General features: G+C 43.2%; 3 protein-coding genes and 1 non-coding gene across 4 annotated transcripts in view; 1 reads left to right on the top strand and 3 right to left on the bottom strand.

Annotated features, from left to right (window-relative positions):
* Nucleotides 1-14147: 14147 nt before the first annotated feature.
* dusp23b (dual specificity phosphatase 23b) lies at nucleotides 14148-15883 on the bottom strand. Its single transcript, XM_029712823.1, has 3 exons — nucleotides 15705-15883; nucleotides 14999-15280; nucleotides 14148-14794 (listed from the first exon to the last, which is right to left on the bottom strand). Exons 2-3 carry the CDS (start codon nucleotides 15266-15268, stop codon nucleotides 14609-14611), a joined length of 456 nt encoding a protein of 151 aa, XP_029568683.1. The 5' UTR covers nucleotides 15269-15280; nucleotides 15705-15883; the 3' UTR covers nucleotides 14148-14608.
* A 2447-nt stretch (nucleotides 15884-18330) lies between these two features.
* On the top strand, nucleotides 18331-18413 carry trnal-cag (transfer RNA leucine (anticodon CAG)). Its single transcript has one exon. It is a non-coding gene; the product is annotated as a tRNA-Leu (tRNA).
* Nucleotides 18414-20040: 1627 nt separating this feature from the next.
* Nucleotides 20041-49564, bottom strand: LOC115161966 (guanine nucleotide-binding protein G(I)/G(S)/G(O) subunit gamma-2). Its single transcript, XM_029712822.1, has 3 exons — nucleotides 49328-49564; nucleotides 23621-23742; nucleotides 20041-21152 (listed from the first exon to the last, which is right to left on the bottom strand). The coding sequence occupies exons 2-3, from the start codon at nucleotides 23705-23707 to the stop codon at nucleotides 21024-21026; spliced, it is 216 nt and encodes a 71-aa protein (XP_029568682.1). The 5' UTR covers nucleotides 23708-23742; nucleotides 49328-49564; the 3' UTR covers nucleotides 20041-21023.
* A 17753-nt stretch (nucleotides 49565-67317) lies between these two features.
* LOC115161965 (FERM domain-containing protein 6) overlaps nucleotides 67318-69046 on the bottom strand; it is a 59350-nt gene continuing 57621 nt past the window's right edge. Inside the window, exon 14 of the mRNA XM_029712821.1 lies at nucleotides 67318-69046. This exon is cut by the window's right edge and continues 1804 nt beyond it. The gene's annotated coding sequence lies outside the window, so the exon portion shown is untranslated.

The raw sequence follows: 69046 nt of genomic DNA, 5'->3' as shown, positions 1-69046 counted from the left end.
AGAACTAGATCCGCAGTCAACATAATTTAGAACGCCTTCGCCTCGATTCTACTGCATCTAGTTATTTTATAAATATATATATTAAAACATCTTGCATATCTTAATTTATTCCCAAAATTGATGAATAATAAGTGTAATAATATAAGCACTTCTATGAAGGATTGTTACCTATAACAAGGGCTGGCAGTAGGAATTCCACATTTTTGTCAACAGATGTGGGATGCATACACTCACTCACCCCACCCCTCCCAAACAAGCACGTCTGCGCCTCTCTCCTCTTCCACCCATAGATCAACATAACCAGCACTGCCACTACCTGGGTAGGATACTCCACCGGAATTCCCACCGGCTAAGTACGAGGTCATCAAGTTTCTTATTAGCAGCTTTGAGAAAATCCTTGTATATTATGCTCACCTATCTGGGGGCTTTGGCTTTTGGACCTACCCTGCCAGGCAGGGTTTCACTCTTGAGGGGGCAGTGCTACTTTAGTGGGTCTCTGACTGCGTTCACCTTTCTGTCTTGGCTGCATGCAGGCTACTTGCACTAGGCCTATAAAATGAATAAGGACTTCTCCTAAGTGGGTGGGTCGCTCAGGTGGGTGTCTAGGATATAGGGTTGGCAATAGCATTCATTGTTTTGTGTTTTAAATAAGATTTAATTGGTTGTTCATGTGTATTAAGGTATTTGTTCTATTGTGAGTTACTACTGGAAGCGTCATGAGCAGTCACAAACACTGCCTTACATTAATGATGTGGTTGAATGGTCTGGATTGAAGGCCTGTAACACATACTGGTGGAGATCACATATATCCATCAGAAGCGGACTCCACTCAAGCATGATAACTTCCCGGACTAAAGGAGGGTGGAATGTGCTCATACATACTGTAGCAAGCTGGGGCTGACTTTTAGGGTTCAGGGTAACTACTGTATCTTCATGATTCAGATCAATGATTGAACTGTATGAGTAGGGTACACTGCACCAGACGCCCCCTGAACACACTAGCTGCATCTCATTGCCTCAACAGTGACTGAATATACTTTTTCCATGAGAAGATATTGTGCATACACTTTGATGATTACCGTAATTTCCGGACTATTAAGCGCACCTGAATATAAGCCGCACCCACTGAATTTAAAAAATAATAATATTTTGAACATAAATAAGCCGCACATGTCTATAATCCGCAGGTGCCTACCGGTACATTGAAACAAATTAACTTTACACAGGCTTTAACAAAACACGGCTTGTAACAAAAATAAATAGGCTTTAACGAAACACGGCTTGTAACAAAAATAAATAGGCTTTAACGAAACACGGCTTGTAACAAAAGATAAAAATTTAGCAGTAAGCTTTAGTTGTCTTTTTGCACTGAGTCAATTCCTCACACTGCTGTTTCCAATGTCTTATCATCGACTCATTAAGACCAAGCTCCCGTGCAGCAGCTCTATTTCCTTTTCCAACAGCCAGATCAATCGCCTTCAACTTGAAAGCTGCATCATATGCATTTCTCCGTGTCTTTGCCATGATGAGGGTGACAAAATGACTACCGTAATCAGAATGATGGGAAGTTTGAGAGTGCTCAATTTAATCTAAACAGTAAACAAAAAAGTTGTTTGACCTTAACCCGTTCGGCAATTTCATTGGTCTAATGAAAGCTTAATGCCGCCAAAAAACTGAGCACGTCACAGAATGTTTTTTTAATTTTTATTTTTTAATTCAAAGCGGGAAAAATCCATATATTAGCCGCGTCATTGTTTAAGCCGCGAGGTTCAAAGCTGGGAAAAAAGTTGCGGCTTATAGTTCGGAATTTACGGTAGGCTTGTACCATAAACCACACAGGTGTAGGGGTGTTCCCAGTTTTTCATAGGTATACATCCAGATTACCCACATTAGTTGACTATGAAATGAACTAGGACACCGCCCACTTTTACAGTAAAAACAATAGTTATTGGGCCCATAGACTTGGTGATGTTGATTTTATTGTTGATATTGTTATGCTACAATATTGTACACATGAAGTGAAATATGTGTTATTATAGAATCAAGTCATCTGGGTAGCAGCTACGATCAATCCAGTCATCTGGGTAGCAGCTACGATCAATCCAGTCATTTGGGTAGCAGCTACCATCAATCCAGTCATCTGAGTAGCAGCTACGATCAATCCAGTCATCTGGGTAGCAGCTACGATCAATCCAGTCATCTGGGTAGCAGCTACGATCAATCAAGTCATCTGGGTAGCAGCTACGAACAATCCAGTCATGTGGGTAGCAGCTACGATCAATCCAGTCATCTGGGTAGCAGCTACGATCAATCCAGTCATCTGGGTAGCAGCTACGATCAATCCAGTCATCTGGGTAGCAGCTACGATAATTTGATTAAGAGGCCAGTCTATTGCTGTCATGGTCACGCATAACAAGGGTGCGATGACCCGCCACTAACAGAGGTGAGGAGGCGTCCCAGGGTCTACTGCTAGAGAAAGTAATTAGGTTATTATGTATAGGCATTCAGAGTTGTACTACAGATGGGTTATACAGGAGACACAGGAATAGGCTTTGGATTTGCACTCTTGTCATTGCAGGATAGTGCACTGGAGGAGAGTGTGACCAATGAAAGGATTATTTTGAAGACAAAACACTGTCCCTTTAGTATTTCCTTGGTTGACTGGACATGACAGGGAAGGAAGAGTGGCAGAGGTTAGCTGATATCATCCAACATTGGAACAACAACAGGCTGAACCTGTTTGAGATCAGTCTGTTGAGTGGACCTCAATAATAGAATCAATAGAATTTATATTTAATCTTCACTGAACAGAAATATAAACACAACATGTAAAGTGTTGGTCCCATGTTTCATGACCTGAAATTGTCCATATGCACAAAAAGCTTATTTCTCTCAAATTTAGTTTACATCCCTACTTGTGAGCGTTTCTCCTTTGCCAAGATAATCCATCCACCTGACAGGTGTGGCATATCAAGAAGCTGATTAAACAGCATGATCATTACTCAGGTGCACCTTGTGCTGGGGACAATAAAAGGCTATTTTAAAATGTGCAGTTTTGTCACACAACACAATGCCATAGATGTCTGAAGTTTTGAGGGAGTGTGCAATTGGCGTACTGACTGCAGGAATGTCCACCAGAGCTGTTGCCAGATAATTTAATTTTAATTTCTCTACCATAAGTTACCTCCAACGTTGTTTTATAGAATTTGACAGTATGTTCAACCAGCCTGACAACCGCAGACCACATGTTACCACGCTAGCCCAGGACCTCCACATCCTGCTTCTTCAGCTGCGGGATCGTCTGAGACCAGCCACTGGACCGCTGATGAAACTGTGGGTTTTCACAACCAAAGAATTTCTGCACAAACTGTCTCAGGGAAGCTCATCTGCGTGCTCAGTGGGCAAATGCTCACCTTTAATGTCCACTGGCACACTGGAGAAGTTTGCTCTTCACGGATGAATCCCAGTTTCAACTGTACCGGGCAGATGGCAGAGTGCCCCATGGTGGCGGTGTTGTTATGGTATGGGCAGGCATAAGCTACGGACAACGAACACAATTGCATTTTATCGATGGCCATTTGAATGCACAGAGATACCGTGACGAGATCCTGAGGCCCATTGTCCTACCATTCATCCGCCACCATCACCTCATGTTTCAGCATTATAATGCACGACCTGATGTCGCAAGGATCTGTACACAATGCCTGGAAGTAGAAAATGTCCCAGTTCTTCCATGGCCTGCATACTCACCCGACATGTCACCCATTGAGGATGTTTGAGATGCTCTGGATCAACGTGTACGACAGCGTGTTCCAGTTCCCATCAATATCCAGCAACTTTGAACAACCATTGAAGAGGAGAGGGACAACATTCCACAGGCTACAATCAACAGCCTGATCAACTCTATGTGAAGGAGATATGTTGTGCTGCATGAGGCAAATGGTGGTCACAACAGATACTGACTGGTTTTCTGATCCACACTCCTACCTTTTTTGAAGGCATCTGTGATTAACAGATGCATATCTGTATTCCCAGTCATGTGAAATCCATAGATTAGGGCCTAATGAAATTATTTAAATTGGCTGTTTTCCTTATGTAAACTGTAACTTAGTAAAATATTTTAAATTGTTGCATGTTGTGTTTATATTTTTGTTCAGTGTAGATACAGGACAACTGGGAAGAGTGTCCTTCTAGCTAGGAACTAGATTCAGCTGTGGGATGATTTTTCTCGGAGTGGGTGGTCGGGGCCAGAATATAATTCTAATATTTTTTACACTGCAAATTGACCACAACTAAACCCAAAAAGAGATTGGATTTCATTTTAAAACAGTTCATACCTCGATTACAGTGAGACATGATCATATATGGCTATTATTTGTGTGTGTGGGAATACCTTCCCCCCCCAAAAATGTTTAATGCGCAAGATTTTGTTCTGTTCTGAGATTACGCTTTTACTAGTTTCTGTCACTCCCTATTCCTACCACCAGATGGCGCACTGAACACACTGATGGGTGACATGTATGTACTGCTGTGCTGCCAGGTCAATGCAGACCTCACCATCCAGCTGTTCTCCCAGCTCTTCCACTCCACCTGCGCCTGACTCTATGCACACTCACAAGACCATATATATTCACACAAAATACACACTCACACACTACACTGACACTCTCACACAAAACCCCCACCCATTCACACTACATACAGTGCATTCAGAAAGTATTCAGACCCCTTGACTTTTCCCACATTTTGTTACGTTACAGCCTTAATCTAAAATGGATTAAATACACTGCTCAAAAAAATAAAGGGAACACTTAAACAACACAATGTAACTCCAAGTCAATCACACTTCTGTGAAATCAAACTGTCCACTTAGGAAGCAACACTGATTGACAATAAATTTCACATGCTGTTGTGCAAATGGAATAGACAACAGGTGGAAATTATAGGCAATTAGCAAGACACCCCCAATAAAGGAGTGGTTCTGCAGGTGGTGACCACAGACCACTTCTCAGTTCCTATGCTTCCTGGCTGATGTTTTGGTCACTTTTGAATGCTGGCGGTGCTTTCACTCTAGTGGTAGTATGAGACGGAGTCTACAACCCACACAAGTGACTCAGGTAGTGCAGCTCATCCAGGATGGCACATCAATGTGAGCTGTGGCAAGAAGGTTTGCTGTGTCTGTCAGCGTAGTGTCCAGAGCATGGAGGCGCTACCAGGAGACAGGCCAGTACATCAGGAGACGTGGAGGAGGCCGTAGGAGGGCAACAACCCAGCAGCAGGACCGCTACCTCCGCCTTTGTTTAAGGAGGAGCAGGAGGAGCACTGCCAGAGCCCTGCAAAATGACCTCCAGCAGGCCACAAATGTGCATGTGTCTGCTCAAACGGTCAGAAAAAGACTCCATGAGGGTGGTATGAGGGCCCGACGTCCACAGGTGGGGGTTGTGCTTACAGCCCAACACCGTGCAGTATGTTTGGCATTTGCCAGAGAACACCAAGATTGGCAAATTCGCCACTGGCGCCCTGTGCTCTTCACAGATGAAAGCAGGTTCACACTGAGCACATGTGACAGACGTGACAGAGTCTGGAGACGCCGTGGAGAACGTTCTGCTGCCTGCAACATCCTCCAGCATGACCGGTTTGGCGGTGGGTCAGTCATGGTGTGGGGTGGCATTTCTTTGGGGGGCCGCACAGCCCTCCATGTGCTCGCCAGAGGTAGCCTGACTGCCATTAGGTACCGAGATGAGATCCTCAGACCCCTTGTGAGACCATATGCTGGTGCGGTTGGCCCTGGGTTCCTCCTAATGCAAGAGACAATGCTAGACCTCATGTGGCTGGAGTGTGTCAGCAGTTGCTGCAAGAGGAAGGCATTGATGCTATGGACTGGCCCGCCCTTCCCCAGACCTGAATCCAATTGAGCACATCTGGGACATCATGTCTCGCTCCATCCACCAACGCCACGTGCACCACAGACTGTCCAGGAGTTGGCGGATGCTTTAGTTCAGGTCTGGGAGGAGATCCCTCAGGAGACCATCCGCCACCTCATCAGGAGCATGCCCAGGCGTTGTAGGGAGGTCATACAGGCACGTGGAGGCCACACACACTACTGAGCCTCATTTTGACTTGTTTTAAGGACATTACATCAAAGTTGGATCAGCCTGTAGTGTGGTTTTCCACTTTAATTTTGAGTGTGACTCCAAATCCAGACCTCCATGGGTTGATAAATTGGATTTCCATTGATTATTTTTGTGTGATTTGTTGTCAGCACATTCAACTATGTAAAGAAAAAAGTATTTAATAAGATTATTTCATTCATTCAGATCTAGGATGTGTTATTTTAGTGTTCTCTTTATTTTTTTGAGCAATGTCGTTTTCCCCCCCCTCATCAATCTACACACAATATCCCAAAATGACAAAACAAAAACAGGTTTAGACATTTTTGCAAATGTATTACAAATGAAAAACTGAAAAATCACATTTACGTAAGTATTCAGACCCTTTACTCAGTACTTTGTTGAAGCACCTTTGGCAGCGATTAGAGCCTAGAGTCTTCTTGGGTATGACGCAACAAGCTTGCCACACCTGTATTTGCGGAGTTTCTCCCATTCTTCTCTGCAGATCCTCTCAAGCTCTGTCTGGTTGGATGGGGAGCGTCGCTGCACAGCTATTTTCCGGTCTCTCCAGAGATGTTTGATCGTGTTCAAGTCCGGGCTCTGGCTAGGCCACTCAAGGACATTCAGAGACTTGTCCCGAAGCCACTCCTGCGTTGTCTTGGCTGTGTGCTTAGGGTCGTTTTCCTACTGGAAGGTGAACCTTCGCCCCAGTCTGAGGTCCTGAGATCTCTGGAGCAGGTTTTCATCAAGGATCTCTCTGTACTTTGCTCCATTCATCTTTCCCTCGATCCTGACTAGTCTCACAGTCCCTGCTGCTGAAAAACATCCCGAAGGCATGATGCTACCACCACCATGCTCCACCATAGGGATGGTGCTAGGTTTCCTCCAGACGTGATGCTTGGCATTCAGGCCAAAGAGTTCAATTTTGGGTTCTCTTGTTTCTCATGGTCTGAGAGTCCTTTAGGTGACTTTTAGCAAACTCCAAGTGGGCCATCATGTGCCTTTTACTGAGGAGTTGCTTCCATCTGGTCACTGTACCATAAAGACCTGATTGGTGGAGTGCTGCAGAGTTGTTTGTCCTTCTGGAAGGTTCTCCCATCTCCACAGAGGAACTTTGTAGCTCTGTCTGAGTGACCATCGGGTTCTTGGTCACCTTCCTGACCAAAGCCCTTCTCCCCCGATTGCTCAGCTCTAGGAAGAGTCTTGGTGGTTCCAAACTTCTTAAATTTAAGAATGATGGTGGCCACTGTGTTCTTGGGGACATTCAATCCTACAGACATTTTTTGGTACCGTTCCCCAGATCTGTGCCTCGACACAATTCTGTCTCGGAGCTCTATGGACAATTCCTTCGACCTCATGGCTTGGTTTTTGCTCTGACATGCACTGTCAACTGTGTGGACCTTATATAGACAGGTGTGTGCCTTTTCAAATCATGTCCAATCAATTAAAATAAACCACAGGTAGATTCCAATCAAGTTGTTGAAACATCTGAAGGATAATCAATGGAAACGGGAGTCTCATAGCAAAGGGTCTGAATACTTATGTAAATAAGGTATTTCTGTGTTTGATATACATTTGCAAAATTTCGAAAAACCTGTTTTCACTTTGTCATTATGGGGTATTGTGTGTAAATCAATGAGGAAAACAATTTATTTAATCAATTTTAGTATAAGGCTGTAACGTAACAAAATGTGGAAAAAGAGAAGGGGTCTGAGTACTTTCCCAATGCACTGTATATGTATGTTTAATTTGATTAGATTTTACTGTTACTTGTCTTGGCTTATTTGCGTGCTTTTTTTATTTTATTTTATTCATCGATTTATTGCCTCCTGTTGTTTTTATCTTGCTTATTTTATTTTACTGTAAAAGTCATGACATAACATCAGATACATTATAAAGCAATTAGAAGGATTTATAATTGCTTATTCATGGAAGTTATTGTAAAAGTGTAACCAAAAAACACAGGTTTTCTCAAATACCCCTCATGGCTTCCTATATACCATGAACCCTCCGCTCCAGGGTGTGATTGACAGGGTGGTGTCTGCTGCAGAGACCAGTGCTGATGAGGTGGTGCATAGTGAAGGGCGGGACCTCCAGCTGGAGGAGGGGCCAGACCTCCACCTCCCCTTCCTGTTCTCTGATGGCTAATCCCATGACACGGTCAGAGGCATCCCACAGGGCTTCAGAGAGTTCCTAGAGCCTATCTGCAGCAAAGGTACTCTTGTAATCTAGTAAAAAGACAGTGGTGTAAAGTACTTAAGTCAAAATACTTTAATGTACTACTTAAGTCGTTTCTTGGGGTATCTGTACTTTACTATTTATATTTTAACTTTTACTTCACTACATTCCTAAAGAAAATAATGTACTTTTTACTCCATACATTTTTTCATGACACCCAAAGGTGCTCATTACATTTTGAATGCTTAACAGCAGGAAAATGGTCAAATTCACGCACTTATCAAGAGAACATCCCTGGTCATCCCTACTGCCTCTGATCTGGCAGACTCACTAACCACAAATACTTAGTTTGCAAATTATGTCTGATTGTTGCAGTGTAAATTATCCGTAAATGAACAAACTAAAAAAAAATGGTACAGTTTGGTTAATATAAGCAATGTGAAATAATTTAGAGTTTTACTTTTAAAACTTGAGTATATTTTTGCAATTGCATCTACTTTTGATACTTACATATATTTAAAAGCAAACACTTTTTGACTTTTACTCAAGTAGTATTTTACTGGGTGACTTTCACTTGAGTAATTTTCTATTAAGGTATCTTTACTTTTACTCAAGTATGACAATTGGGTACTTTTTCCACCACTGTAAAAAGAGAATATGATTACGTTTGCATTCACTTGTCATTAAGGTTTTCTGAACTTTAATGTGTTTCAGTAGGCTATAAAACAGTGAATTACTTTTAAAAACTGGTATAAAACATCTGCATTGTTGGAGGCTTTATTCAGGATGGAAAAAGTTAACATCCTAAGTAAAATGTATGATATAACACAAAACAATGCACAGCATGTATTGTGTGTTGTGTCTGTGTATAGTTATCTAAAATGTTCTCTCTTCCTGTAGACCTTTGAATTACAATCTCTCACCTCTGGATTATCTTCTTCAACAGAGCAAACCGTTTCTCTACCTCGAACCAAAACGGGTTCTCATATGGGGAAAGAAGCCTTTTAGAAGCCTTTTTTCTGAGTGTTTCCAAAAGCAAATTATATAGTTCTGTATCCGTTTTTAGCTTTTTATCTTATTGTGATCTTTTCTCTGTTTCTTTCAATTATTAGACACTGAGAACCTGACTATCTGGAGTATTTCTCCTGTCTTATCCGGTGTCCTGTGTGAATTTAAGTATGCTATCTCTAATTCTCTCTTTCTCTCTCTCTTTCTTTCTCTTTCTCGGAGGACCTGAGCCCTAGGACCATGCCTCGGGACTGCCTGGCCTGATGACTCCTTGCTGTCCCCAGTCCACCTGGCCGTGCTGCTGCTCCAGTTTCAACTGTTCTGCCTGCGGCTATGGAACCCTGACCTGTTCACCGGACGTGCTACCTGTCCCAGACCTGCTGTTTCCAACTCTCTAGAGACAGCAGGAGCGGTAGAGATACTCTGAATGATCGGCTATGAAAAGCCAACTGACATTTACTCCTGAGGTGCTGACCTGTTGCACCCTCGACAACCACTGTGATTATTATTATTTGTCCCTGCTGGTCATCTATGAACGTTTGAACATCTTGGCCATGTTCTGTTACAATCTCCACCCGGCACAGCCAGTAGATGACTGGCCACCCCTCATAGCCTGGTTCCTCTCTAGGTTTCTTCCTAGGTTCTGGCCTTTCTAGGGAGTTTACAAAACATCAGGAACACCTTCCTAATATTGAGTTGCACTTCCTTTTGCTCTCAGAACTAGCCTCATTTCGTCGGGACATGGACTCTACAAGATGTTGAAAGCGTTCCACAGGGATGTTGGCCCATGTTGACTCCAATGCTTCCCACAGTTGTGTCAAGTTGGCTGGATGTCCTTTGGGTGGTGGACCATTCTTGATACACAGGAAACTGTTGAGTGTGAAAAACCCAGCAGCATTGCATTTCTTGACACAAACCGTTGCCCCTGACACCTACTAAAATACCCTGTTCAAAGGCACTTAAATATTTTGCCTTGCCCATTTACCCTCTGAATGGCACACATACACAATCCATGTCTCAAATGTCTCAAGTCTTAAAAATCATTCTTCAACCTGTCTCCCCTTCATCTACAATGATTGAAGTGGATTTAACAGGTAAAATCAATAAGGGATCATAGCTTTCACCTGGTCAGTCTATGTCATGGAATGTTTTGTACACAGTGTATATATATATAGTACAATTCAAATAATCTATGTGGACTGGGTACAGTATGCAATAACATTTCGATACATTTGAATGAACATCATTGAAAACTTATGTTACCCATGTCTTTCCATGGCGCTGTGTTGGACATGATGGCAGGTTGATTTCTGGGGGCCAGTTGCTGTGCGTGGATGGACACAGTATGGCAGGATTCTCACAGGAAAGGTAGATAGCGTTCTAACTTTCATGTCCTTTTTCAGTCATATGGCTATGTGAAACTTAAAAATATATATATAATAATTGTTGTGACTCAACAGGTTGCCAAGCAGAGGGCAGCATACCATGGTCTGGCTGACCTGCTTGATGAACCACCTCCGGTAACAACTAGATACGAGTAGAACTGCAGTAACAAATATAGCTACAAGCAGGACAAGAATAAAAGACAATATTTCTATTGCATTAGCGTGTTTTCCCTGAACAGTCCCTCAACAAAGGTGTAATGATCTAAGATCAAAGACAATTTATATTTTCGATTCAGCTAATTGCATTTCATGGACTCCTATCATTCAGTAGTCGTTTTCCACAATGAAAAATGGTAGAGGAATAGTAGACCTATAGCTGGTGACATTCTCATGGATCTCTACGGGTTCCTAGATGATCTGGATCTAACCAACTGGTTTATGATTCCCTCAGCATTGGATGGTAGTGGCCCTGCTAAGTCCAACGGTAAGACCGTGATCCTGTATGAGGGTATGGAGCAGACTATGGGGTAATAACCTTCCCCATGGAGGGAACAGAACACAGCGAGAACAGGCCCTGCTGAAGAACAGACAGCTGTACTGCTCCAGCCCCAACATGGTTAGTGAGTCTAACAATAGTGTTGTTATTGAAAATCGACTAACAATTCATTTAATGGGATAATTGCAGTCTTATCATGGGTCGCATGTGAGGTAAATATAATACACATGGTCTGTATATCTGTATAGATAACCTATAATTGATCTTCTTAATAACATGTGTGGGTTATTGATTGGTTGTAGTGAAGAGTCCAGGAGGACAACATCAGAGGTGATGCAGCCCCCGAGAATCTCACATTCAAGGAGCACCAACGTCACTTAGCCCTCGGATCAAATGACTCCACCAAAGTCAAAGCCTTGTAAGGAGGATCCTGAGAAGACGGGCTCAACATTTTATCTAGGCTTATCAATCAAGGCTCAACATTTTAAAAGCATAAACATATTTTGATGATTTAATTGATTGGCACTACTTTTATTAATCTCACATTATTTCGGTATTTCGGGCTGTCTTCCTTTAGGAATCTGTGGAGAACATTGCTGCCCCACATCTCAAGCACTAAGCCCAGGACAGACCTGTGCTGGCAGTGGCCGAGGAACAACTATCAGGTCTTCAGATCTGCCAATCTGACAGAAGCTGTTAAATCAGCCAAGCTGAAGAAGCAAGAGCAGCATATCCTGCTTGTTCAGAGTGAGCGGACTGTCTACCAGAAGATGTTTGCTGACAGTAAGACCATCTGTCAAGACCTGCAGTTGACTCTGGGGCCCTACTGAACCAGCAAAGACATCAGGATGCATTACAGCTTTGATTTTACTCAACAAGTAAGAAACATTTCCTCTTTTATACTGATTAAGGACATAGATGGATAAATAGATATACAGTACACTATATATATATATATATATATATTTATATACGAGGCAAATACCTTTCACTAAGCTGTGAAAAGACAGATTGACAGGGGTGAGACAATTAATTGTAATTTATCTTAATGTCCTTTTGTTGTTTGCAGGTGCACTATCCTTCTGACCCTATGCAGCCAGGTCCCATCTACTTTTTAACTTCTCGCAAGTGTGTCTTGTTTGGTGTCTGCTGTGAAGGAATACCACAAGTCAACTACTTGATTGATGATGTCATCCAGCAAAGGCAGCAGCGATGTCATCAACTACACGCACCATTTCTTCACCAACTACAGAGTTGGCGAAACACGTGTGGACCTGAATTGTGATAACTGCAGTGGCCAAAACAAGAACAAGTTTGTGCTCTGGTATTGTGCCTGGCGGACCATGCACAAGCTCCACCACAGTCTGGAACTTCACTTCCTGATCTTCACTTCCTGATCACAGGCCACACCAAGTTTTCCTCCGACTGGTGCTTCAGCCTCATCAAACAGCGCTTCAGAAAGACCAGAGTGAACACTTTGTCTGAGATTGCTGGTGTTGTGAAGGACATCACTGTGACAGGGGTCAACATCCCACAGCTGGTTGGACTGGAGGATGGTACGGTGCTGGTGGAAAGCTATGGCTGGCAACAACACCTGACTGTACTTCAGGCCACTGCCACAGTTCAAGCAGTACCAGCACTTCAGGTAAATATAATTTTCATTGCATTGTATGAGGTTATTCTTCTTATCTAAACTTGGCAGGTGAATTGTTGTCAAAAATGTTTTTGTTATTTTCTGTTTTACAGCTTCGGTGCTCTGGAGCCTGGTGGTGTTGTCGCCAAGGAGCGTTCGGATTCAGTCGGGACCAGGTTCCAGCTGCTGCGCAACGCTGACATCCTTCTTCCCATAGATGGTCTGCCTGTACAAGCACCACCTGGACTGGACACAGCTAGACAAACTTATCTTTTTGAGAAGATTAGGGTGTTTTACAATGAAGAGGCCATGGACATCACATGCCCTGCACCAAAGTCAAGGGCAGGACTGAAACAGGCTCTCCGAATATAGATTCCCTTGTTCATGCGTGGTTCAGACGGACCAGTCATCAGCACTATCTGCAGTTCCTCACCACTTTACCCAACTGTATGCATACAACTACCTCGTCTATCACTATCGTTATTGTTCGTGTACATACTGTATATCATTTTATATTTGCACTATTTCTGATAATGCTACTATGCAAGTAACCATTTGGCTGTACCGTTTACACCTTCTGTAAAGACCCATCACTTAGCAAGACTTTGAGACTTAGCAAAATATTGATATATAAAATGAATATTGATATGTGTGGTCGTAACATGATTTTGTGACATACCACACAGACTCACTAAACACAAATGCTTTGTTTGTAAATTATATCTGAGTGTTGAGTGTGCCCCTGGCTATCCGTCAATAAAAAATAAAAATAGGGCCATCTGGTTCAAGGAATCTAAAATTATTTATACTTTTACTTTGATACTTAAGTACATTTTAGCAATTCCATTTACTTTGCATACTTAAGTATTTTTAAAACCAAATACTTTTAGACTTTTACTCAAGTAGTATTTTACTGGGTGACTTTTACTTCAGTCATTTTCTATTAAGGTATTTTTACATCTGGACACTTTGTTTACCTGGAATGTTTCCTTACTGTAGGCTACTACCACTTTAAGTCATAATCTCTACTACACTACTCACTGTTTAGCACATGACCTCACATGTGAATCCTTAAAGAGATGGGTGGGGCTGGCTTAAGAGGGTGTGAACGATGCTGAATGTGTGTAGACAAAGGAGAGCTAGTAGGTACCAAAACATTCAAAGGCCATTTTCTCAAAAGTGAGTTTAAGTCTAAACTTGCAAAGCAGAATTACTTTCCCCATTGTTCCTCAAAAATGCAGTGCATGATATACCATTTTGTAGCTCGGAGTCTGTACTTTCTACCAATGTAGAAAACCCAATTTCAAATGTTGCTACATAAGACCGAATCCAGGTGCTGAGTCACAAATGCTTATTGCATGAGTCTGTTGTTTAATTGAACTCAATCAAAACTTAGTTTTCTATTTGGCAAATTTACAACAGTAATCAAGTGTTTTCTATAGCCCATTTTACATCAGCAGTTGTCACAAAGTGCATTATAGATTCCCAGCCTAAAACACCAAAGAGCAAGCAAGGCAGAAGCACAGCAGTCATGGTAAACATTATAGATGTACAGTATACTTTCCATACAATTCAGGACACCCTCCTAGAGTTAAAAATAGTCACTCCTAAAAAATCCATGAGTAGTTCCAAACCTGAGTAGCAGCTTTAAAGAAGAAATACAGCTATAATATATAAAATGTGGCCCCTTTTTGAATTTGGCCACTTCAATTTCTCAAGTTATAGATGTGTACAGTACAGGCATACAAGTTGATTTCTCCTTTAAAATGATTTAAAGGTAAAATATTTAAACAAAAAGTTATTTAATGCGCTGGTAAAACTGCACCACTGCTTTCTCCTGGTCGTGTGTCTCAATAGAGCCATGACGTAGTCTTCTGATCTCATTAATGGCGTCGATGCCTGAGATTTTCCTGGTCTTCACCAGATAGCAGGCCAACATGGTCCCTGTCCTCCCATGGCCATGCATACAGTGAACAGCTACACCCTACAGCAGAGAAACATACATGTGGCTGACTACATAGATAGAGATACAGGCTGTTTTAATATACAGCAATGGTTGACTATAATTAAAATGTGTACATTTTGACTGTGACCACTGTGGTCAATGTTTGTTAAGTTTCATATGTCAGAACAGAAGTAAGGAAGTCCTCTGATGTATTAACTGAATAACGGGTAACTGAACCCTTACCTCGCCTTTAGCGTTCGATTCCTCCACAATAGACAGAAACCTCTGAATTTGTTCTGGAGTTGGTGGGGTGAAGTCTATTATATTAATGTGGTGTAGTTTCACTCCTGGGACGGTATCATAGTTGGGAGGTTCTCTCTCACACAAGCAGACCAGGTGTTGAATGCCATTGTCCAGAAGGTATTGGTAGTGGGCAGTCATTCGAGGGAGAGCCAGTCCTGCCAACTTTGTAGGTTCAACCCAGGAGAAATTGGGGGGTGGACTACAGGCCATGGCAAAGTCAATCTGAAATATTTAGGAAAGATGACTGAAATCTGGCCTAGTTGAATTGTACTCCACTGGGAGACCGCATGATACTTGAACAAGGTTTATTATAACAAAAGGTTGGTATAACTAACTAGCTAAAATTTTCCCCTTTCATCTGTGACTGACACTTCAACCCACTAAAAAACAGCTAGTTAGTAGTAGCTACTAGTTGAGTTAGATAAATAAATCCATAAACTCCCATGACAAACGGTGGGCGTCAACTCCGTGTACAAAAAAAACATGAAAAACTAACGTTTGCTATATTGCCAAAAGTCCAAATGAAATATAAAGTTTTCTTGCTAGTTACACCAGCTACCTTTACGTGAAGCTTATAAAATAGGTTGCGAGCTAGCATGCTACTGGCACCTGTCAATTCATTCATGCAATACAGTTATTTACTTACATTCAGTATTGTTTTCTGAAGAAGTCCGTGTATAAAAAATGTCAGATCTGGTGTGAAAAGGTTTTTAGCTAGCTAAACGACTGAAGTTAGGGTGTAGTGTGTGTGATGTCCTGTTAAACACTAAAGAACAACCTACACTGGAGCTTAATCCGTCTTTAGAACGATGACGTCAAAGATCTGTAAAGGGCGGCGAACAATAATTTATACATACACTAGATAACATGCTGGGGGCACTGTTTTGAAGCCACTGCACCTCCATCTTGGCACTCCTCACCATGGTTAAACATTTTTTGGGGGGAAGTTACTGTACAGAAATGCATTTATAATGTCTACATTTGTTTTTTTTGCCACGTTTATTATATTACAGACACCTTAATGCATACTTTTATTATCTGAACTAAACATACAAATAATAATAATCCTTAAAGTATACTTTTTTGAAAGTACTAATGTTACTGTCGCCACTACAACAACAAAAATACATAAATGCATGTAATTTTGTCCTTGAAACATTTAATTGAAATACTGTATAATTCCATACATTCCTACAGAGGACTCCTTCTTCTGAGGAGTACCAATATGACTTCAGTAGTCTAGGCTTTATATACATCATTGGTTGGGACTAGATAGAGCGAGTACAGCTATGGCCGGAAGTGACTTTTTTGTAGTTAGGAGAGCATTTTAGCTAACTCTAACCCCTTTCCTAACCTTAAACTAAGTCTCCTAACCCACCACGGTGATTATTCTAACCTGCTATGAAAAGTCCCTTATGGTCGTAGATGTACTCCTTATAGTCAGAACCTTTTTATAGCTCCTTGTTCTGTGATGACATGCGTTGCCAACGTCGCGGCGGAAGCCATTGGTTTTTAATTGGACCGTTGCGGCAGAGAGATTGCAGTAAAGGTCTGGAGCTGCCCTCCAACTGCCAATTTAGCGTCATCATACCCAGTGTCCAATTTCTATCTAAGCATAGTCACTTTAATAACTCTACCTACATGTACATATTACCTCAATGACCTCGACTAACCGGTGCCCCCGCACATTGGTACCCCTGTATATAGCCTCGCTATTGTTATTTTACTGCTGCTCTTTAATTATTTCTTACTTTTATTTATTTTCTTTTTTTGTGAGTATTTTACTTAAAACTGAATTGTTGGTTAGGGGCTTGTAAGTAAGCATTTCACTGTAAGGTCTACACCTGTTGTAGCTCAACTATAGTGTTCTATTACTGTAACTCAACCATAGTGTTCTATTACTGTAACTATAGTGTTATATTACTGTAACTATAGTGTTCTATTACTGTAACTATAGTGTTCTATTACTGTAACTCAACCATAGTGTTCTATTACTGTAACTCAACCATAGTGTTCTATTACTGTAACTATAGTGTTCTATTACTGTAACTCAACCACAGTGTTCTATTACTGTAACTATAGTGTTCTATTACTGTAACTATAGTGTTCTATTACTGTAACTATAGTGTTCTATTACTGTAACTCAACTATAGTGTTCTATTACTGTAACTATAGTGTTCTATTACTGTAACTATAGTGTTCTATTACTGTAACTCAACTATAGTGTTCTATTACTGTAACTATAGTGTTCTATTACTGTAACTCAACCATAGTGTTCTATTACTGTAACTATAGTGTTCTATTACTGTAACTATAGCGTTCTATTACTGTAACTATAGTGTTCTATTACTGTAACTCAACCACAGTGTTCTATTACTGTAACTATAGTGTTCTATTACTGTAACTCAACTATAGTGTTCTATTACTGTAACTATAGTGTTATATTACTGTAACTCAACTATAGTGTCCCAGTCCCAATGGGAATTCAGATGCCCTCCCCACATCAAAATGAAGGAAAATAATAAATAGGCCTATTGCTGTGTTAACGTTACTACAATGAAAATGTATGGCCTCGTTGAAGTGTAGGATTTTGGACAGATTACTGAGCCTATACCTAAATTAGCAGACCTGCACTCCACTGGGAGAGAGCATGATACTTGGACAAAAGACAAACAAACGGTTGGTATAACTAGCTAGCTATATTGCCAAAAGACCGTTTGCTCGATATCTTTCAAGTGAAGTGTATTAGGTAGGTTGCCAGCTAGTAACGTATACTAACCACTGTCAATTGAATTCATTCAAGCAATATTCACTTACATTACGTACATTTCTCGAGAAATGTATAAAAAAAAAAGTCAGATCTGGTGAGGAAACGTTTTAGCTAACTACCTAAACGACTACATTTGGGCGTAGGTGATGTTCTGTTAAACAGGGTGACGTTATAACAACAACGTTAAACACCAAAGTACACAAACTCCACTGGAGCTTCCTTCTTCTGCCTTCTTTTGCACGAAGACGTCAGAGACTTCTATCCCTCCTTGTGCCGCGTTCAAGTGCTAGTCGGAACTAGGAAACTCAGACATTTCCGAGTTTCTAAATCGTTGAATGCAGCACGTAACTTCAACCAGTTAGCAAGTACAAAAAAAAATAATTCTGAATAAATCCTGCCACTGTTATAAAACCAATAACCGTATACTATTTTTGACTTTACTCGAAGTTAAAGTCTTAAAATTTCTAAGGATAAAATATTATACATTCGCCGTCAAACGTATGTCAGGATGGCCGAGCGGTCTAAGGCGCTGCGTTCAGGTCGCAGTCTCCCCTGGAGGCGTGGGTTCGAATCCCACTTCTGACAAATACTTTTTTCCCCCCCGAACTGAATCAGACAAGTGCGTCGATGTTAGTAAGATCCCCTGCTACAAGTAAGTTATTTTATAGTAGCAACGAACGCAATACTAAATCAGTATAAATAAAATGTCGAAAATTATGTTGGAACTGTTTTCCACACGAGGGCACTAAAGTGCAACAAATAGAAGCTCATCAAACTGCAAGGGTGAAGTTTCTCCTAAATACAGATTTGGGATCAGCTTCCTAACTTTTTGTAATTCTATGCTCACGGATGATCCAAATATGATATAATTCTATTATATTACAGCCTGGCCTCAGAGCTATATGAAATATATGTTTACATATTTCTGAGCGCCTCCAAGACATGTTATGATACCTACTTATGTTCTAGTTTAGGGATGGGCAATTGGCGGCCCATGAAGGCCCTTGGATAGAGGAACCAGGAAATCTGGTCACAATGCAGACACAGTGGACAGATAACAGACACATTTTAATACCATGTGTTGACACTTTTCAGAATGTAGGCAAGGTCAGGACAAAGGACCCATGTTAGCACTATGTATAAATGGGGCTTTAGAGTTTGAGATTTATTAAAAACATTTTTTCCGGTTTTCTGCAATGCTGCAGTGCACCCCAAAAATAATCACTTCTTAGGTGCTACTTCATTCATTTATTTGGGCATACAGTATGTTCACTTGACAAGATTCTAAATATGAATAATTATGAATATGGTAGGATGCCATGTTCCTCATGAAATGTGTAGGCCTACCTCTTGTTTTGTGATGAAGGGACTAAATCCTATGTCCGTTTCTGCACAGTCTGCGATATCTACTAGATTTCTCCTTGCAGTTCGCATGGCTGATTTATACATTTTATATATAGTTTTATAATAACCCCCATAGTCGGGCCCATGTGAATGTGAATGTTCATTTATGTCTTATACTCCAACTTGGTAGTAGCTTTAGGTGCAAAGTGCTATAGAAATATAACTCAGCAGTCAGAACCAGGTATTGCTATAGCATGAGAAGGGAGACCAAATTAAAGGGACTTTTCTGACCAGCATCCGACGAGCCAATATCTAAAACGGACAACCTATGCCCTAACCTTAACAAAACAGTTAAAGCTAGGGCTAGATCCATGCTTTGGTTTAGTCTCCCTGGCTCTGTTTCAACATACTAACGTTTTAGCATTTGTGGCACAAATTCAAGTCATGGAACCGATATTAGCATTTTCATGTTCTAAACATCTGTAAGTGACTTTGTTGAGCTTCACAATCATTTTTAGATACGTTTAGATGATTTGGACATGATGTGGGAAAAATGCTAATATTGGCCCCATGATTTTAATGGGATTTATCCCACAAATGCTAAAACATTAGCATGTGGAAACAGTGCCAGGGAAACTAAACCAAATCATGGATTGCAGTCATACCTGGTCCATAGACTGTTTGGAGGGTTAGGAAACCAATGTGTCATTTTGTAATTTGGCTGAACTATCCCTTTAACCCTAAATCTAACCTTTAACCCTAACCATAACCTATTTTTAAACAATTTGGGAAATGAAGCAACGTCGGCTTGCAGCCTAGTCTTGTCCCTTTCCTTTTTCCTATGACAAAGATGTCCTTATGGAGTCCATTTTGAGTCATTGTTATCCTTTTAATACAGTTGGTACTGCCAGATGGAGGCTGCCTCGTTCATACAATCCCCACATTAAAAATAAAATTAAAAAATAGTTAATTTCCATGCAATTATTAATGATAAACACAAACATTCAGAACGCACAGCACAACACAGTTTACTTGCTAGTATTTTTATACAAATAGTAAAAAGAGAGCTTGTATTTGAAGGAAACACATACTGTACCACATTGCCAGATATATATGTTGTATACTTCTCTCAGAAGAAGTTTAAAGAAACATGTCTGTAAAGAATATCACTTAATTGAACGTCCAAACTTTCCATTACAACAGCTTTCACCAACTCTAACGATGTAAAAAAAAGAAAGAAAGTTAAAATAGCTGTTTCAGTAATCACATACAGTATAGAAAGTTGTCTAAGTGATTTAGCCAAACCAATTAATCTCAGAATCAAAATCTGCATAAAATAAACAACAGCAAAAATAAAAACATTCCGATAAACAGGCGTTAGTATCTGGTGGTAAGCAGCTCATCTACCCTACCCAACCCAACCCACCATTTAACGTAACACTTGGATTTCATGTTCCAAAAGAACCACAAAATATTTTTTGTTTAGTTTTTTTCCTTCATTCTTTTTTTTATTTTAAACACAACCTGAAGACTTGGTTGATTGGTTGTCCATCATGTTTCTGGGTGGATAACCATACTATCTTCGGTTGTCCTCTGACTACACGGATGGATCCATCAAACATGCTGCACAGCCCTCAACAACAGCCCTCAGATCAGGTCAGATCAGACCGCTGTAAATGGTTACGTCTTACTCTGTTGTTTTTAAATGCCTGCTTTAGCTTCCATTGTAGAGAAAGAGACAGTACTACTCCTCCATGCCCTTCTGTTAGAAGATGTCTACATATTGAACGTCCTCGTTCAATGTCCCAAGATGAGAAGACTTCCTGTCAGACCAAATTAACCACACCCCGTTTACAGGATGGCACAGAAGAACTTCTTCTCCCTAAAAGGGTTTTCGGATGCGGGCACCGGCGACAGGAGCGGGTCCTCTTTGGCATGGGCTTCGCAGTACGACATTAAGTCTGCTGCTGCTTTGGACACCTGTATTGAAACACACACACACACACACACACACACACACACACACACACACACACACACACACACACACACACACACACACACACACACACACACACACACACACACACACAATTTGACTTCGACACAATAGATTTGTTGGTACTTTTACATTACAGTGCGGAATAAAGTGATAATATCATAGTAACTATAACCATACTATGGCAACCGATGTCTCATTCTGTATATCCCTTAGTTCCTTTATCCTTTTTAGGCAGTGATGCTACCGATTTCTCATATATCGGTTATATCCTTTTAGGCAGTGATGCTACCGATTTCTCATATATCGGTTATATCCTTTTAGGCAGTGATGCTACCGATTTCTCATATATCGGTTATATCCTTTTAGGCAGTGATGCTACCGATTTCTCATATTTCGGTTATATCCTTTTAGGCAGTGATGTTACCGATTTCTCATATTTCATATATGCCAATAACTGAAAGATGCTGGATCAAATCCCTGAGCTGACATGGTAAAAAAAATCTGCCAAATCTGCCATTCTATTTACAGATGTGCTGTGTACAGGTACAGTGATCGGTAAGCTGCTCTGACAGCTGATGCTTAAAGTTACTGAGGGAGATATAAGTCTCCAGCTTCAGTGATTTTTGCAATTCGTTCCAGTCACTGGCAGCAGAGAACTGGGAGGAAAGGCGGTCAAAGCAGGAGTTGGCTTTGGGGATGACCAGTGCAATATACCTGCTGGAGCGCGTGCAACGGGTGGGTGTTACTATGGAGACCAGTGAGCTGAGATAAGGCGGAGCTTTACCTAGCAAAGACTTATAGATGACCTGGAGCCAGTGGGTTTGGCAACGGATATGTAGTGAGGGCCAGCCAACGAGAGCGTACAGGTCGCAGTGGTGGGTGGTATATGGGGCTTTGGTGACAAAACGGATGGCACTCTGATAGACTACATCCAATTTACTGAGTAGATTGTTGCAGGCTATTTTGTAAATGACATCGCCGAAGTCAAGGATCGGTAGGATAGTCGGTTTTACGAGGGTATGTTTGGCAGCATGAGTGAAGGAGGCTTTATTGCGAAATAGGAATCCGATTCTAGATTCAATTTTGGATTGCAGATGCTTAATGTGAGTCTGGAAGGAGAGTTTACAGTTTAGCCAGACACCTAGGTATTTGTAGTTGTCCACATATTCTAAGTCAGAACTGTCCAGAGTAGTAATGCTAGGCGGGCGGGCAGGTGTGGGCAGCAATTGGTTGAAGAGCATGCATTTAGTTTTACTTGCATTTAAGAGCAGTTGGAGGCCATGGAAGGAGAGTTGTATGGCATTGAAGCTCGTTTGGAGGTTTGTTAACACAGTGTCCAAGGAAGGGCCAACTGTATACAGAATGGTGTCGTCTGCATAGAGGTGGATCAGAGATTCACCAGCAGCAAGAGCGACATCATTGATATATACAGAGAAAAGAGTAGACCCGAGAATTGAACCTTGTGGCACCCCCATAGAGACTGCCAGAGGTCCGGACAACAGGCCCTCCGATTTGACACACTGAACTCTATCTGAGAAGTAGTTGGTGAACCAGGCGAGGCGGTCATTTGAGAAACCAAGGCTGTTGAGTCTGCCGATAAGAATGCGGTGATTGACAGAGTCGAAAGCCTTGGCCAGGTTTATGAAAACGGCTGCACAGTACTGTATTTTATCTATGGCGGTTATAATATTGTTTAGGACTTTGAGCATGGCTGAGGTGCACCCATGACCAGCTCGGAAACCAAATTGCATAGTGGAGAAGGTACATTGGGATTCTAAATGGTCGGTGATCTGTTTGTTAACTTGGCTTTCGAAGACTTTAGAAAAGCAGGGCAGGATGGATATACGTCTGTAGCAGTTTGGGTCTAGAGTGTCTCCCCCTTTAAAGAAGGGGATGACCGCGGCAACTTTCCAATCTTTATGGATCTCAGATGATACAGGCTAGTAATAGGGTTGCAACAATTTCGGTGGATAATTTTTAGATTGTCTAGCCCAGCTGATTTGTATGGATCCAGATTTTGCAGCTCTTTCAGAACATCAGCCATCCGGATTTGGGTGAAGGAGAAGTGGGGGAGGCTTGGGCAAGTTGCTGCGGGGGGTGCAGAGCTGTTTTTTTTCCACCAGGTGGAAAGAATGGTCAGCCGTAGAAAAATGCTTCTTGAAATTCTCGATTATCATAGATTTATCGGTGGTGACAGTATTTCCTAGCCTCAGTGCTAGGAAATATAAAATATATTTTGATTTGTTTAACACTTTTTTGGTTACTACAAGATTCCATATGTGTTATTTCATAGTTTTGACGTCTTCATTGTTATTCTACCATGTAGAAAATTGTAAAAATAAAGAAAACCCTTGAATGAGTAGCTGTTCTAAAACCTTTGACCGGTAGTGTATCTGTTAGGTTTTTTATCTTCTTGGCCGGTGATATAGACCTAATTCCCCCTCACCTTTATCCTGTCAATGTTTGCCTCCATCTTCAGCTGCTCTACCAGTTTCCTGGCCTGGGCGATGCTTGCTGTGTTGTTGGACGCCATGATAAAGATTCTCAGCTAGGCCTGGTATAGGCTGTCTGAAGGGAAGAGAAGAGGTTCGGTTAGGGTTGAAGCTTAAGATTAGTCTGTTTGTCTGTCTGTCTGGGGTGGAAACCTGGTCTCAGAGCATTTCATATCATTCTGTATGTACAGTGCATTCGGAAAGTATTCAGACTCCTTCCCCTTTTCCACATTCTTTTTAAAGTTTGAACTTTATTCTAAAATGGATTAAATATAATAAAATCCTCATCAATATACACACAATACCCCAAAATGACAAAGTGAAAACAGGTTTTTATAAATTGTTGCAAATGTGTTACATAGGTATTCAGACCCTTTGCTATCAGACTCGAAACTGAGCTCAGGTGCATCCTGTTTCCATTGATCATCCTTGAGATGTTTCTACAACTTAATTGGAGTCCAGCTGTGGCAAATTCAATTGATTGGACATGATTTGGAAAGGCACGCACCTGTCTATAAAAAGTCTCACAGTTGACAGTGCATGTCAGAGCAAAAACCAAGCCATGAGGTTGAAGGAATTGTCCATAGAGCCCCGAGCCAGGATTGTGTAGAACCTCAGATCTGGGGAAGGGTACCAAAACAATTATGCAGCTTTGAAGGTCCCCAAGGTCCTTCTTCTTAAATGGAAGAAGTTTGAACTACCAAGACTCTTCCTAGAGCTGGCCACCCGGCCAAACTGAGCAATCGGGGAGAAGGGCCTTGGTCAGGGAGGTGACCAAGAGCCCGAGGGTCACTCTGACAGAGCTCCAGAGTTCCTCTGTGGAGATGGGAGAACCTTCCAGAAGGACAACCATCATGCAGCACTCCAACAATCAGGACTTAATGGTAGAGTGGCCAGACGGAAGCCACTCCTCAGTAAAAGGCACATGACAGCCCTCTAGGAGTTTGCCAAAAGGACTCTCAGACCATGAGAAACCAGATTCTCTGGTCTGATGAAACCAAGATTGAACTCTTTGGCCTGAATGCCAAGTGTCACGCCTGGAGGAAACCTTGCACGATCCCTACAGTGAAGCATGGTGGTGCCAGCATCCTGCTATGGGGGATGTTTTTCAGCAGCAGGGACTGGGGGAATAGTCAGGATCGAGGGAAAGATGAACGGAGCAAAGTACAGAGAGATCCTTGATGAAAATCTGCTCCAGAGCGCTCAGGACCTCAGACTGAGGCGAAGGTTCACCTTCCAACAGGACAAAGACCCTAAGCACACAGCCAAGACAACGCAGGAGTGGCTTCGGGACAAGTCTCTGAATGTTCTTGAGTGAATCCGATCGAACATCTCTGGAGAAACCTGAAAATAGCTGTGCAGCGACGCTCCCCATCCAACCTGACAGAGCTTGAGAAGATCAGCAGTGAGGAATGGGAGAAACTCCCCAAATACAGGTGTTTCAAAGAAATAGAGTTAAGAAAATATTTACTAAATAAACTAAAGTAAATAATCTACTAAAAAGTAACACAATAAAATAACAAGTATGAGGTTATATACAGGGTGTACCAAGTCAATGTGCGGGGGTACAGGTTTGTCAAGGTAAATTGTACATGTAGGTAGTGGGAAAGTGACTATGCATAGATAATAAACAGCGTGTTGCAGCAGAGTAAAAAACAAATGGGGGGGGGGGGCGGTCAATGCAAATAGTCTGGTTGGCCATTTGATTAATTGTTCAGAAGTCTTATGGCTTAGGGGTAGAAGCTGTTAAGGAGCCTTTTGGACCTAGACTTGATGCTCCGGTACCGCTTGCTGTGCGGTAGCAGAGAGAACAATTTATGACTTGGGTGACTGGAGTCTTTGACAATTTTTTGGGCCTTCCTCTTACACCGCGTAGTATATAGGTTGTGGATGGCAGGAAGCTTGGCCCCAGTGATGTACTGGGCCGTACGCACTACCCTTTGTAGTGCCTTACGGTCGGATAACGAGATGTTACCATACCAGGCGATGATGCAACCAGTCAGGATGCTCTCGATGGTGCAGCTGTATAACTTTTAGAGAATCTGGGGACCCATGCCAAATTTTTTCAGTCTCCTGAGGGAGAAAAGGTATTGTCGTGCCGTCTTTACGACTGTCTTGGTGTGTTTGGACCATGAAAGTTTGTTGGTAATATGGGCACCAAGGAACTTAACTCTCGACCCGCTCCACTACAGCCCCGTCAATGTGAATGGGGTCATGTTCGGCCCTCCTTTTCCTGTAGTCCACAATCAGCTCCTTTGTCTTGCTCACATTGAGGGAGAGGTTGTGGTCCTGGCACGACACTGCATGGCCGCTGACCTCCTCTCTATAGGCTGTCTTATCGTTGTCGGTGATCAGGCCTACCACTGTTGTGTCGTCAGCAAACTTAATGATGGTGTTGGAGTTGTGCTTGGCCACGCAGTCGTTGGTGAACAAGGAGTACAGGAGGGGACTAAGCAAGCACCCCTGAGTGGCCGCCGTGTTTAGGATATGGGGCATTGTGTGTAGATTTGTTGAGGGAAAAAAACTATAAAATCCATTTTAGAATAAGGCTGTAACCACAAAATGTGGAAAAAGTCAAGGGATCTGAATACTTTTTGAATGCACTGTAAATCCGAGGCACTCCATTTAGTATGAAATGTTACGTTTCATATGGTATGTATTAATTTGTGGATGTCCATCATCCATTTCGTATGATATATTACGATTTACAATTCGTAGGATATGTTATGAATTCCAATTTGTTTTGGCTAATGTTAGCTAGGTGGATAAGACTAATGTTAGCTAGCTGGCTAATGTTAGCTAGGCTAGGTGTTAGTGTTATGGGTAGGGTTAGTGTTAGTATTAGGATCAGGTTAAAGGGTTAAGGTTAGGGGAAGGGTTAGTTAAAAGGTTTAAAGGTTTAAGCTGAGGGTTAGGGGAAGGGTTAGATAACATGCTAAGTAGTTGCAAAGTAGCTAAAATGTAGTTCAAAAGTGGCTAATTAGTGAAAGTTGTCCACGATGAGATTTGAACACTCAACCTTTTGGTTGCTAGATGTTTGCATTATACATAGTGCACTACTTTTGACCAGAGGCTATAAAAAGACAGGATAAACTCACTGCAACACTCTAAAACACTGACTGCCTAGAGTCTAAGGGCCGGGGCTTGGTTTCTTCTAAGCTAACATATGGAATTGTTTTAAGATGGTCATACCAAGGATCATTTAGCGATTTGATTTGGAATTATATGACCCCTGTAGGTACATTATTTAATGAAACATTGAATTTGGCCTTATTCCTATTAGCCCATAGAAACGTATTGAATAACATATTCATACATGGCAAAACAGATAGTCAAAACATTTATTGAAATAAAGTATATTTGGGCCTCTCGAGAGGCGCAGAGGTCTAAGGCACTGCATTGCAGGGCTAGAGGCATCACTACAGACCCAGGTTCAATCCCGGGCTGTATCACAACTGTCCGTGATCGAGGGTCCCATAGGGTGGTGCACAATTGGTCCAGCATCATCTGGGTTAGGGGAGGGTTTGGCCGGGGGGGCTTTACTTGACTCATCGCACTCTAAGGACTCCTTGTGGCTGGCCGGGCGCCTGCAGGCTGACCATGGTCATCAGGTGAACAGTGTTTCCTGACACATTGTTGCAGCTGGCGAGCGGGTGTTAAGAAGCGCGGTTTGGCAGGTCGGAGGACGCGTGATTCGACCTTCACCCCCCCGAGCCCTTTGGGGAGTTCCAGTGATGAGACAAGATTTACATTTGGGAGAAAAAAGGGGGTAAAATACAAAAAAATGAAGTATATTTTGCAGTGTCTGTCCTGTAGCTCAGGGTTATTATGATCTGTTTCTATCCATATTTAACCACTTTTTTGGCACTAAAGTACTTCCATGCTTCCATAATTTTTTAAAACTGGTACTGGGTTACCTTTAGGCGAGTTTTGTGAGGCTTGTGGGCATCGTAGAGCCCAAACCGTTCAGACACTACAGATGTTTTCATGATGTCGCCTGGTCTGACAAACATCGCTGTACCTCTGCCACCTTCCACCGCAGATGGGCAAGGCCGACATGAACAGATATATCTAGTTTAAATAGACAGATTTTGATTGGGATGTTTGTTATTATGCTAATTACATTTCTGCGTGGGCGGTTAAAAACAGGCTTAAAACATTGATAAGAGGGAGGTTGAAGTGTCTGTGTGTGTACCGGTGTCACCGACTAGCTATCCCTAGTGATTAATCTCATCAGTGGCCTCCTACCTTTCAGCCCCATGGTGCAGCAGGTTAGGGTATGGCTCACCGTGGGATCAGTGGGTTAAACGCTCATCTCAGATTTCTGCTTGGTGCTGGAACATCAATATTGATGTCCCACAGTGGCACACCTGTCCATGTCACAGCGCCCCACCTGTCCATGTCACAGCGCCCCACCTGTCCATGTCACAGCGCCCCACCGGTCCATGTCACAGCATCACACCTGTCCATGTGGATGCCTCAAAGGGACAGCCCTGTAGCATGGTCAGTTTTCACTGCTGTCACAGCCTGACTGCACCCTGCACCTGATCTGCCTCAGCCACAGGGTCCAGACCTAACCAGTTACCACAGACCTCCACTAGGCTCTATGGCCTTTATAACGGTGAAGGTTTATCCCTGCCTTTTTAATTGACATTGTCCTAAATCTGAGGAGACAAAACTTCAGAGCAGGGATTCACTTTTGACAGGTCAAGATAACTGAGATATTACTTTTTTTTTGAGCTACATGTCCCTACACAAGTAAGAATAGAGGTTATCAATATTTTTCAGAGTACTTCAATTGAAAATTATCACAATTATTGCCAGATAGAACTGTATGTTAGAGGTGGTGTGACGAGGTGTATAGTTTGAGGAGGGTCTGTGTGTTCAAGTTTTGTAACAGAGTCTTTTTTATTTAATTGTATTTAATTCAAGTCCATGCTCCCCAAATGGCACCGCACAGCTAAGGAACAGGGACCAGACTTCAGTATGTCTGATGAGTAAGCTGCAGCTACAGCAGGCTGTGGTGTTAGTGGGTCAGGTGGTCAGCCTGAGGTGGTGTTAGTGGGTCAGGTGATCAGCCTGAGGTGGTGTTAGTGGGTCAGGTGGTCAGCCTGAGGTGGTGTTAGTGGGTCAGGTGGTCAGCCTGAGGTGGTGTTAGTGGGTCAGGTGATCAGCCTGAGGTGGTGTTAGTGGGTCAGGTGATCAGCCTGAGATGGTGTTAGTGGGTCAGGTGATCAGCCTGAGGTGGTGTTAGTGGGTCAGGTGATCAGCCTGAGATGGTGTTAGTGGGTCAGGTGATCAGCCTGAGGTGGTGTTAGTGGGTCAGGTGATCAGCCTGAGGTGGTGTTAGTGGGTCAGGTGATCAGCCTGAAGTGGTGTTAGTGGTCAGGTGATCAGCCTGAAGTGGTGTTAGTGGGTCAGGTGATCAGCCTGAGGAGGTGTTAGTGGGTCAGGTGGTCAGCCTGAGGTGGTGTTAGTGGGTCAGGTGGTCAGCCTGAAGTGGTGTTAGTGGGTCAGGTGATCAGCCTGAGGTGGTGTTAGTGGGTCAGGTGATCAGCCTGAGATGGTGTTAGTGGGTCAGGTGGTCAGCCTGAGGTGGTGTTAGTAGGTCAGGTGGTCAGCCTGAGGTGGTGTTAGTGGGTCAGGGGATCAGCCTGAGATGGTGTTAGTGGGTCAGGTGGTCAGCCTGAGGTGGTGTTAGTGGGTCAGGTGATCAGCCTGAAGTGGTGTTAGTGGGTCAGGTGATCAGCTACCTATCATTCTTTATTCATTAGTCTGGTTCTACCCCAGAACACAGTGTGTCTGAGGTCCCACTTGAGTCCCCCTGCACATTTTAAGGATTCCCTTATCCTACCCTTACCTTTCGCCACACCTCCTCATATTAAATCCTCTGGTGTGGCCTGGGTGGTCTAGGGGTCAGTGCCACCACATATAGCAAACAAAGACCAGCATCAACATGGGTTCAAATCCCCCACTTCCTATGTGACGCACTGTCTCCTCCATTAAACTCATACTGTCTATGTGACGCGCTGTCTCCTCCATTAAACTCATACTGTCTATGTGACGCACTGTCTCCTCCATTAAACTCACACTGTCTATGTGATGCACTGTCTCCTCCATTAAACTCACACTGTCTATGTGATGCACTGTCTCCTCCATTAAACTCATACTGTCTATGTGACGCACTGTCTCCTCCATTAAACTCACACTGTCTATGTGATGCACTGTCTCCTCCATTAAACTCACACTGTCTATGTGATGCACTGTCTCCTCCATTAAACTCATACTGTCTATGTGACGCACTGTCTCCTCCATTAAACTCATACTGTCTATGTGACGCACTGTCTCCTCCATTAAACTCACACTGTCTATGTGACGCGCTGTCTCTTCCATTAAAAAACTCATACTTTCTAAACTCATACTTTCTCCTCCATTAAAAAACTCCATTGTCCCCACAATAAGTTGGAGAAGTTGAAATAAAACCATTTATTTCAGTGAGGCAAAGGACCACCTGTCATAGTGGATTTATAGTGACTGTAAACAGGCTAAGTTGTATCAACAGTGTAATGTAAACTACAGGGTTTTACTGAGTCTAAGGCTCTCAGGACACGGGCTGTTTCATAAATGGCAGCCTATTCCCTATGTAGTGCACGTATTTTGACCTGGGCCCTGGTCACCAGTAATGCACTACATTGGGAACAGGGTACCATTTCAGACTCAACCCTGGTTGCTCTGGTTGTTCTCACACACACACACACACACACACACACACACACACACACACACACACACACACACACACACACACACACACACACACACACACACACACACTTAAAGTAGCAACCACGTAGTAGACCTTGTCTGGTACCTGCTAGTGGTGAAGGAGAACAGGCTACAGAGGTAGACAGGGAGTTTACACAGAAGGGCAGAAGGAAGTACCAACAGAAGGAGGTGCCAACAGAAGGAGGTGCCAACAGAAGGAATTACCAACAGAAGGAAGTGCCAACAGAAGGAAGTACCAACAGAAGGAAGTACCAACAGAAGGAAGTACCAACAGAAGGAAGTACCAACAGGAAGTACCAACAGAAGGAAGTACCAACAGAAGGAATTACCAACAGAAGGAAGTACCAACAGGAAGTACCAACAGAAGGAAGTACCAACAGAAGGAAGTACCAACAGGAAGTACCAACAGAAGGAAGTACCAACAGAAGGAAGTACCAACAGAAGGAGGTGCCAACAGAAGGAGGTGCCAACAGAAGGAATTACCAACAGAAGGAAGTGCCAACAGAAGGAAGTACCAACAGAAGGAAGTACCAACAGAAGGAAGTACCAACAGAAGGAAGTACCAACAGAAGGAAGTACCAACAGGAAGTACCAACAGAAGGAAGTACCAACAGAAGGAATTACCAACAGAAGGAAGTACCAACAGGAAGTACCAACAGAAGGAAGTACCAACAGAAGGAAGTACCAACAGGAAGTACCAACAGAAGGAAGTACCAACAGAAGGAAGTACCAACAGAAGGAAGTACCAACAGGAAGTACCAACAGAAGGAAGTACCAACAGAAGGAAGTACCAACAGGAAGTACCAACAGGAAGTACCAACAGAAGGAAATACCAACAGAAGGAAGTACCAACAGAAGGAAGTACCAACAGAAGGTGCCAACAGAAGGAAGTACCAACAGAAGGAAGTACCAACAGAAGGAAGTACCAACAGAAGGAAGTACCAACAGAAGGAAGCACCAACAGAAGGAAGTACCAACAGAAGGCAGTACCAACAGAAGGAAGTACCAACAGAAGGAAGTACCAACAGGAAGTACCAACAGGAAGTACCAACAGAAGGAAATACCAACAGAAGGAAGTACCAACAGAAGGAAGTACCAACAGAAGGTGCCAACAGAAGGAAGTACCAACAGAAGGCAGTACCAACAGAAGGAAGTACCAACAGGAAGTACCAACAGAAGGAGGTGCCAACAGAAGGAGGTGCCAAAAAAGGGTGGCATGGCGACCACTCCAGGACCACTCTAGAGACTACTCCAGGACCACTCTAGGGACCACTCCAGGACCAGTCTAGAGACCACTCCAGGACCACTCCAGGACCACTCCAGGACCACTCTAGGGACCACTCTAGTGACCACTCCAGGACCACTCCAGGACCACTCCAGGACCACTCTAGGGACCACTCTAGGGACCACTCCAGGACCACTCTAGAGACTACTCCAGGACCACTCCAGGACCACTCTAGTGACCACTCCAGGACCACTCCAGGACCACTCCGGGAACACTCCAGGACCACTCTAGAGACTACTCCAGGACCACTCTAGTGACCACTCCAGGACCACTCTAGAGACTACTCCAGGACCACTCTAGTGACCACTCCAGGACCACTCCAGGACCACTCTAGAGACTACTCCAGGACCACTCCAGGACCACTCTAGTGACCACTCCAGGACCACTCCAGGACCACTCCGGGAACACTCCAGGACCACTCTAGAGACTACTCCAGGACCACTCTAGTGACCACTCCAGGACCACTCCAGGACCACTCCAGGACCACTCTAGAGACCACTCCAGGACCACTCTAGAGACCACTCCAGGACCACTCTAGAGACCACTCCGGGACCACTCTAGAGACTACTCCAGGACCACTCTAGGGACCACTCCAGGACCCCTCTAGAGACCACTGCAGGACCACTCTAGAGACTACTCTAGTGACCACTCTAGAGACCACTCCAGGACCACTCTAGTGACCACTCCAGGACCACTCTAGAGACCACTCCAGGACCACTCTAGAGACCACTCCAGGACCACTCTAGAGACCACTGCAGGACCACTCTAGAGACTACTCTATTGACCACTCTAGAGACCACTCCAGGACCACTCTAGTGACCACTCCAGGACCACTCTAGAGACTACTCCAGGACCACTCCAGGACCACTCTAGAGACTACCCCAGGACCACTCCAGGACCACTCTAGGGACCACTCTAGAGACTACCCTAGGACCACTCCAGGACCACTCTAGGGACCACTCTAGAGACTACTCCAGGACCACTCCAGGACCACTCCAGGACCACTCCAGGACCACTCTAGAGACTACTCCAGGACCACTCTAGAGACCACTTTAGAGACTTCTCCAGGACCACTCCAGGACCACTTTAGAGACTACTCCAGGACCACTCCAGGACCACTCCAGGACCACTCTAGAGACCACTCCAGGACCACTCTAGAGACCACTCCAGGACCACTCTAGGGACCACTCCAGGACCACTCTAGAGACCACTCTAGAGACTACTCTAGTGACCACTCTAGTGACCACTCTAGGGACCACTCCAGGACCACTCTAGTGACCACTCCAGGACCACTCTAGAGACTACTCCAGGACCACTCCAGGACCACTCTAGAGACTACCCCAGGACCACTCCAGGACCACTCTAGGGACCACTCTAGAGACTACCCTAGGACCACTCCAGGACCACTCTAGGGACCACTCTAGAGACTACTACAGGACCACTCCAGGACCACTCCAGGACCACTCTAGAGACTACTCCAGGACCACTCTAGAGACCACTTTAGAGACTTCTCCAGGACCACTCCAGGACCACTTTAGAGACTACTCCAGGACCACTCCAGGACCACTCCAGGACCACTCCAGGACCACTCTAGTGACCACTCTAGAGACCACTCTAGTGACCACTCCAGGACCACTCCAGGACCACTCTAGTGACCACTCTAGAGACCACTCTAGTGACCACTCCAGGACCACTCTAGTGACCACTCTAGAGACCACTCTAGTGACCACTCCAGGACCACTCTAGTGACCACTCTAGAGACCACTCCAGGACCACTCTAGTGACCACTCCAGGACCACTCCAGGACCACTCTAGGGACCACTCTAGTGACCACTCCAGGACCACTCCAGGACCAGTCTAGAGACTACTCCAGGACCACTCCAGGACCACTCCAGGACCACTCTAGAGACCACTCCAGGACCACTCTAGAGACCACTCCAGGACCACTCCAGGACCACTCTAGTGACCACTCTAGAGACCACTCCAGGACCACTCTAGTGACCACTCCAGGACCACTCTAGTGACCACTCTAGAGACCACTCTAGTGACCACTCCAGGACCACTCCAGGACCACTCTAGAGACCACTCCAGGACCACTCTAGTGACCACTCTAGAGACCACTCCAGGACCACTCTAGAGACTACCCCAGGACCACTCCAGGACCACTCTAGTGACCATTCTACAGACCACTCCAGGACCACTCCAGGACCACTCCAGGACCACTCCAGGACCACTCTAGAGACTACTCCAGGACCACTCCAGGACCACTCTAGAGACCACTCTAGAGACCACTCCAGGACCACTCTAGAGACCACTCTAGAGACTACTCCAGGACCACTCCAGGACCACTCCAGGACCACTCTAGTGACCACTCCAGGACCACTCCAGGACCACTCTAGTGACCACTCCAGGACCACTCCAGGACCACTCCAGTGACCACTCCAGAGACTACTCCAGGACCACTCTAGTGACCACTCTAGAGACTACTCCAGGACCACTGTAGTGACCACTCTAGTGACCACTCCAGGACCACTCCAGGACCACTCCGGGAACACTCCAGGACCACTTTAGAGACTACTCCAGGACCACTCTAGAGACCACTCTAGAGACCACTCTAGTGACCACTCTAGTGACCACTCTAGTGACCACTCCAGGACCACTCCAGGACCACTCCAGGACCACTCCAGGACCACTCTAGAGACCACTCCAGGACCACCCTAGAGACCACTCCAGGACCACTCTAGAGACTACTCCAAGACCACTCCAGGACCACTCTAGTGACCACTCCAGGACCACTCTAGAGACCACTCTAGAGACCACTCTAGGACCACTCTAGAGACCACTCTAGAGACCACTCCAGGACCACTCCAGGACCACTCTAGTGACCACTCCAGGACCACTCTAGGACCACTCTAGAGACCACTCTATAGACCACTCCAGGACCACTCCAGGACCACTCTAGTGACCACTCCAGGACCACTCTAGAGACCACTCTAGAGACCACTCTAGAGACCACTCCAGGACCACTCTAGAGACCACTCCAGGACCACTCCAGGACCACTCTAGGGACCACTCCAGCATGCGTCACACTGATAGGGTGGGTGGGTTGTTGAGTTCTACCATGAAACCAGTTCCCCTTGAACATTAAATACTAGAATAGCAGAATTGAATACTAGAACTGAATATAAGAATAGCCTACTGAATATATAAATTAAATAGTAGAATTGGACATTATTCAATACTATACTAGAATTAGTGAATACTATAATTATAATTATTACATAGAGATAACACAGAGAGGTCCGTTGGATGTGTTCATATTTGTGAGAAGGGTTTTATAATCGTTAACCTGGCTGGGACACTATATCATTCATTTTATTTAACCAGCTTAGCCTTATTGAGATATAAAATAGATTTTTCAAGACAGACCTGGATAAATCTTCCATACTCATAATCTGTTATAATCTGGGTCCCCTCTGTGGAGGCCATATGCCTGCTCTTCTACACATTGGCATCTGATGGGTGTCAGGAAGACCAGCATTGTGAGGGTGAGGCCCCCAGGGGCCTCATTATATGTTGGAAGGTTAATACTGATTTAGGTTATGATTCAGTCCAAGGCGCATTTTAGAGAAACACATTGCTCTTTGACTTTTAAAGGCAATTTACACTTGACCCAACATTTAAAATATTTACTGTGAATGTGATGTTCGTGAGTGTCGGGACCATTGCTTTTAAAAGGTGCATTGTTGACAGACCAATGCTGTTCCCTACAACGCGCCCTGGATTGAAATCCAGACTTTGTCGTCCAATTGCACATGAGAATGTAATTTAAATTGCCCCACTTGTTGAAATAGGGCAGAAACTACAACAGCATCATTGACAAAGCTCTGAACAACTCTAAAATAAAATTATTTTTCCATAATGGGGCCACAATATCATAATGGTCAATACTCATGGGAGATGTCGAAACAGGTCACAATACTGTTTCATTGGGTGACAGCAGTATGATATCAACACTGTCTGCACACTCTTTGAGGACTTGTGCTTGATATTGTACACTGAATAGTGAGAGAGAGAGAGAGAGAGAGAGAGACAGAGAAGGAGAAGGAGAGAGAGAGAGAGAGAGAGAGCAAGAGAGAGAGCGAGAGAGAGAGCGAGAGAAAGAGGGAGCGAGAGAAAGAGGGAGCGAGAGAAAGAGGGAGCAAGAGAAAGATGGAGCGATGGAAAGAGAGAGCGAGAGAAAGAGATGTGCTTAGACACACCATCATGTCCCCCTCCAAGCTACCAATGACTTCACACTGGAAGAAGTTAAGCTACACTAAAGCTAGGCTTAAGAAATGTATAGTTTACTGAACTAAAGTTACTTTGAAAAAGTAGTTCACTACATCCAAACTACTTTGTGAAAAATGATAATGTGTAAATCTGAAATGTCATAGACTATAAATGTTAACAGAATGTGTAATTTAGCATCGACCCATTGTTGCAATAATACAAGGTTTCCTAAACTGCATTCTGTACAGGTCCTAAACAAAAACATCATGGCACTCACTACACAGTGCCTCTCTTCAGACCCAGATGTATCCTTTAGTAGTCTGTGTTGTGTGTCAGTATAATTATTGTGGCATCAGTAGCCTCTGAAACATTAGAAACATGTCGTCTGACACCACAGTTGTCCCCTACACACGCGTACGGTGCATTCGGAAAGTATCAGGCCGTTTCCCTTTTTCCACATTTTCTTACATTACATCCTTTACATCCATTCTACAATTGATTCAATTCATTTTTTCCCTCATCAATCTACATACAATAGCAGAAACTTTGGGTGGCTCCCGAGTGTCGCTGTGGTCTAAGGCACTGCATCTCAGTGCTAGAAACATCAATACAGACACCCTGGTTCAAATCCAGGCTGTATCACAACTGGCCATGATTGGGAGTCCCATAGGGCAGTGCACAATTGGCCCAGCGTCGTCTGGGTTTGGCCGGTGTAGGCCGTCATTGTAAATAAGAATTTGTTCTTAACTGACTTGCCTAGTTAAAGAAAGGTAAAAAAATATTTAAATGAAAACGTGACATTTTTTATTTAACCAAATGTATTAAAAATAAAAAACAGAAATACCTTATTTACATCAGTATTCAGACCCTTTGCTATGAAACCTTAAATTGAGCTCAGGTGCATCCTGTTTCCATTGATCATCCTTGAGATGTTTCTTCAACTTCATTGGAGTCCACCAGTGGTAAATTCAACTGATAGGACATGATATGGAAAGGCACACACCTGTCTATATATGATCCCACAGTTGACAGTGCATGTCAGAGCAAAAACCAAGCCATGAGGTCGAAAGAATTGTCTGTAGAGCACCGAGACAGGATTGTGTCGAGGCACAGATCTCCGGAAGTGTACCAAAACATTTCTGCAGCATTGAAGGTCACCAAGAACCCAGTCGCCTCCATCATTCTTAAATGGAAGAAGTTTGGGACCACCATGACTCTTCTTAGAGCTGGCCAATTGGGGGACTGAACAATTGGGGGAGAAGGGCCTTGGTCAGGGAGATGACCAAGAACCCGATGGTCACCTGGTCTGAAGAAACCAAGATTGAACTCTTTGGCCTGAATGCGAAGCGTCACGTCTGGAGGAAAGCTGGCACCATCCCTACGGTGAAGCATGGTGATGGCAGCATCATGGTATGGGGATGTTTTTCAGCTGCAGGAACTGGGAGACTAGTCAGGATCGATGTGAGGGAGATGACCAAGAACCCGATGGTCACTCTGACAGAGCTCCAGAGTTCCTCTGTGGAGATCAGGCCTTTATGGTAGAGTGGCCAGATGAAAGCCACTCCTCAATAAAAGGCAGATGACAGCCTGCTTGGAGTTTGCCAAAAGGCACCTAAAGGACTCTCAGACCATGAGAAACAAGATTCTCTGGTCTGATGAAACCAAGATTGAACTCTTTGGCCTGAATGCCAAGCGTCATGTCTGGAGGAAACCTGGCACCATCCCTATGGTGAAGCATGGTGGTGGCAGCATCATGCTGTGGGGGATGTTTTTCAGCGGCAATGACTGGGAGAATAGTCAGGATTGAGGGAAAGATGAATGGAGCAAAGTACAGAGAGATCCTTGATGAAAACCTGCTCCAGAGCGCTCAGGACCTCAGACTGGGGTGAAGGTTCACCTTCCAACAGGACAACGACCCTAAGCACTGTCATGATGTTGCCCTCTTGGTGAGGTTTATGATCCCCATAAATACCTTTCCCCTTTTCTCTCTCTACCCTACAGAATGGACTCTTGGAAAGCCCTTTGTTAATATAGAGTATGGTAACATCAAAAGGTTGGGGAAAAGAACCATCTTTATGTAATCCAACCAGTTGAAAGTGTCCGTTGGTACTTAAAGAATATGATGTCAGATCAGTTGTCGTCTGAGACATTATTACTGATGATAGGATGACATAAACTGTATGTTGGAAAGTCTACACATTCTAGTTGAGACAACATATCCGTTCTACCACAAGACGACGGTACTACAACATATCCGTTCTATCACAAGACAACAGACTACAACGTATCTGCCCCGTAATATTCTTCAAAGGACAAGGGAGATCTCTGCTGGGCAACCCAGCCTCCATATTCGACCAATCTATCGAAGCACAGCTCAGAGAAAATATATTTCTTGCATTTTCCTTTTCCAAATGGGCGGTTATTTAGAATGCATAAGATTCTGTATTTACGATAGCATATCTTCATAAGGTCCGATAGAGACCCAATCCTTTTTTCCCTCAGTCTTCCCGCACTTTCATTCAAACCCAACCCCCTTTCTTTGTGTAACCAGCCGTCATATCGGTTTCGTCCGCTAGGGACGTTTTCTTTTATGATATAATTAGTAATCAATGTATGATCCATTCTGTGTATATGTAATTCTGTGTGATTATTTATGTATTTAGTAAACAAATAATTAAACCAAATTTTGTATTGCTGATCCAACTTGTTAGCCAGGGTTCGTGAAGATAACCAAGAATTTTACGATGTTCAGATGAGACTGAATAAGGTGAATGATTAATAATTGACTGCTATGGATATAAAAATGACCAGGTCTTTAAGAGTTTATTCGGAAGACAACAGCTCTATAAACATTATTCCGTGGTGCCCCGACTTCCTCGTTAATTACATTTACATGATTAGTTTAATCAGGTAATATTAATTACAGAGAATTGATTTGATAAAATAGCATGTCATATATCACTTAGTCCATAGTAAAGACACGACAGCACACAGCCAAGACACTCCAGGAGTGGCTTCAGGACAAGTCTCTGAATGTCCTTGAGTGGCCCAGCCAGAGCCTGGACTTGAACCCGATCAAACATCTCTGGAGAGTCCTGACAGAACTTGAGAGGATCTGCGAAAAAGAATTGGAGAAACTCCCCAATTACAGGTATGCCAAGCTTGTAGCGTCATTCCCAAGAAGACTCGAGGCTGCTTCAAAGTCAAGGGTCGGGAATAAAGGGTCGGGAATAAATATGTAAATGTCATAGTTCCGTTTTATAAATGTGCAAAAATGTTAAAAAAAACAGTTTTTGCTTTGTTATTATGGGATATTGTGTGTAGATTGATGAGGGAAATTTTTTTTTAAATCAATTTTAGAATAAGGCTGTAACCTAACAAAATGTGGAAAAATGCACTGTACTGTATATATATATATATTTTTTTTTAATGTGTGGTTTATGAGGTCAGAACACTGCCATTGACGACCATTCATTTCATGGTAAAGAAGTAAGATACGGTCTCTTCAAATGAAGCCAGAAAGGAAAACCCAATATTACTTAAAGTAAGTTAGATATTATCCATACATAGAAAAAACACAGAAATATGTTTTTTTTATTGCAAAATACAATCGTGTGGATTGGTCAAGTTGATCAATTTGGCTTTTTCAGACAGAATATGACTTCATTTCAGATGTATATACCTTTAGACAATATTCTCCATCACATGAAAATGGTTTTAATCCATTTTGATGTGATATTGATAGAATTTCACAGGTTTCTTACCACACATTTTCCTACCATTTCCTATGATTCCTACCACCACCCCCCCTCCCCCAGCTGACCCTCCTTTAATATTTCATCCACAGAGTTCCAGATGGCTCTGTGAGGGACAAACACACACACAGCGAGGGACAGATTTTTAATTACCATGCTCTGATTTCACACCCTGGGCATCGCAGCATGGGGCAGGGGTGGGGGACTGTGTGTGTGTGTGTGTGTGTGTGTGTGTGTGTGTGTGTGTGTGTGTGTGTGTGTGTGTGTGTGTGTGTGTGTGTGTGTGTGTGTGTGTGTGACAAGGCCGTCCACAGATGTGATCATGGCTGGTGTTTGCCTCTGGATGTCTCTGACTTACAGGGTGATTAATTAAACCTACAGGACTAGATCCTACAAAGGGCATGGAGAGAGAGATGGAGAGAGAGATTAATCATTGATTAGTTAATGCTGTGGGAGGGATGAAGCAGGATGAAGCGTGCTGGGTGCTTTTTGAATCATCCCTAAACACCTGTCTGTGTTGGAGGGGGAGAGAGGAAGCAGAAGGCCTGGGACACAGGGGAGGAGAGGAAAAGAGAGGAGAGGAGAGGGGAGGATAGGAGACGGAAGGGAGGGAGGAGAGGAGGGAAGGAGAGGAGAGGAGAGGGAGGAGAGGAGGGAAGGAGAGGAGAGGAGAGGGACGAGAGGAGAGGGAAGGGAGGGAGGAGAGGAGAGGAGAGGGAGAAGAAAGAGATGAGAGGAGGGGAGAGGAGAGGGAGGGGAGGGGATGGGAAGGAGAGGGAGGGGAGGGGAGGGGATGGGAAGGAGAGGGAGGGGAGGGGAGGGGATGGGAGGAGAGGGAGGGGAGGAGAGGAGGGGAGGGAAGGAGAGGGGAAGAAAGAGATGAGAGGGGAGGAGAGGAGAGGGAGGGGAGGGGATGGGAGGAGAGGGAGGGGAGGAGAGGAGGGGAGGAGAGGAGAGGGGAAGAAAGAGATGAGAGGGGAGGAGAGGAGAGGGAGGGGAGGGGAGGGGATGGGAGGAGAGGGAGGGGAGGAGAGGAGGGGAGGGAAGGAGAGGGGAAGAAAGAGATGAGAGGGGAGGAGAGGAGAGGGAGGGGAGGGGAGGGGATGGGAGGAGAGGGAGGGGAGGAGAGGAGGGGAGGGAAGGAGAGGGGAAGAAAGAGATGAGAGGGGAGGAGAGGAGAGGGAGGGGAGGGGAAGGGAGGAGAGGAGAGGGAGGGGAGGAGAGGAGGGGACGGAAGGAGAGGGGAAGAAAGAGATGAGAGGGGAGGAGAGGAGAGGAGAGGAGAGGAGAGGAGAGGAGAGGAGAGGAGAGGGAGGGGAGGGGAAGGGAGGAGAGGAGAGGGAGGAGAGGAGGGGAGGGAAGGAGAGGGGAAGAAAGAGATGAGAGGGGAGGAGAGGAGAGGGAGGGGAGGAGGAGGGAGGAGATGGGAGAGGAGAGGGAAGGGGAGGGGAAGGGAGGAGAGGAGGAGAGGGGAAGGGAGGAGATGAGGGAAGGAGAGGAGAGGAGAGGAGAAGAAAGAGATGAGAGGAGAGGAGAGGGAGGGGAGGAGAAGGGAGGAGATGGGACACAGGGGAGGGGAAGATGGAATTGGACCACTTGTCATGATGCCCCTTGTATATTATTCTCAGTCCAAATCCTACTATGCTCTGCCTGGGAGCATGACTCAACAATGATGATGACATGCACAAAGAGTAAAAACAAGTAGAAACTAGAATTTTCCTTCAGAAAAATTGTGTGCTTGCTTCAGAATAATAACTATAAGTCAGAAGCTTAGCAAGCAGATTAATAACAACATTATTCATTCTGCTACCTCCACTAGTGTAGTTCTCTATACAGTCTGTAGTGGTTGGCCTGTAGGCCTTCCTACTGTACTGTACCGGTCCCAGACATCACATTTCAGATTTTTCCCTGTCTTGTACACTCATGGGACAGGGTTGTGATCGATGTTGATATGAGTGTGTTCTAAAAGAGGCAAATAACGAGAGGACACACCTCTCTTGTCTCTTCACTTCCTTCCTTCCGTTAGGATTCCAGACTATCTTTAGATTCTTTAGAACTCCTTAGGCTGCATTCCAAGTAACACCCTATCCCCTACATAGTGCACAACTTTTGACCAGGGCCCATAGGGTTCTGGTTGTGCACTATATAGGGAATAGGGTGATATTTTGAATGCAACAAAAGGAATTGCAACCAACTATAATGTTCCATTTGAGACACAATCTTTGTTTCTATGATGCTCGATATGAACGTTGGTGCATAAAGAGATTCTGTCCTATAGTGTCCCCATCACAGTCAGAAGACCACAAACCACAACTATTAGATTACCCCAGACATCTGTGCCCTCCCCTGGCCTCAGCGGGCACTGTCCTGCCCAGCCTGATTCTGCTCTACATGACGAGGAGAAGGAGGTGGTAGAACCTGGGGCTCCAAGGTTTAGGGGGGAGGGGTGAGGGTAGTGGCCCAGGAAATGATGCCTCCCCTGGGATGCGAGGAGACAGCAGGCAAGGTCCTTCCTCCAGGCCATTGCCTTATGTCTGGGGTTATTTTAGGCTATTTTAGGCTATTATTATCAACTGGTCTAGGGCCTGTCTTACGGATAGGATTGTAATGGGGGAGTGACAGAGAGACAGAGGACTGATTCTAGATCAGGTGCGAGAGAGAGAGAGAGAGAGAGAGAGAGAGAGAGAGAGAGAGAGAGAGAGAGAGAGAGAGAGGAATGATTCTAGATCAGGTGCTGGAGAGAGAAATAGTGACCACGGAGGGTAGCGATACAGAGGACTGATTCTAGATCAGGTGCTAGAGAGAGAGAGAGAAATAGTGACCATGGAGGGTAGCGATACAGAGGACTGATTCTAGATCAGGTGCTAGAGAGAGAGAGAAATAGTGACCATGGAGGGTAGCGATACAGAGGACTGATTCTAGATCAGGTGCTAGAGAGAGAAATAGTGACCACGGAGGGTAGCGATACAGAGGACTGATTCTAGATCAGGTGCTAGAGAGAGAAATAGTGACCACGGAGGGTAGCGATACAGAGGACTGATTCTAGATCAGGTGCTAGAGAGAGAAATAGTGACCATGGAGGGTAGCGATACAGAGGACTGATTCTAGATCAGGTGCTAGAGAGAGAGAGAAATAGTGACCATGGAGGGTAGCGATACAGCTAGCTGGACAGGGCTATGGGTGAGTGGGTGCATGTGGCCTTACCGCTGGCCTATACACTGAGTGTACAAAACATTAACACCACCTACTCTTTCCATGATGAAGACTGACCAGGTGAATCCAGGTGAAAGCTATGATCCCTTATTGATGACACCTACTCAGTGTAGGTGAAGGGGAGGAGACAGGTGAAAGGAGGATTTTTAAGCCTTGAGACAATTGAGACATGGATTGTGTATATGTGTCATTCAGAGGGTGAATAGGCAAGACAAAATATGTAAGTGCCTTTGAACAGGGTATGGTAGTAGGTTCCAGGAACCGGTTTGTGTCAAGAACTGCAATGTTGCTGTTTTTTTCACACTCAACAGTTTCCTGTGTGTATCAAGAATGATCCACCACCCAAAGGACATCCAGCCAACACGACACAACTGTGGGAAGCATTGGAGTCAACATGGGCCAGCATCCCTGTGGAACGCTTTCAACATCTTGTAGAGTCCATGTCCCCGACTCAATATTAGAAAGGTGTTCTTAATGTTTGATATACTCAGTGTACAGACTACGTGAAGAATCTAGATGTAGTTCTATACTAATAGACTGACCCTACCTTAAATGAAGTTCATGGTCTAGATACATCCCTTGGTCTCTTGACTGGTGGACTATAAATGAATGGTGAAAAAGTTTACATTCATGCTTTAAATGTTGCAGAGATGATCCATTAAGTTGAAATATCTTTCAAATAAAATGTCATGTAAGAAAAAAATCCCAACGACACAAAAAATAAACAAAAGACTTGATCGGATGTTCACAGACTCGCGTTAGAAGGTGTTCTCCTGATGGGAGTACAGGGAATTGGTTGATCCAGCTTACCTGGCTGGCACTGTGTAAGCGGATGTAAACAGGAAATACTTCTCTAACTGTTCTCATTTACTTGGCATCATACCCCTCGCTGGAAGCCAGGCCAAAGAGTTGGGTTGCATCCCAAATGGCACCGTATTCCCTACATAGTGCACTACTTTTGACCAGAGCCCCTCCCCCCATTCCTTAGTGCCCTACTTTTGACCAGAGCGTTATGGGGAAGAAGGGGGTCATTTGGGACGTGTCGATGATACTGCCTGGTTACATGGTCTAATTCTCTCCTTTCATCTCTAAGGATCACATACCTTTATCCAAATGAATGTTGCTGATTGCTAGTTTCCATTAGATAGATGTGTAGTTTCTTACCAGCAAAATGACCAAAAGAGTCTTTGAAATCTGGGATGGCCACTGGGCTACAACTGTACACAATGGTATTCAAACTCATTCCTGTAAAATGTTCAGTGATTGCACTGAGTTCCAGATAGCATCTGCTACACACACACACACACACACACACACACACACACACACACACACACACACACACACACACACACACACACACACACACACACACACACACACACACACACACACACACACACACACACACACACCAGCGTTGGCCTGGTCAGCAGTGAGGGGAATGTAGTGTTATGCTACGTTGCTCTGGGTGAGGAGGAATAAACACAGCTTCCTCAGCCACAAATAACACTTCCTGACTCCCTCCGCTAGAACAGTCACGTCTGAGTCCCTAATGGCACAGGTTGCTGTGGGTCCTGGTCAAAAGTAGTGCACTAAATATGGAATAGGGTGCCATTTGGGACACAACCAATGTTACAAACATCCGGGCTTGTTTAGAGTCTGCGGGACAGTTTATAACCTAAACATAACCTAAGCATGCTGTCTAGATAGATATGGATACACTACCCTGAGGGAATCCTGAAGCTAGTACAAAAGCTTGACAGAAAGACTGCAAGGCACATACCTTTGGTTGTTTGATACCTTGAAGAGAAAAGAAGGAAGGAACGCGTTGCTAGGAGACGATAGTAGATCTTAGTAGGTAGAAGGTGCTTTTTGGTCATAAAAAAATGTCAAAAACATGGAAGACCAATGCACTGTTCATATAATTAAAATAGCTTCATTGTTACAGCATGTTCAAAAGAACAAACCATTTTAAAAACGCTGAAGCGTTACAACATAGCCTTCATTTTAAACATGGTCTTTGACCAGGATAGCATGATATAAAAGGGCATCATACTGTAGTAGTTCAGTAGTGGAATGCTGTCTCCTCTAAAGGTTATTAAAGGGCTGTCGTAAACAGAGCCTTCGGAAAGTATTCAGACCCCTTTACTTTTTCCACATTTTGTTACGTTAAGGCCTTATTCTAAAATGGATTAAATATTTAAAATATTCTTAGCAATCTACACACAATATCCCATCATGACAATGCGAAAACCGGTTTGTAGAAATTGTTGCTAATTTATTAGAAATAAAAAACAGAAATACCTTATTTACATAAGTATTCAGACCCTTTGCTATCAGACTCGAAATTGAGCTCACGTGCATCCTGTTTCCATTGATCATCGTTGATATTTTTCTCCAAAAACCAAGCCATGAGGTCAAAGGAATTGTACGTAGAGCTCCGAGACAGGATTGTGTCAAAGCACAGATCTGGGGAAGGGTACCAAAAAATATCTGCAGCATTGAAGGTCCCAAGAACCTTCATCATTCTTAAATGGAAGAAGTTTGTGACCACCAAGCCTCTTCCTAGAGCTGACCGCCCGGCCAAACTGAAGAATCGGGGGAGAAGGGGCTTGGTCAGGGAGGTGACCAAGAACCTGATTGTCACTCTGACAGAGCTCCAGAGTTCCTCTGTGGAGATGGGAGAACTGTCCAGAAGGACAACCATCTCTGCAGCACTCCACCAATCAGGCCTTTGTGGTAGAGTGGCCAGATGGAAGCCACTCCTCAGTAATAGACACATAACAGCCTGCTTGGAGTTTGCCAAAAGTCACCTAAAGAAAAGTCACCATGAGAAACAAGATTCTCTGGTCTGATGAAACCAAGATTGAACTCTTTGGCCTGAATGCCAAGCATCACATTCATTTAGCAGATGCTCTTATCCAGAGCGACTTACAGTAGTGAATGCATACATTTCATTTCATACATTTCTTTTTTTTAAGTATTTGTATTTTTTTCATACTGGCCCCCGTGGGACATTTGGAGGAAACCTGGCACCATCCCTACAGTGAAGCATGGTGGTGGCAGCATCATGCTGTGGGTATGTTTTTCAGCGGCAGGGACTGGGAGACTAGTCAGGATCGAGGCAAAGATGAATAGAGCAACGTACATAGAGGTCCTTGATGAAAACCTGCTCAGGACCTCAGACTGGGGCAATGGTTCACCTTCCAACAGGACAACGATCCTAAGCACACAGCCAAGACAACGCAGGAGTGGTTTTGGGACAAGTCTCTGAATGTCCTTGAGCAGTGGTGGAAAAAGTAACAAAATGTCATACTTGAGTAAAAGTAAAGATACCTTAATAGAAAATGACTCAAGTAAAATAAGAACTTGAGTAAAAGTCTAAAAGTATTTGGTTTTAAATATACTTAAGTATCAGAAGTAAATGTAATTGCTAAAATATACTTAAGTATTAAAAGTCAAAGTAAAGGTATAAATCATTTGAAATTCCTTATATTACGCAAACCATACGGCACCATTTTATTTTTTTATTGTTTTTATTTAAGGATGGGCATTTTCCAACACTCAGACATCATTTAAAAACGAAGCTTGTGTGTTAGGTGAGTCCATCAGATCAGAGGCAGTCGGGATGACCAGGGATGTTCTCTTGATAAGTTTGTGAATTGGAACATTTTCCTGTCCTGCTGAGCATTCAAAATGTAACGAGTACTTTTGGGTGTCAGGGAAAATGTATGGAGTAAAAAGTACATATTTTCTTTAGGAATGTAGTGAAGTAAAAGTTGTCAAAAATATAAATAGGAAAGTAAAGTACAGATATCGGAAAACTACTTAAGTAGTACTTTAAAGTATTTTTACTTAAGTACTTTACACCACTGGCCTTGAGTGGCCCAGCCAGAGCCCGGACTTGAACCCGATCGAACATCTCTGGAGAGACCTGAAATAGTTGTGCAGCAATGCTCCCCATCCAACCTGACAGAGCTTGAGAGGATCTGCAGAGAAGAATGGGAGAAACTCCCCAAATACAGGTGTGCCAAGCTTATAGCGTCATACCCAAGAAGACACGCGGCTGTAATCGCTGCCAAAGGTGCTTTAACAAAGTACTGAGTAAAGGGTCTGAATACTTATGTAAATGTAATATTTCAGTATTTTTTAAAATAAATTACTAACATTTTCTAAAAACCTGTTTTTGCTCTGTCCTTATGGGGTATTGTGTATAGATTGATGAGGGAAAAAAACAATTCAATACATTTTAGAATAAGGTCGTAACGTAACAGATTGGTCTGCATACTTTCCTAAGGCACTGTATATACTCCCCTCTACCTGTCACATGACGTGTCACATCTACCACAGACACATCCGCGTCTCAAATGGCACCCTATTCCCTATTTAGTGCAAAACGTTTGACCAGGGCCCATGTGTAGGAAATAGAGTGCCATTTGGATGGAGAGCATGCAGTACATCACTGTGATGATCTAACGTCTCCATCAGGGAGTCTCATTGACCTTTGACCCATAGCTACTATGGTGTAAGTGGCTACAGTTAAACAATGAGAAAGTTAAAAAAAGTTATTACACTCTACTTACGGGAATAATTACACAGGATGTGTTCCTAAATGGCACCCTATTCCCTATATAGTACACTACTTTTGACCAGGGCCCTATGGGAGACAGACACGATAATGAGAACCCATACTATAATGTATGACCCTGATCTCTACCAGTCCGGCCAGAACTAGGCCAGTGACTCAGCAGTCAGGGGGTTTTAGAGTGTGTGTGTGTGTGTTTGTGTGTGTGTGTGGCTACTGACTCAGTCGTAAGTAGGTTTTGGAGAGAGCCGCACCCCAAAGCAGGGTCCAGCTGGGAATGGAAGCCAACAATGAGTTTTCGGTGGACATAGAGGAAAAGTCTTTAACTGGGAAATTATTAGCATTTTGTCAAAGTCTTCTGTCTCCCTCTCTCTTACACTCTCTTGCTGTCTGTCTGTCTGTCTGTCTGTTAAACACACACACACACACACACACACACACACACACACACACACACACACACACACACACACACACACACACACACACACACACACACACACACACACACACACACACACACACACACACAAAGCCACACATCTACAAACATATGCACACTTCCCTTCTCCGACATCTCTGTTCTGTTCTGTGTCACGAGAGCTGAGCAGCCTGTAACGGAGCAGTTGCATAATTATGACGCTGGACTTGTTATGTGCCTTTATAATTCATTGGCAGAAAACACTAATCTATTTCAGCGGTGACGGTTAAACCATTTCAGTGTAATGTAATCAGGGCTGACGCCTGAGAAAATAACAACGTGAGAAAATGGTCATTCTCACCACACAGTGAAATACAGTAGGAGATAGTAATACATGCACACCTAACATGGCTGACTGGGTGTGAGAGTGTGAAGGTGTGTGTGTGTGTTTGTGCGTCTGTAAATCTGAATGTGAATCTGTCTGTGTGCGTGAATGTCTGCTTGTATCAGTGTGTGTTCCCAAAGAGAAGAGAATGTATCCAACATGGCCAACACTAACCCTGCTGCTTTACTGAGAGGACAGCTCAGCCTGTGGTCAGCTGATATTTGACAATAGTTCTGAACGGTAACTGCCTTCTGAATAGGAATGACCAGAGAACCCAAGGGAGGGTTGAGGGATTCCTATTCCATTCTCAGCCCCCCCCCCCCGTCTCCAGCAGCATCTATCCTCCAGTCCTCTCCCTTCCCCCTAACCTCCTTCTCTCTCTCCGTCTCTCTCTCTCTTCCCCCACTCATGCAAATTTCCCCTAAACAGATGCTCCTAATTTCTCCCTCTCCGTATAACAGACCTGTCCAATATGAAATGAAAACATTCCATTCTCTCAATCCCTCGCTCTCTCACATACACACAGAGATCAGAAATCCAGAGGCAGTAAATGCAAAACACACCTCAGAGAGAGAAAAAGGGAGAGGGAGGGAGAGAGAGAAAGAGAGAGAGAGAGAGAGAGAGAGAGAGAGAGAGAGAGGGAAAGAGGGAGAGAGGGAGAAAGAGAAAGAGAGAGAAAGAGAGAGAGAGGGAAAGAGGGAGAGAGAGGGATAGAGAGAGGGAGGGAAAGAGAGAGGGAGAGAGGGGGATTACATGATGTAGAAACAAGCTGAAGGGAAGATGGGAACAGAACAGATCTTTCTCTCCCCTGCAGCACTGACACAACCACTGACTGTAAATCAACAGACCCACTGCCCCTGTGAAGCAGACACTCCCTAACAATCCATTTTCTTACAACCAAACAAAGGGAAAGACAACAATACATGGTTAGAATATGGTGGCAATGTGTGTCTTACCTCTGTAATGTGTGGACTGCTCCCCTAGTGATGCCAGAGACATGCAGTCTGGTGGAGTAGTATCCACAAGCTCCCTGACTCTCCCTCTCCCTCTCTCTCGCTCTCACACACACACACACACACACACAGTCAGTCAGGCAAGCAAGCAGGAAGGCAGGCTCATACACACACACTCTTTCACTGTGCTGTGGCTCCCTCTCTAGCTGCTCTCACTTGCTGATCCAGCTGACATACGCCCTCCCCTCCCCTCCTTCTCTAGCTGCTCTCTCTTGCTGATCCAGCTGACATACGCCCTCCCCTCTGCTGCTCTCAGTCTCCACCCTTCAGCCAGCACCAACACTACACTACACTGTGCCTACAAGGAGCCAGTAGGAGCCCATCTCCTCTCTTCCTCCCCTTCTTTCTCTCTCTCCCTGTTTGACTATTAGACACAGTGCTTCTGTGGGGCCACAGGAAAAGGCTTGACTGTCTTTTCTAATCACAGACTGTAAACATACACAGACTGTAAACACGCACAGACTGTAAACAAGCACAGACTGTAAGCAAATACAGACTGTAAACAAACACAGACTGTAAACAAACACGTAATGTAAATAAACACAGCCTGTCAACAAACATATACTGTCAACTAATACAGACTGTAAACAGACATATACTGTAAACAAACACATACTGTAAAAAAACATACTGTAAACAAACACAGAATTTAAGAGCAGATGACAGTGACACCCATGGCTTTTTCCATCTTTGCATGTAGATGATGTAGATGATGTAGCTGATGATGATGTAGCTTATGATGATGTAGCTGATGATGATGTATATGATGATGATGTAGCTGATGATGCTGTAGATGATGCTGTAGATGATGATGATGTAGCTGAGGATGATGTAGCTGATGATGTAGATGATGTAGCTGATGATGATGTAGCTGATGATGATGTAGATGATGTAGCTGATGATGATGTAGCTGATGATGATGATGATGCTGTAGATGATGTAGCTGATGATGATGATGATGTAGATGATGTAGCTGATGTAGCTGATGATGATGTAGCTGATGATGATGTAGATGATGTAGCTGATGATGATGTAGCTGATGATGTAGATGATGTAGCTGATGATGATGTAGCTGATGATGATGTAGATGATGATGATGTAGATGATGTAGCTGATGATGATGTAGATGATGTAGCTGATGATGATGTAGATGATGTAGCTGATGATGATGTAGCTGATGATGATGTAGATGATGATGATGTAGATGATGATGTAGATGATGATGATGTAGCTGATGATGATGTAGATGATGTAGTTGATGATGATGTAGCTGATGTAGCTGATGATGTAGTTGATGTAGATGACGTAGCTTATGATGATGTAGATGATGTAGCTGATGATGATGTAGATGATGTAGCTGATGATGATGTAGATGATGTAGATGATGATGATGTAGATGATGTAGATGATCTAGCTGATGTAGATGGTGATGTAGATGATGGTGATGTAGATGTAGCTGATGTAGTTGATGTAGCTGATGAAGTTGATGTAAATGTAGTTGATGTCGATGACGTAGATTATGTAGCTGATGTAGATGTAGTTGATGTATATGTAGTTGATGTCAATGATGTAGATGAAGCTGATGTAGATGTAGCTGAAGTAGATGAAGCTGTAGATGATGTAGCTGATGTACAGTTGAAGTCGGAAGTTTACATACACCTAAGCCAACTACATTTACACTCATTTTTTCACAATTCCTGACATTTTATCCTAGTAAAAATTCCCTGTCTTAGGTCAGTTACGATCACCACTTTATTTTAAGAATGTGAAATGTCAGAATAATAGTAGAGAGAACGATTTATTTCAGCTTTTATTTCTTTCATCACATTCCCAGAGGGTCAGAAGTTTACATACACTCAATTAGTATTTTGTAGCATTGCCTTTAAATTGTTTAAATTGGGTCAAACGTTTCATGTAGCCTTCCACAAGCTTCCCACAATAAGTTGGGTAACTTTTGGCCCATTCCTCCTGACAGAGCTGGTGTAACTGAGTCATGTTTGTAGGCCTCATTGCTCGCACACGCTTTTTCAGTTCTGCCCACAAATTTTGAGGTCAGGGCTTTGTGATGGCCACTCCAATACCTTGACTTTGTTGTCCTTAAGCCATTTTGACATATCTTTGGAGGTAGGCTTGGGGTCATTGTCCATTTGGAAGACCCATTTGTGACCAAGCTTTAAGTTCCTGACTGATGTCTTGAGATGTTGCTTTAATATATCCACATAATTTTCCTAGCTCATGATGCCAGCTATTTTGTGAAGTGCACCAGTCCCTCCTGCAGCAAAGCACCCCCACAACATGATGCTGCCACCCCTGTGCTTCACGGTTGGGATGGTGTTCTTCGGCTTTCAAGCCTCTCCCCTTTAGCCTCCAAACATAACGATGGTCATTATGGCTAAACAGTTCTGTTTTTGTTTCATCAGACCAGAGGACATTTCTCCAAAAAGTACAATCTTTGTCCCCATGTGCAGCTGCAAACCATAGTCTGGCTTTTTTATGGCGGTTTTGGAGCAGTGGCTTCTTTCTTGCTGAGCGGCCTTTTAGGTTATGTCGATATTGGACTTGTTTCACTGTTTCCGATATTGGACTTGTTTCACTTGGCTGATTTCTTTAGATTTTCCCATGATGTCAAGCAAAGAGGCACTGAGTTTGATGGTAGGCCTTGAAATACATCCACAGGTACACCTCCAATTGACTCAAAGAATGTACGTTAGCCTATCAGAAGCTTCTAAAGCAATGACATCATTTTCTGGAATTTTCCAAGCTGTTTAAAGGCACAGTCAACGTAGTGTATGTAAACTTCTGACCCACAGGAATTGTGACGCAATGAATTATAAGTGAAATAATCTGCCTGTAAACAATTGTTGGAAAAATTACTTGTGTCATGCACACAGTAGATATCCTAACCGACTTGCCAAAACTATAGTTTGTTAACAAGAAATGTGTGGAGTGGTTGAAAAACGAGTTTTAATGACTCCAACCTAAGTGTATGTAAACTTCCAACTTCAACTGTAGATGTAGCTGATGTAGATGTAGATGATGTAGATGTAGTAGTAGATGTAGATGTAGTAGATGATGTCGCTGATGTAGATGATGTCGCTGATGTCGATGATGTAGATGTAGATGATGTAGATGATGTCGCTGATGTAGATGATGTCGCTGATGTCGCTGATGTAGATGTAGTAGATGTAGTAGATGATGTCGCTGATGTCGCTGATGTTGATGATGTAGATGATGTCGCTGATGTCGCTGATGTAGATGATGTCGCTGATGTCGCTGATGTCGCTGATGTAGATGTAGATGATGTCGCTGATGTCGCTGATGTAGATGATGTCGCTGATGTCGCTGATGTAGATGATGTAGATGATGTAGATGATGTAGATGATGTCGCTGATGTCGCTGATGTAGATGATGTAGATGTAGTAGATGTAGTAGATGATGTAGATGATGTCGCTGATGTCGCTGATGTCGCTGATGTAGATGATGTCGCTGATGTCGCTGATGATGTCGCTGATGTCGCTGATGTAGATGATGTCGCTGATGTAGATGATGTCGCTGATGTCGCTGATGTAGATGTAGATGATGTCGCTGATGTAGCTGTAGATGATGTCGCTGATGTCGCTGATGTAGATGATGTCGCTGATGTAGATGATGTCGCTGATGTCGCTGATGTAGATGATGTCGCTGATGTAGATGATGTCGCTGATGTCGCTGATGTAGATGATGTCGCTGATGTAGATGATGTCGCTGATGTAAATGATGTATGTACACGTTTGATTCTGACACTGTGCTGATACCTGCCACACACACACAGACAGACAGTCCATTGTGAGCTCCTGTAATCAAAGGACTTTCATCTTCAGACCACTGGATTATTAAAGCCACAGAAGATTAAACCCCCAAAATGCCAGCATGCATCCCAGAGTGGAATCACCCTAACAAATACACACACACACACACACACACACAGCCTTGGCGTGTGTGTGTGTGTGTGTGTGAGTGTGGAATCAAATCCTTAGAGATATTGTCTTCCTCATTGTTAACGGAATAAAATATGGTCCGTTCTGGCTCGGACAAGAAGGAATAATTCTTCATTCCACAGACCTTGTTATGTATCAATAGAAAATGACTCAAGTGAAAGTGACCCAATAAAATACAACTTGAGTTAAAGTATAAAAGTATTTTCTTTTAAATATACTTAAGTATCAAAAGTAAAAGTAAAAATCATTTGAAATTGATCATATTAAGCCAACCAGACGGCAAAATGGTGATGTTTTTTTATTTACGGATAGCGAGGGGCACACTCCAACACTCTGACATCATTTACAAACCAAGCATGTGTTTAGTGAGTCTGCCAGTTCAGAGGCAGTAGAGATGACCAGGGATGTGCTCTTGATAAGTGTGTGAATTGAACAATTTTCCAGTCCTGCTAAGCATTCAAAGTATAACGAGTACATTCAGGGAAAGTGTTTGGAGTAAAATGTATTATTTTCTTTAGGAATGTAGTGAAGTAAAAGTAAAAGTAATCAAACAGAAATGGTAAAGTAAAGCACAGATACACCAAAAAACAACTTAAGTAGTACTTTAAAGTATGTTTACTTACTGTAACTCCTTTAGACCACTGCTACAGAGAGAGGGATGGAGAAAAAGAGAGAACGAGAGAGATAGATAGATAGAGAGAGAGAGAGAGAAAGAGAGAGCGATAGAGACATAGAGAAAGAGTGAGAGATAGAGAGAGAAAGAGAGAGAGAGAAAGAGTGAGAGAGATAGAAAGAGAGATAGAGAGAGAGAGAGAGAGACAAAGAGAGACAGAGTGAGAGAGAGAGAGAGAGAGAGAGAGAGAGAGAGAGAGAGAGAGCGACAGAGAGAGAGAGAGAGAGAGAGAGAGAGAGAGAGAGAGAGACAAAGAGAGACAGAGTGAGAGAGAGAGAGAGAGAGAGAGAGAGAGAGAGAGAGAGAGAGAGACAAAGAGAGACAGAGTGAGAGAGAGAGAGAGAGAGAGAGAGAGAGAGAGAGAGAGAGAGAGACAAAGAGAGACAGAGTGAGTCATTGTTCCAGCAGCATAAAATAAAGGAATACTGGAGAAGACCAGAGAATATCTACACCATGAGATAGCTAGCCGTATTTAGAGTTCATTCCATTTAAATTCAGTCAATAACCTGAAATTCAATGCTTTTAAAAGAAAATTGGAATCAGAATTTTGGTTTACTTCTAGAATCGACTGAATTAAAATGGATCTGACCCCAGACCAGATGGTGTATAATCCACCCAGTAATGGTTCCTCTGCCAGAGGGATTGTGTAAAGCCAGTCTGCTTCCCAAATGGCACTCTATCCCTATTCCCTATGTAGTGCACTACAAAACTAGTACACTACATATGGAATAGGGCACCGTTTGGGACGTACCTTCAGAGAGATTGACATCCCAGTGACAGGGCACACCCTCCTGCCGAGAGAGATAAATCATGAGAGTTGTTGATTTGTAATCTGGCTATCATGTTTTATTATCGGCTCATAGGATCATCTCTGAACCCTGTTTTGGTGTCACTAAGACTGTTTTAGTTAATGAGCTGGTTTAATAAGTACTGGATCACTAATCCCTCGGACAGAGGACACTCCCTCCTAGATATAGTGCTGGCCAACACTTCTATAAATTGGGACAGTGGGGTAGACTAGGGTTTGTGACAGAGGAGGGAGAGTCGAGACAAGGAGCAGAAACAGGTCAACTACAGACTTCTTCGGTTGTAATTCCATCATTACTAGGCTACTACTATTATAAATAAGGTATAAAGATCGTAGGCTAGTGTTTATGGTAGAGGAGAGAGTCAAAGAGCAGGAAGAGACATTCCTGAAACATGACAACAACAAAAAACTAAAAGAAGAAAAAGATCCATAAAAGAAAAGAAGCAATCCGAAAAATGAAAATAAATGTATTATATCAGCAACAAAAAAATAGAAAATAAATCTAGAGGCTTGAATGGGTCTCCCAGTGAGGAGTGTGAGTGTTGCAGACCACAGGCTACAGGTCACAGGCTACAGGCTACAGGTCACAGGCTACAGGCTACAGGTCACAGGCTACAGGCTACAGGCTACAGACCACAGGCTACAGGTCACAGGCTACAGGCTACAGGTCACAGGCTACAGGCTACAGGCTACAGGCTACAGACCACAGGCTACAGGTCACAGGCTACAGGTCACAGGCTACAGGTCACAGGCTACAGACTACAGACCACAGGCTACAGGCCACAGGCTACAGGCTACAGGCCACAGGCTACAGGCTACAGACTACAGACCACAGGCTACAGGTCACAGGCTACAGACTACAGACCACAGGCTACAGGTCACAGGCTACAGACTACAGACCACAGGCTACAGGCTACAGACTACAGGCTACAGGCCACAGGCTACAGGTCACAGGCCTTCCATTCTGCTTCGTGGTCATCTGACTCCTGCAGCAGCTGTTGTACAGGGCAGGGTTTACACGGGTCTCTAATGATCCGCCAGCTGCCTTTGTGCTGAGTTTCGGAATCATCCTGCTTCGTGTAATAATATGATTATTAGTTTTCATTTGTAATAAAAAATGGGCGTGTTTAATGTAAATTACATCTTAAAAGGAGAGAGCAAGAAATAAAGAGAAGCAGGTGAAAAGAGAAGCAGGTGAAAAGGGAAGCAGGTAAAAAGAGAAACAGGTGAAAAGAGAAACAGGTGAAAAGAGAAGCAGGTGAAAAGGGAAGCAGGTGAAAAGAGAAGCAGGTAAAAAGAGAAGCAGGTGAAAAGAGAAACAGAGAGAAAAGGAGGAGGCTGATAAAATAGATTTCCCGTCTGTGTTGCCATGGCGACAGTGGTGGCTGGTGGATGACTGATTTCCTGTACAGCTGTGTAGCTGGGAGGAAAAGGGTGAGCGAAGGAGGAGGAGCAGCGAGAGAGAGAGACTGTATTGATGTCATAAGCTGGGGGAGGAGCTTACAGAAGAAAGCAGTCCATGTTTTCTCTAGATTTGAAAGCACATCTGATTTCCCCACTCCACTGTATTTCTACATGTTAATATTGTGTTATTGACTTGACAGTTATCACAATTCATGACGAATTTGTTAGACTACAATTGCAAATATACTGATGAGGTTTAGGGTAGTTTTTTAACGGGGATTTATGATGTTCCCTACACATTACTGACAACAGTGAAGACTAAAAGAGAGAAAGAGAGAGAGAGAGAGAGAGAGAGAGAGAGAGAGAGAGAGAGAGAGAGAGAGAGAGAGCGAGCAAGAGAGTGAAAGAGTGAAAGAGAGAGAGGGGGAGAATCCGAGAGAGAGAGAGAGCGAGAGAAAGTGTGTCCCTAGCTTATTAAAGCCGACTGTGTACAATGTGATTAATGTCATCTCTTTAACCTACCCACCCACACACACAGCATCCCCCTCCATGAGAAACACTCATTCAACGCACAACACAACTCTCCATCCCACTCAAGTACTGTAGAGCAAAACTCAACAATTGGGAACAATTACTCATACACTCACACACAAAGTGTAGGGGAGACTGGGGTTGGTTGTCACACATTTTTACTCTCGTGTATTTCTCAGCACCAGTATATCTTACAAGACTATTTTCAAAATTGAAATGGGAACCCTTTTTTATCCTAATATCTTATTCAAACATGCCATCAAACACACTGTGTCCACTTGTGACAACCAGCCCCATTGGATGTCACATAAACAACCAACCCTGTACTATGATAATGAGGTTAATAGTGACAAACAACCCCACATTCCATGTGACAAACAATCCAAAACCACCCCCCCCCCCAATGCTAATTAAGATGCTAGTTACCACATGGCTTGATTTAGGAACTCAGAAATCCGTTTGAAATATAGCTCTCTTTCCTCTTTTCAACAAAGATAATTGATTATGGATCCGTTACATTTTTATTTGTATTTCGTTTTTTTTAACTGCTCTATGGATACTATTAATGCTTGGATAACCTATGTATTGATTTATTTGTCATTCTTTATGCGGTGGGCACTGCACAGGACCCCAGAAGTATTATCACTGTGTTACAGTATCTATGTGAATCATTGTAATGTTTGTTTATGTGTCAAATAATCCCGTAAGGGATTAACTGGTGATTTGAGACAAAAATAAAATGTCATTAATTAATTTGATTCTCCCATAATTCAAACATTTACAAAGAAAACACAAACGTACAGTATATATATTTTTTTACTTTCACTTATGAAAAACACAAATTCCATTCACCTCAATGTTTTGTCATACTGATATGAATTGACCAGTTGATGAGTTCTTTCAAAGAATTCACACATTTTAACCTTAAAAATATTGCACAGCTCCATTTGGATTGCGAGTAGTTAGCACTGTGACAACCAACCTGGTCTGCCCTACTACACACAGTTCCTTTACAGAGCATTGAGAAAGTATTTCAGAATCCTTGACTTTTTCACCATTTTGTTATGTTACAGCCTTATTCTAAAATTGGTTAAAAATAATGTATTTCCTCATCAATCTACACACAATACCCCATAATGACAAAGCAAAAACAAAGGAATTGTCCGTAGAGCTCCGAGAGGATTTTGTCGAGCTACAGATCTGGGGAAGGGTACCAAAAAATGTCTGCATGTCTGAATACTTATGCAAATGTGAAATAATTTATATATATATATATATATTACACACACACACATTTGCAAACATTTCTGTTAACCTGTTTTTGCTTTGTCACTATGGGGTATCTTATGTAGATTAATGAGGGGGGAAAAACTATTTAATCAATTTTAGAATAAGGCTGTAAAGTAACAAAATATGGACAAAGTCAAGGGGTCTGAAAACTTTCAAAATGCACTGTATACACGTGCTTATAGTGAGCTATAAGAAACAACTATTATTATAGTTCTAACCTGGGGTCTGTAACAGCTTTTCATCACCCTCAAGTACTAAAAAATAAACGCAACATGTAGTGTGTTGGTCCCATGTTTCATGAGCTGAAATAAAAGATCCTAGAAATGTTCCATAGGCACAAAAAGCTTATTTCTCTCAAATGTTGGGCACAAATTTGTTTATATCCCTGTTAGTGAGCATTTTTCCTTTGCCAAGATAATCCATCCACCTGATAGGAGTGGCATATCAAGAAGCTGATTAAACAGCATGATCATTGTGATCACCAGCATGATCACCTTGTGCTGGGGACAATAAAGGCCACTCTAAAATGTGCCATTTTGTCACACAACACAATGCCACAGATGTCTCCAGTTTTGAGGGTGTGTGCAATTGGCATGATGACTGCAGGAATGTTCACCAGAGCTGTTGCCAGAGAATTGAATGTTCATTTCTCAACCATGAGTTGCCTCCAACATTGTTATAGAGAATTTGGCAGTATGTCCAACCGATTTCACATACATAAACATTATTCACTCATACCCACACAAATCCCATGCTTGTTCAATAAACCATAAACAATTAATGAACATGCACCTGTGGAACGGTCATCAAGACACTAACAGCTTACAGACTGAAGGCAATTAAGGTCACAGTTATGAAACCCAGGACACTAAAGAGGCCTTTCTACTGACTCTGAAAAACACCAAAAGAAAGATGCCCAGGGTCCCTGCTCATCTGCGTAAGCGTGCCTTAGGCATGCTGCAAGGAGGCATGAGGACTGCAGATGTGGCCAGGGCAATAAATTGCAATGTCCGTACTGTGAGACACCTAAGACAGCGCTACAGGGAGACAGGACGGACAGCTGATCGTCCTCACAGTGGCAGACCACGTGTAACAACACCTGCACAGGATCGGTACATCCGAACATCACACCTGCGGGACAGGTACAGGATGGCAACAACAACTGCCCGAGTTACACCAGGAATGCACAATCCCTCCATCAGTGCTCAGACTGTCCGCAATACTTCTGAGAGAGGCTGGACTGAGAGCTTGTAGGCCTATTGTAAGGCAGGTCCTCACCAGACATCACTGGCAACGTCGCCTAAGGGCACAAACCCACCGCAAACTGAACTAGACAGGACTGGCAAAAAGTGCTCTTCACTGACAAGTCGTGGTTTTGTCTCACCAGGAAATGAGCGTTACACCGAGGCCTGTACTCTGGAGCAGGATCGATTTGGAGGTGGAGGGTCCGTCATGGTCTGGGGCGGTGTGTCACAGCATCATCGGACTGAGCTTGTTGTCAATGCAGGAAATCTCAACGCTGTGCGTTACAGGGAAGACATCCTCCTCCCTCATGTGGTACCCTTCCTGCAGGCTCATCCTGACATGACCCTCCAGCATGACAATGCCACCAGCCATACTGCTCGTTTTGTGTGTGATTTCCTGCAAGACGGGAATGTCAGTGTACTGCCATGGCCAGCAAAGAGCCCGGATCGCAATCCCATTGAGCACATCTGGGACCTGTTGGATCGGAGGGTGAGGGCTAGGGCCATTCCCCCCAGAAATGTCTTGGTGGAAGTGGAAGTGGTGGAACTTGCAGGTGCCTTGGTGGAAGAGTGGGGTAACATCTCACAGCAAGAACTGGCAAATCTGATGCAGTCAGAATTGTTTGACCACCCTTTTGTTCAGGGACACATTATTCAATTTCTGTTAGTCACATGTCTGTTGAACTTGTTCAGTTTTTGTCTCAGTTGTTGAATCTTATGTTCATACAAATATTTACACATGTTAAGTTTGCTGAAAATAAACGCAGTTGACAGTGAGAGGACGTTTATTTGTTTGCTGAGTTTACATAAACACTATTCACTCACACACTCACATACATAAACACTATTCACTCATGCATAAACACTATTCACTCATACACAAACACTATTCACTCATACACAAACACTATTCACTCATACACAAACACTATTCACTCATACACAAACAAACACTATTCACTCATACATAAACACTATTCACTCACACACTCACATACATAAACACTATTCACTCACACATAAACACTATTCACTCACACACTCACATACATAAACACTATTCACTCATGCATAAACACTATTCACTCATGCATAAACACTATTCACTCATACACAAACACTATTCACTCATACACAAACACTATTCACTCATACACAAACACTATTCACTCACACACAAACACTATTCACTCACACATAAACACTATTCACTCATACATAAACACTATTCACTCACATACATTTGTATTTATTTTACCTTTATTTAACCCGGCAAGTCAGTTAAGAACAAATTCTTATTTTCAATGACGGCCTAGGAACAGTGGGTTAACTGCCTTGTTCAGGGGCAGAACGACAGATTTGTACCTTGTCAGCTTGGGGATTGGAACTTGCAACCTTTCAGTTACTAGTCCAACGCTCTAAACACTAGGCTACCCTGCTGCCCCATAAACACTATTCACTCACACACTCACATACATACATAAACACTATTCACTCATACACTCACATACAAATCAATTTTATTTATAAAGCCCTTCTTACATCAGCTGATATCTCAAAGTGCTGTACAGAAACCCGGCCTAAAACCCCAAACAATGCAGGTGTAGAAGCACGGTGGCTTGGAAAAACTCCCTAGAAAGGCCAGAACCAAGGAAGAAACCTAGAGAGGAACCAGGCTATGAGGGGTGGCCAATCCTCTTCTGGCTGTGCCGGGTGGAGATTATAAAGGAACATGGCCAAGATGTTCAAATGCTCATAGATGACCAGCAGGGTCAAATAATAATAATCACAGTGGTTGTCGAGGGTGCAACAGGTCAGCACCTCAGGAGTAAATGTCAGTTGGCTTTTCATAGCCGATCATTCAGAGTATCTCTACCGCTCCTGCTGTCTCTAGAGAGTTGAAAACAGCAGGTCTGGGACAGGTAGCACGTCCGGTGAACAGGTCAGGGTTCCACAGCCGCAGGCAGAACAGCTGAAACCGGAGCAGCAGCACAGACAGGTGGAGTGGGGACAGCAAGGAGTCATCAGGCCAGGCAGTCCCGAGGCATGGTCCTAGGGCTCAGGTCCTCCGAGAGAGAGAAAGAAAGAAAGAAAGAAAGAAAGAAAAGAGAGAATTAGAAAGAGCATACTTAAATTCACACAGGACACCGGATAAGACAGGAGAAATACTCCAGATATAATAGAGTGACCCTAGCCCCCCGACACAAACTATTACAGCATAAATACTGGAGGCTGAGACAGGAGGGGTCAGGAGACACTGTGTCCCCATCTGACGATACCCCCGGACAGGACCAAACAGGCAGGATATAACCCCACCCACTTTGCCAAAGCACACCCCCTACACCACTAGAGGGAAACTTCAAAAACCAACTTACCATCCTGAGACAAGGCCGAGTATAGACCACAAAGATCTCCGCCACGGCACAACCCAAGGGGGGGCACCAACCCAGACAGGAAAATCACGTCAGTGACTCAACCCACTCAAGTGACGCACCTAGGGACGGCATGGAAGAGCACCAGTAAGCCAGTGACTCAGACATTGTAATAGGGTTAGAGGCAGAGAATCCCAGTGGAGAGAGGGGAACCAGCCAGGCAGAGACAGCAAGGGCGGTTTGTTGCTCCAGTGCCTTTCCGTTCACCTTCACACTCCTGGACCAGACTACACTCAATCATAGGACCTACTGAAGAGATGTGTCTTCAGTAATGCTTTGTAGGTTAGCAGTAAAACCTTGAAATCAGCCCTAGCCTTAACAGGAAGCCAGTGTAGAGAGGCTAGCACTACATGGGCTTGCTCCTACCTATCTTTCCGATTTGGTCCTGCCGTACATACCTACACGTACGCTACGGTCACAAGACGCAGGCCTCCTTACTGTCCCTAGAATTTCTAAGAAAACAGCTGGAGGCAGGGCTTTCTCCTATAGAGCTCCATTTTTATGAAATGGTCTGCCTACCCATGTGAGAGACGGAGACTGTTTTCTCTGTTTAGCTAGACCAGGGTGTGATAGGTGGGTGGGCATTCTGTGTTTTATGTTTTGGCCGGGTATGGTTTCCAATCAGAGGCAGGTGTCTATCGTTGTCTCTGATTGGAAGCCTGTTTTTCCTTTGTTTTTTTGTGGGTAGTTATTTTCCGTTTAGTTGTAAGTACCTGATGGGACTGTCTGCTGTCATCTTTTGTTTAATTTGTAAAGTGTTCATTCTTTTTTCATTAAACGACAAGATGAACATATTCCACGCTGCACCTTGGTCTACTCATTCTGACACCTGTGACAGTATCCTTGGAGCCAGAGCACATAGTGAGGGGCTATAGAGAGACTGGCATATCCAATCTATGTGCAATGTGTGTGACTAAACATTATGTAGCTTCATGATCCCTCATGTCTCCATTAAAAAACATGCAGTTATAGTTTGTCAACTTGATACACAGACAATGAATATACATTGAAATATATTTTTCAAACTATATTCATTCAATTCAGTATCAAAACATGAAAATCAAGTTCAATTAATCGATTCAATTTGTGAATTACAAATGCAAAAATATTGAATTCAAATAGGGTTAAGGTTATTTTTGGGACACAGCCAACCCTTCTCAGACTGCACAGCTCTGGCACAGTGTTTTGGGACACAGACAACACTGCCACCTGGTGGCTAACTATAGCATGATGAGGCAGAAAACTGATGACTGCTGAGGTGAGATGTTTTCTACGGGCAGCAGAGGGGAGCATGTCTCCATGGATACAGAATCTTGGCTTCTCCCAGTGTTCTCAGAATGTCAGTCGAGAGGTCTCAGTTCCAATACTTCCCTCTTTGAAGTAATTATTGATCTGACATTATTTGGACATAAAGCAGGGACACCACTACATATATTTGCTTTGATAAACCCACTGTTAGATCAGTGAAAACGTCAAGGAAGGGTTAGGTATAAGAGCATTAGTCATTTAGTATACACAACTTACAGTCAGTGGTGCATTCAAAAAAGTATTTGAATAGGGCACTGCTTTTGATTCTGTTTTCATTGCTCCGTCTGTTATACACAGAGTATACCAAAAACTAAGGACATCTTCCTGATATTGTCACCTAAAACCCTGACAAACTTTTAAAGGTGCAAAATTGAGAGCATCCTGTTGGGCTATATCATCGCCTGGTACGGCAACTGCACCGCCCTCAGCCACAAGGCTCTCCAGAGGGTGGTGCGGTCTGCAGAACGCATCACCGGGGGCAAACTACCTGCCCTCCAGGACACCTACAGCACCCGATGTCACAGAAAGGCCAAAAAGATCATCAATGACAACAACTACCCGAGCCACTGCCTGTTCACCCTGCTACCATCCAGAAGGCGAGGTCAGCATAGGTGCATCAAAGCTGGGGCCAAGAGACTGAAAAACAGCTTCTATCTCAATGCCATCAGCCTGTTAAACAGCCATCACTAACACAGAGAGGCTGCTACCTACAGTTGAAGTTGGAAGTTTACATACACTTAGGTTGGAGTCATTAAAACTCCTTTTTCAACCATTCCACAAATTTCTTGTTAACAAACTATAGTTTTGGCAAGTTGGTTAGGATATCTACTTTGTGCATGACACAAGTCCTTTTTCCAACAACTGTTTACAGACAAATTATTTCACTTATAATTCACTGAGTCACAATTCCAGTGGGTCAGAAGTTTACATACACTAAGTTGACTGTGCCTTTAAACAGCTTGGAAAATTCCAGAAAATGATGTCATGGCTTTAGAAGCTTCTGATAGGCTAACTTACATTATTTGAGTCAATTGGAGGTGTACCTGTGCATGTATTTCAAGGCCTACCTTCAAACTCAGTGCTTCTTTGCTTGACATCATGGGAAAATCAAAAGAAATTGGCCAAGACCTCAGAAAAAAAATTGTAGACCTCCACAAGTCTGGTTCATCCTTGGGAACAATTTCCAAACACCTGAAGGTACCACGTTCATCTGTACAAACAAGAGTGTGCAAGTATAAACACCATGGGACCACACAGCCATCATACCACTCAGGAAGGAGACGCATTCTGTCTCCTAGAGATGTACGTACTTTGGTGGGAAAAGTGCAGATCAATCCCAGAACAACAGCAAAGGACCTTGTAAAGATGCTGGAGGAAACAGGTACAAACGTATCTATATCCACAGTAAAACGAGTCCTATATCGACATAACCTGAAAGGCCGCTCAGCAAGGAAGAAGCCACTGCTCCAAAACCGCCATAAAAAAGCCAGACCACGGTTTGCAACTGCACATGGGGACAAAGATCATACTATTTGGAGAAATGTCCTCTGGTCTGATGAAACAAAAATAGAACTGTTTTGCTATAATGACCATCATTATGTTTGGAGGAAAAGGGGGGAGGCTTGCAAGCCGAAAAACACCATCCCAACCGTGAAGCACAGGGGTGGCAGCATCATGTTGTGGGGGTGCTTTGCTGCAGGAGGGACTGGTGCACTTCACAAAATAGATGGCATCATGACGACGGAAAATTATGTGGATATATTGAAGCAACATCAAGACATCAGTCAGGAAGTTAAAGCTTGGTCGCAAATGGGTCTTCCAAATGGACAATGACCCCAAGCATACTTCCAAAGTTGTGGCAAAATGGCTTAAGGACAACAAAGTCAAGGTATTGGAGTGGCCATCACAAAGCCCTGACCTCAATCCTATAGAAAATTTGTTGGCAGAACTGAAAAAGTGAGTGTGAGCAAGGAGGCCAACAAACCTGACTCAGTTACACCAGCTCTGTCAGGAGGAATGGGCCAAAATTCACCCAATTTATTGTGGGAAGCTTGTGGAAGGCTACCCGTAACGTTTGACCCAAGATAAACAATTTAAAGGCAATGCTACCAAATACTAATTGAGTGTATGTAAACTTCTGACCCACTGGGAATGTGATGAAAGAAATAAAAGATGAAATAAATCATTCTCTCTACTATTTGAACATCTTGACCATGTTCTGTTATAATCTCCATCCGGCACAGCCAGAAGAGGACTGGCCACCCCTCATAGCCTGGTTCCTCTCTAGGTTTCTTCCTTGGTTCTGGCCTTTCTACGGAGTTTTTCCTAGCCACCATGCTTCTACACCTGCATTGCTTGCTGTTTGGGGTTTTAGGCTGGGTTTCTGTACAGCACTTTGTGACATCAGCTGATGTAAGAAGGGCTTTATAAATAAATGTTATATTATTCTGACATTTCACATTCTTAAAATAAAGTGGTGGTCCTAACTGACCTAAAACAAGGAATATTTAGGATTAAATGGATTAAATGACAGGAATTGTGAAAAACTGAGTTTAAATGTATTTGGCTACGGTCAATGTAACCTTCCGACATCGACTGTAAATACCGACTTGAAATCATTGGCCACTTTAATACATTGATCACTAGTCACCTTAAATAATGCCACTTTAATATGTTTACATATCTCACATTACTCATCTCATATGTATATACTGTATTTCATACCATCTATTGTATCTTGCCTATGCCGCTCCGGTCATCTCTCATCCATATGTACATATTCTTATTCCTTTAGATTTGTGTGTATAAGGTAGTTGTTGGGGAATTGTTAGATTACTTGTTCGATATTACTGCACTGTCAGAACTTGAAGCACAAGCGTAACAATTGCTTAACACTATGGGCTACTGTATGTTAAAGCTTAAACTCTATTGGAGCAGTTAGGTTCGCTACTGGAGCAGTAGGGAGAAATGAAAACCACACAACTGAATCATTAAGGGGAAAAAATGCCGGCTTGTATTTAGTGACTGTGCCTGTCAATAAACACTGTCAGGGGTTTACGTGTAGCACGTGTTGAACAATCCCACTGCAATGTATGATGCAATGATGTCTTGCAAGAAAAATCCTACCACACCGTAGTATGGCAGCGCAAATTCACTGTTCTCCAAGGAAAATACATCTTTGCATGCAAATCTTCTTATTAATGTCATGAGTTCGGGCGGCTCTCCCATCCTTGGTGGAACTGAATCCAAACTCAAACCTGACCAAATCCTGGCGTCAATCTTTCCCTCAATCCCTTCACAGCATGTTTATATAGATAAGTGAGTGTTAATATCCAGTTCTCTCTTTTAAGTTCAGTTTTATACAACTTCTCAACAATTTGAAACTTGGTTTTTCTTCCATGGAATGGCGGTAGCTATTCACGTTCCGTTCTTGCTCTTTTTTGCCAGAATGTTGACGCCAACTGGTGTATAACGTGAAGTTAGTCCGTCTCCTAAGAGAATATTCCGTTTTGATTGGCTCAAGATAAACTGCTCGTCATGCAGCTTCTAACAGCTGATTTGGAATAGCTGTCAATTTAAACATATCAATAGTAATATAGTATAATATGATTGGTTACTGAAATCTCACTAGTAACGATAAGTATTCAACATTAGTTGACCTGCGTTACACTCGCATTTCGTTCGTTACACTCGCATTTCGTTACACTCGCATTAGCATCTGCTAACCATGTGTATGTGACCAATAAAATTTGATTTGTACCTCCCACTTTTGTCCTCAGAACAGCCTCAATTCGTCAGGTCATGGACTCTACAAAGTGTCGAAAGCTTTCCACAGGGATGCTGGCCCATGTTGACTCCAATCCACGGTTATGTCAAGTTGGCTGGATGTCCTTTGGGTGGTGGACCATTCTCGATACACGGGAAACTGTTCAGCGTGAAAAACCCAGCAGCTTTGTAGTTCTTGACACTCAAACCGGTGCCCCTGACACCTACTAAAATACCCCGTTCAAAGGCACTTAAATCATTTGTCTTGCCCATTCACCCCCTGAATGGCACACGTACACAATCCATGTCTCAAGTCCTAAAAATCCTTCTTTAACCGGTCTCCTCCCCTTCATCTACACTGATTGAAGTGGATTTAACAGGTAAAATCAATAAGGGATCATAGCTTTCACCTGGTCAATCTACGTCATGGAAAGAGTAGGTGCTCTTAATGTTTTGTACAACATTGCCCAAACAGAATATCAGAGGTCAGGACAGCTTAGCTTAGACAAATAAAATGTATGGTTTTTATTGAATATTGTTTCACTACAACAGGGTTTGGCAAAACAACTAAATCATTCATTTTTTTCCTGAAGGGCAATCCTTTCACAGAAAGGACTATGGATACGTAGTTGCAGACATACAGTAAGGGTGTGTGTAGAAGCTAAGCCACCAAAGGAGAGAGTTTAACAAAATGCTAAGGTTTTCAGGTTGTTGTTCTGGTTTTATGGCGGTGTACCTGGACACACACTGGCTTTATACAGCATAGAACATCAATGATCTACCAGAAAAATATTTCAATTTGTGAACAAGTCTTTGTTTGCGCGGATACCCTAATATTAATAAGTATAAATTATAAGAGTAAAAATAGAGAAGCTAGTAACATGGTTAGAAATAAAATGTTACAGTATGCACTGTTACTTTGAAATCACACAACAATATCAATTTCATAAGTGTATTCATTATTATACATTTCTTTCCAACAATCACGTCTTGCTGCCTTGGCCTGATCTGTGGTTCTAGATCAAGATGCCTTGCTCTGTGGTTCTAGGCTGACGTGTCCAGCTGATGAGACCAGCAGTGAAGAGAAGTGAAACTGTCAGGTCTCTCCACTATTACCACAGCAGAGCTGTTTCTAGAACATTCTAAAAAGGTTCTAGAGCCTACATAGCTCCCTGGAGCAGCAATGGAAAAGCTCAGCTAGAATGTTGATCCAAAACAATTACTTAACTGAGGTACATAGTGGTCTAGAATTCCAAATACATCATGAAGTAGCATTTTGTTTATTACTCCAGAGATATTAGATGACACAAATGAGGGTAGGATTACAAATGTACATGCATAATGTACTATTACCATACATGAAATTAAGAGGTTAATGAAACTAACACGGCCTTCTCAATAAGGTTTACTGAGTGGGGAAGAAATGCAAAAGTACTGTGTGAAAGACATTTGGAAGACAAACTCTACTTTCCATTTATATTGAGTAGGTATGGTTTGGAGATTTATTAGTTAGAACTCTAAGACAATAGATCATTAAGGGGAAAAAAAAGAAAAAAAAGAGGCCAGACAGCCTTGTCTGGATCCCCACATAGTAAGGTATAATAAAGCTGTCTTTATATGAACATGACTTGTGTAGTTGTGTGTTTCAAACCTTGTGAACATTGTTTAGCTCTTGGCCAATTAACTGAGCGATGTAAAAATCATTAGGCATCAACTTTCTTCAGCTGCTGTAAGATGAAATGAGACTATCACTGGGTAAAAAAAGGGCACAATATTTTTAAAAAGTGAATGTGATCTCACAGGTTTGTAATACTGTCACATAAATGTACACTGCTTATAATACTGACTGACATCAACCGCACACAAATTCAACAAATACAACGCATCTCATTGTTCTAAAAATGCTCCATTCCAAAAATATTACTTTAAAACTTCCAATTAGCTAAAATGGTCAAATAAAAAAAGACACAAAAATGTTACAAGTTCCAGTTTGAAATAATAAATTGAGACAGAACAAACATGACAATCCCCAAAACTAACAAAGACAGCCGAGTGAATAATAATATCATGTTTCAGCATACAGAAAGAAAAGTCTAAATCCCAGTTTGAGAGCTGGCCTAAACACAACCAAACTCCATTTTGTCTGTGTGTGGATTATATCTAGGATTTTCTCAGCTCTGCGCACAAAGACAGGTGAGGGCATGTAGAAACTCATCCTGCCCCAAGCAAC

Source organism: Salmo trutta, chromosome 25 (genome assembly GCF_901001165.1).
Source record: "Salmo trutta chromosome 25, fSalTru1.1, whole genome shotgun sequence".
Lineage (NCBI taxonomy): Eukaryota > Metazoa > Chordata > Actinopteri > Salmoniformes > Salmonidae > Salmo > Salmo trutta.
Note: the sequence above shows the minus strand (reverse complement) of the source record. Positions and strands in the feature narration are given on the sequence as shown.

Excerpts from the sequence above, each read along its gene's own strand:
- dusp23b (XM_029712823.1), bottom strand. The coding sequence starts at position 15,268 with ATGGCCTGTAGTCCACCCCCCAATTTCTCCTGGGTTGAACCTACAAAG. Across the intron at positions 14,795-14,998 it reads AATCGAACGCTAAAGGCGAG|GGTGTAGCTGTTCACTGTAT; the intron begins GTAAGGGTTCAG and ends TCTCTGCTGTAG.
- LOC115161966 (XM_029712822.1), bottom strand. The coding sequence starts at position 23,707 with ATGGCGTCCAACAACACAGCAAGCATCGCCCAGGCCAGGAAACTGGTA. Across the intron at positions 21,153-23,620 it reads CAAACATTGACAGGATAAAG|GTGTCCAAAGCAGCAGCAGA; the intron begins GTGAGGGGGAAT and ends GTTTCAATACAG.